Source organism: Amblyomma americanum, chromosome 1 (assembly GCF_052857255.1).
Source record: "Amblyomma americanum isolate KBUSLIRL-KWMA chromosome 1, ASM5285725v1, whole genome shotgun sequence".
In the NCBI taxonomy this organism is placed as follows: Eukaryota; Metazoa; Arthropoda; class Arachnida; order Ixodida; family Ixodidae; genus Amblyomma; species Amblyomma americanum.
Genome location: NC_135497.1, coordinates 124,433,011 through 124,505,099, shown reverse-complemented (window position 1 = coordinate 124,505,099; position 72,089 = coordinate 124,433,011). Strand labels below are relative to the sequence as shown.

The 72,089-nt window shown below is 44.0% G+C and overlaps 1 pseudogene across 1 annotated transcript; it reads right to left on the bottom strand.

Moving 5' to 3' along the window:
* Window positions 1-15,511: 15,511 nt before the first annotated feature.
* On the bottom strand, window positions 15,512-55,734 carry LOC144113609 (protein PALS2-like; annotated as a pseudogene). Its single transcript, XR_013310831.1, has 13 exons — window positions 55,461-55,734; window positions 48,987-49,108; window positions 47,226-47,378; window positions 47,065-47,140; window positions 46,144-46,292; window positions 45,929-46,060; window positions 44,875-44,984; window positions 42,330-42,395; window positions 36,711-36,872; window positions 33,989-34,191; window positions 28,927-29,058; window positions 28,071-28,142; window positions 15,512-20,587 (listed from the first exon to the last, which is right to left on the bottom strand). The product of XR_013310831.1 is annotated as a protein PALS2-like (transcript).
* Window positions 55,735-72,089: the final 16,355 nt, after the last annotated feature.

The following is a 72,089-nucleotide window of genomic DNA, read 5'->3' as shown; positions in this document are numbered from 1 at the left end:
CGTGTAACTCCTGCGTCTTCTCAGTTGCGGCCACATATAAATTATGACAGATTTCGGACGGCGTTGCGCTCTGCCCTTGCGTCAGTGTCTAGCATCGCCGAGGCCCACCAGTCAACAAGCATATGTCTGGCTATAGAAGAATGCCGTAAAAAGACGGAGTTTCTGGTGCGGCCAACAAAAGGGAATTCTTCTAACTGGTGGAATGCGGACTGTACAAGAGATTACAGGCGGAGGAAGGCAGCATGGAAAAGTTTCTTCATAACCAATGCCCAAATAACTAGTGATTATAAATTTTTTGCAGCCACCTTTAAACGCACAGTTTCTCGTGCGAAGGAAAAATATGACTCAGAACATTTCGATTATCTTTCGAAGTCAGGCAACCGACGTGCACTATTCGGCTTTCTACGGTCCAGAAAACTGCTCACGTCCTCTAGTTATTTACAGTCGTTAGTTATGTCACCTAAAGAAGCTATCCAGGCGGTTGAATTAATTTCCACGGGCCTGCAAACGCGGCTTTCGTCTCTACTGCCTTTGCGACCAATATTGTTTGCGTCAGTGGTGCCAAATAATAATGCCTCACAAGTTAATCTATCGCAGCTTTCCCAAGTTGTACAGAGATTACTAGCGGCTGCTCCTGGCCCTGATGGTGTCACTACAAAGATGCTCAAGATTCTAAGAGGAGTCCCCTGACTCCTTATTGCACCTCATAAACTACTCTATCAAACACGCTTGGATGCCTCCTGAGTGGAAGCTGGCCAAGGTGATCCCTTTACATAAAAATCAGGGTGGAGGCTATGAATTGGATAATATTAGGCCAATTTCTTTAACAGAAAACGTGGTAAAATTAATAGAAAGGGTGTTACTAATTGGGGTGTCTGCCTTCGTGGACAGCAAAAATGTACTCAGCCCGTGTCAACTCGGATTCCGGCCACGGTGTTCGATATGGAATGCACATGCTGATCTTGAGAGCAGAATTATCCTTGCTCGTCGTCAACGCCAGGTCACGGCTTTGGTTGCGTTAGACGTCGCCAAAGCTTACGACAGTGTAGAACACTCCATCCTAATGCATAGGCTACAGTCTCTCCAGTTTCCAGATTATATAGTTGCTTGGATATCTGCATTTCTTTATAATAGGGAATTATTTTGCGTCCATAATGGTGTCCATCCAGAGAGGTAGAAACAAACGAGAGGTGTACCGCAAGGAGCTGTTTTTTCTCCTGTGCTCTTTAATATTCTGTTGAGCTCAATTCCTCTCCATCAACATGTACGCACTTACTTCTATGCGGACGGCATTGCGTTTTTTGCGGCTGCGCCGGATATACATTCCCTGCATGGTCTGTTGCAGTCATATCTGAGTACACTTGAGCGCTGGCTGAGCAGCTGACACCTGAATTTTAATGCTAGCAAGTGTGCCATCCTTGTTTTCCCTCTACAGAATCCTGTAGTGGTCTCTCTCACTTGCCACTTACAACCAATACTGCAGGTTCAATCCCTAAAATACCTAAGGGTCATTTATGACGAGAAACTCACCGGGCGACCCAACATTGACCATGTCGCGGTGAAGGGGCCTCGGGCCGTGGGCATGTTGCGTAGATTGTGTAGTCACCGGTACGGCATGCGAAGAGATGCGCTATTAAAGATCTACAAAATGTATGTCAATTTTGGATTTTAGATCTGTGTTGTTTTCAGGCTCGGCTACATACAACTTCGTCCTCTCGTCCTTTTGGAGAGGGAAGCACTTAGGATGTGCCTCGGCCTCCCAAAATTTGTGGCTACCAATGTGCTGTACCTTGAAGCCCGCATTCCCTCTCTCTTATCTCGACTTCAATTTTTAACTGTGCAGACTTACCTAAGAATCCACGAATCTCATTTCCACCGTTCACAAAGCATTTTCTGTTGCCAGCCGACCTCCTTTTTTAGTGCCCTCTGGTCTCGTTTTCATACCCCACAGGTAGCGTTTGTGCAAAGATCACTTGAGCCTTTAGATGTGAAGATTTATGACATCCTTCCTGCGCTATACAGAGTGCCCGCTGTCCACATTGTTTTCGACGATATTTACCCCCAAAATGCAAAACTTTTGCCACCCTGTATTCCAAATGGTTTACTGAACGATCATCTAAGGACCCTACCTACAAAAATTGCAATTGCAACCGACGCAGTGCAATGAAAAGGCAAGTGTGGGAATATTCTGTTCGCATTTAGACTGGTCTTTTTCACGGCGGCTTCCAGATTTCACCCCTATTTTTCAAGCAGAGTTTCTAGCAGTTGTACTTGCTCTACGCAAGCTAGACCCCTCTATTACCGCAGTGGCAGTAATTACCGATTCTTTATCTCTGTGTTCGTCCCTCGCTGCGCATGTTGACGGTTCCATTTTCAACACATTCTTGTCCCTGCTTCCCCCGCATTTGAGTCTTGTTCATTTAGTATGGGTTCCCGGTCACAGCAGTATGACAGTTCATGAGATCGCTGATACTCTCGCGAAGGCTTCCCTAAGCGGCCCCGTGTTGCCTATCATCCCGGCTACAGCCTATATGACAGCATCTAGGTTTCGGCGACGTGCGTTTTTAAGCACGCAAGACACAAAACTTATAACATCGGCGGATTATCAGCACCTCAGATATTCTTGGAACAGGCAAGTTTGTCGATCTCGGCAGCTTGAAGTATCTCTGACAGGCTGCGGTGCCGTATACCTCCTCTAAATTTCTATTTGCACAGGTTGGGTTTGGCGCTCTCTCCACTTTGTGCATTTTGCCATGAGCTTGAATCCATTGAGCATTTTTTGCTCTATTGTCGCCGATACACCTGATTGAGAAGAAGGTTGCCGGAGGAGCCCTTGCGGCCCCTTGGTCTTAGTTTAAGAAGCCCGCTCTTGCTATCATTTGGCGCCACCTTATATGGGTTCATCCACAGATCTGTTTGTACCGCTGTTATAAATTTCCTGCTAGAATCTTACCGACTTCCACGCTAAGGGTTACAAAATTTTCTTTCCTCTCAATTAGTAAATTTTGACTCAATAACTCTTTCCAGTCCCTGTCTTTATTATTATTATTATTATTATTATTATTATTATTATTATTATTATTATTATTATTATTATTATTATTATTATTATTATTATTATTATTATTATTATTATTATTATTATTATTATTATTATTATTATTATTATTATTACTAATTTTGAAATCAAAACTTTAATCCCTTTTCTGTTCATGAGGAAGAATCCTCCAGTGTTGCTTTCCAGCGTGCTTTTCATTTTAATTACCTGAATACACGTGAATAGTCACCCGATTCTTGGCCGATCCCCCAGTGTGGTTATGTGCCATCCTCTGATAGGCTAACAACAACAAGAACAACAAGAAGACGCGCGCCACGGTCGCCTTCATTCATGGCCAGCGGGACGTTGGAGGCATGGCGCAACGGCTGCATCATGACGTTGAGTTGCAGCCGGTGCCCCGTCTTCCTCGCAGAGACTAGCCAACGCAGAGTGACGGGAAGACGAACGTGAGGAGTGGCCGCATGTTGTGTTATTTTCGAAAAACATTGTAGTCTTATGTCATATCCTTGCCTCCACTCACCCTCACCAATGAACTTGGACTTTGTCATCGGCAAACTAATACTACGTTCTTTTTTCGTTCATTGATCATATGTTCCCCTTCTATAGCCAGACTTCTTTTTCAAATATGTGCTTGAAATTTTAGGGCCAGGGTATACGTCCTGGCCTTCTAACTTTTTTTTTTGCTTTTTGCTCCGCTCAGTTTATTTCTGCCGATAAGTATTGACAACATCTGCTCCGACAGTGAGCAGCAGAGTGCACCGCCTAATAAATCATTGTGGAGTAGCTATGGAACGGTATTTACTCGCTTCCGAGCGCTGTCTGACGATAGAAATCTCGCGTGATGTAAAGTGATGCGATCACGTCCAGAAAAGCCTCGCAGATCATTTGAAAATCTGCGAAAGTTAGCCTCCCTCAACATGAACACCTCCTTTACCATGGCGGCGCGGCTTGTCCCAAGCAAGGGCAGAAGTTGGGTGCAGGGCTGGAGACAAACTGAAAGACTTATGCCGTGCACGCACCTGGCGAGCAGCAGCTTGACACAGTTGCTCTTCCCCCCGTCGCGAGTGCAACACGCGGCAGGTGGGTTGCACCTGCCAAGCAGTGACTTGCCAAAAGAGCGCATAACCCCTTTACTGCGAATACAGCACACTGCAGAAGTGTGCACAAGAGACCCGCGGAAATATTTTGTGACCAGAAGTTGCTAGAGCTGCACCTAATTTCTGTCCGAAAAAAAGAGGCCGGGTTGCCATGTTGAAGGGGTTCTCGCTGTGCAGGGAAACTGACATCCAGAGTTTTGCAAAGGGTCCATTATTGACACGTGGATTGGAATCGGAGGTGCAGATTCGCAAATGTCGTTGACGTGTTCTCTTTGATGTGTTTGATCGGCCCGTGAGGACTTCTAGCGATAGGCACTTATCCAAAAGCTTGGAAAATTAGAAATTGAAATTGCATAGAACTTTTTTAACACCTGGCCTGTGCATTGAATTTAGGCGCGAAAGTAAAGATGCCTAATAAATTTAGAAATGTCCGCGCAAAGGCAAGCTTTGAATAATTCTACTTGATCTTCATTCAGCCCCACCAGGTGACATCAACGGATGTTCATTTGCGAAACAATGTTGCGTGAATATCTGAGCTGTTCCTTTCAACTTTCAAAGAATTCTATAACACGTGCATAAAGCGTGTTTTTCTTGGTGTGCAGACATTTAAGAGTGCTGCGGCTGTACGTCACCTCTTCCGGTGTCGAGGGACAAAAGATATACAGGATGTTATTTGATATATATATATATATATATATATATATATATATATATATATATATATATATATATATATATATATATATATATATATATATATATATTTCTCGTGTTTCAAACCCGTGAATTTTACTTTGGATTGTATACGCGTGACAAGATCATTTAACTGTTACATACCCTTTTTTGTTTTGTTATTGTTCTCTTTTGTCAATTTATTCTTTCTCTTTTGACCTTGATTTTGCTCCCCCCTTATGTAATGCCTTCGGGTCTTTAAGGGAAAAAATAAATGAATTGAAATGAAACATTTCCATCCACAGAATGCGGCAATGGCGCTTAAATCCTTTTTGAAATCTGCGGTTATTAACAACTCGCAACTTATACTAGCTGAAACACTCTTCATATCGAGTATACAAGCAGGAGCATGTAGGTTTAGGGCAGGCGATTGTATGGCTGTAACATGTTTATGCTGTGTAGTAGTGCGGTCTCCAAGTGCCTGTTACTTGCTGCTTTCGCAATGCTGGCAGAGGGTATTTGCTGTAAACTTTGGCGATCCGGGTTATAAAATGTTATTCAAAGCTTAAAAACGCATCATGGAGAGCGTGAATTATGTTTCAGCGAGATCAGGAATATGACGGACGGCATATATTATGAATTTTTACCAAAATAAATAATTTTATAGCATTCCGGTAACGTTTCAGCACCAAGCTGTAGGCTGCTACCATTCAAGGTCAGTGAGTTAAGGTACTGGATAGACATTAAATTTTCGTTCGAAAGAACGAATGAGCTCAGTTGAGTCTAATTGCCGCTCTGCATTTTGTTTCAGTTTTAACGCGGTGGCCAATTTGCTATCGTAAGTCAATAGAAAAATTCAAAACCTAGTCAATTTATTATCAAAGGGTTCTAATGAGAAAATTGAATTAAGCGTCAACTTAAAGTCAAAATATTTTTGCAAGGGCTGTCGCCGATGAAGCAAGGATGCGCCTCTGCAATAGTGCACGTTAAAGCACTCAGTTGGGCGACTTCTTTCTCAATTCAAGTGGCTTTCTCAATTCATTATTACAAGCGTAATAGTAGATACAGACAGAAAACGACAATACTAGCCACTGTCCTGACGTTTTGCCTCCTGAACGCGCCTACCATTTCGCTGCTACTCATTGATTTAGAATGCTGCAGTGATGTAAAATATATAGATCCCATATATTCTAGGTAGCTTACTTTGCCGCTGCCGAAGTGTGGACATTGGAAAAGAAGGTTGTCGCGTAAGCGCTTGCGACAGAAGCCTGCTGTTCGTATTTGCTTGCTTCTGTTGAAGCAAAGCACTGCCCCTGATTGCACACAATGAATGTTTTAACTGTTTCTCTGCTGTATTCGCATCATAATAATTTTTAGGCACTGTTTTCATAAACAGCGCTTGTAAACGGCCGTATAAAACGTCTTCTGGACAAAACTGTGTCAAGCGCAGAGTTCCACATTGCAAAGAGTCAAATCCAAAGTTTACATGCTCATATTGACTATATTATTTGCATATATTTCAATACATCGTTGTGTAGAGCTTCTGTAACATGTAAACCATACCATATAACATCTTGGATAGCGCTACTGTTTGTGCAGATAACCAAATCTCGTCCCTTTCTCGGTTTTCGTATAGGTGGATCTGGCTCATTTGGAAAAAAAAAATCTTCATATGCTTTCGCACATTGAGTCTTGCAATGAAGAAATTTGCCTGCAACACTCAAAAATGCGGACAACTGGCTTTCGTTTGCAGCAGCAAGAACACCGCTACCTTTTCTCCCTCTATACATAAGCACAGTTTATTCACAAGTGCGTGATCACGTGATGTGCTCTTGACAACAGGACGAGGTTACGCACGCGGTGCTGGCAAGGGTCAGCAAGGGTTTATTTCTTACTCAAGAAGTCGCTGGCAGCTATAGCGTCAGGTCTGCTTCATCGCATTTAACTGCGTGGAAGTCAATACGATGGTTGAAACCAGAGCAGGCGCGTACTTTATTACGGCTGATTGGTTTTTACATGCCAAGACAACACTCTTGGTCACCGGTATAATTTCGTCCCCTTAAATTTCTTTAAAGGGTCATTCCACGCCAGACGCGCCAGAGTTCGTGCTCTACCCTCACCGATTTCTTCCAGAAAATTTATGGCTCTTTATTGCACTGTCGAAAGTGAATGTTTTTACGGAAAAAAATTTCGGTCACGTGACACCCCTTTGAATTTTCCAGATAAAGGCAAAACTAGGTAACATTAAAAAATTAACAAAATAGTTATTTTTCTTTCACAGCTCAAAATTTTCCCGAACGATGTATAAACATTGTACCTCAGTATCAGCTAGCAATAAACTGCCAGAAGAAAATTTTTTAGGTACGTTTTGTTCATTATTTTAGCATTTTAGATTTTTTTTTCAAAAAGTAGGCGACATTTGTGTGCAACATAAACCGCTTCTTCGGCTGTAAGGTTGATGCAATATTCTTTTATAATGTTCCAACTCGAATAGACCAAAAGAAATTTCAGAAAAAATTCTGAATTTGCAACAAAGCGCGTTTTGCCGCATACTTAGCCCGAAAATCTATGCTGAGGTGCCACTGAGGTGGCGCTGAGGTGCCACTGAGGCGAAATGAGGCGCAAATTGCACCTAATTTCACAGTAATATCATTTCAGTTTCGATCAGCGATTGTTATTGCGGTGGTCCTTGTTTTAGGCAGGAAAAAAAATTTGATTTGAACGCCACCTCACTGCACAATACGGCAATGGCACTGCTCGAAATCCTAATCTGCCGCGCACTCACGGTGTGCCGTGTCGTCGTTCGGGCGTTCATGTTCCCACGCTCTGATCGCAGCAGGCACCGGCGCTCCTCACGTGCTGTTTACACGAGCAGTGGTATGCGCTCCTGGCTTCAAGTGACTCGGCATCTGGCGCAGCGCGTCTGGCCTCCGCTCCGCTCCGCTTTCGCTCGCTCTCTCCCTCTTCGATCGTCCGGAGCCGGCATATTTCGTCGGGCTCCCATAATACGCAACAGCAGTTGTTCGCCTATAGCAGAGCAGACGCAGTCCAGCTCTTATCCCAAATATAAAATAAGGCAGTTTGCTGCTGAGGCATGTTGTACTATAGCTAAGTTGCAACTAATAAACCTTCCTCAATGCCACTAGTTCGGTCGTAGTGAAGTAATAAAGTCGCCCCAGCAAATATGAAGAATATCATGCGCCGAACAAGCGGTCGTTGGATGATCGTCCGGAAATTTATTGCGAGTCTTTCATTTCATGAAATAATAAATTTAAAGCCCACTTTTTGAAACAACATACGAGACGACAGCTAAAGATGTGCACGAAAGTAGCGAAACGGCCGGTTAATGCTGACACTCCCAAATCATACCGACCAATCTTCTTCGATGGTCAAAGTACGCAGCGTATGACAGCCACATTGCTGCCATTATCAGAGGGCCGCTTCAGGGGCACAACTCGCGCTTGGCCCGCGCAGTTTTGGCTCCAATACGCTTACTCCTCTTTACTGCGTCATGTTTACTCAGTTGATGCGATAAACCGATGCGCCGTGAGTCACGCCTGATTTTTATTTTTTTTCCGCTGGCCCACACGTTTGCACGTTTGATTGCCGAAACAGAACCCGCGAACTTTTCCTCTCTGTTCAGCAATTGCTGCGTGCACTTGCCACGGGATGTGGCGCCCAGAAGAGTAAACTTCTAGCCGTAAGTTACAGAGGCAGAAAGACGCAACCAGGTTTGTTATATAAACGCGCAAACATGCCACCTCTATATCCAATGTGGCGGAGCTACCACTACTTCTGGGAGCAGCCTATAGGTAGAATCTTGCTTGTTTTCAAACGTCACAACCTCGCGCTTTTTTGTGAATGTTGGCGACCTCCTGTGAGCCAGTCCTCCGTTACTCGCGACGACGGTGCAAAACGACTAGACAGAGATGAAGAACAAATCGCCGCCTGGCACGTAAAAACGGCAGGCGTGATTGCGGAGCCATGGACTTGGACGCGCACTTTGGAAGAAATTTAAAATAATTAACATCGTCATTGGAGACTTGTACAATGGGTGAATGACAAAACTAGAAGCGTATTTTATTTTTATTTTTTGCCTCTAGCACTTCTGGTAAGCAAGACGTACTGAGCTACTGCCGTGCGGCTTGCGCAGAAAATAAGGCAGAGACATTCCCATTGTCGCATAAGTTTTAACTGCTAAAACTTCCTCTGCTTCGCGTTTTTTCGTGCTCATAAATTTCAATGACAACGTGATACTTTAGATATGAATACATATTTTTAATCACGTCTACTGTGGAAAGCGAGAACAATATGATCGCCTTCCCCGCGCACTATTTATCTCGGAACAACCACGCCTTGCGCTCTCTATTTGTTCATAAGCAGTGGATGCAAGGCACGTAATTGATAAGGTCACTCTGGTACAATCTTTTCGTACGACTATATTAGGTTCTTACCATCCACCCGTCCGAGTGCTTGCTTCCAGTCACAGCGAGTGCATGAGCCAATAACGAAATACAAAAAGAATTACAAAAAGAATCAATATATCATCCCCTTCCCCTTTCTCTCTACGGAAATAACAAATCCTCATACACGCACGCCGCAATAAGGCCTTCCATTACACGGACATTCATGCATAAAACACCTCGCGCTCCCCTTGGTTGCGTGCGCGCAGCAATGGCTGTTTACAAACAGCGCCTCGTATTTACATAGGTCCACGCAAGTCGTCTTTAGAAATAGTAGCTGACGACAACTGCTCTGTCGTATGGTGCTGTAAGCGCTCCACTGCACATTGTGCAAACTTCCTGTCCCCATACTCTCTGCATTGCTGACAAGCAGTGACATCATGCGGACATCCACGTATAGCAGGGCTCCTAAGATATATTTTTGCAGCAATACCCTGACAACAACGTACCAGTGTACCGGCGAACCACTCACGCAACGGAGGAAACAGCCTATTCACCGCCGCAGCGAAGGAGAAATTGAAGTTGGCTTGCGTCAATAGAATGCCAGCTCCTGAACACAAAAAGACCACTCTTACTGAAAACAAAGCTCTCGTAAGGTAGGAAAGGGCAAGAACTAACATACAGCTATCGCCGTATCGCCTCCACAGGCCAATCTCGCAAGCACAAGGTACAAACGCGATGGCAAAATAGCCGAAACACAGCACGGATCTCTGAGGCTGACAAACGTGCATGAAGGTTACACGTTTGGATACTGAAGTATACAGGGTGTCCAGGCCAACTTTAGCCAAGAGTTAAAAAAGAAGATATTTTAGATAGGTCAGGGAAACCACTTACATACACCTACCAACCGGCTTGCGCATCATAGGCAATTTTTTGTATGGGGGTTTTTTGAATGGGGGTTTTCTTACGGTGCTAATTTTGCTATTCACATCTGCTGTCTAAAGTCAATATTTACGCATTTAGGAAAATTACCTTAATTACTACTTAATTAATAGCAATACAAAAATTGTCTAGATGCGCAAGCCGGCTGGTAGTTGTAAGTGGTTTCCCTGGCCTACCTCAAATATCCTATTTTTTAACCCTTGGCAAAAGTTAGACTGGACAGCCTGTATAAGTATTGTTATGAAACAGCTAGAGAACTTTTATCACACGAGAAAGGCGGTAAAAAGTCAACCTGAATGTTGAAGCCAAAGAAAACCTATACTTGGCGGCACAACAGGTGCAATAAAATTGCGACCCATTAATGTTTTTTTTTGTCGTTAAAATAAAAATGGACTTGTACTTTCGATTCTGGTACTAGTATTGTAAAAGGCATTGGTTAAAATCTGGGAAGATTTTTATTTGCTTACGCCTAATAGTTCCTGAGAAAAAAGTACACGAACTTCCAGAAATGCTATTTTGAGAAAAATGCGGATGAAGCACATCTGAAAACTCGCACCTTTCCGTTCGACACGATCACGAAAAAAAGATCCAAAAGCATTTCCGAAGTCGCAAATAGCCAAGTGTAATATATTTGCTGAACGCTAATAACGTGCTCCGTTAGAAGGCCGCCAAACCTAAAAATTGCAAAGAAAGTGAAGTGAGAAAAATGCGAATAAAACCTCTAAAAACTTCCACCTTTCCGCTAGACGTGACCACAAAAAGGATTTAAAAAGCATCTCTGAAATCGCGAACACACAAGTGTAATATATTTTATGAAAGCTAATTAAATGCTCTATCATCAGGGTGCAAAATCTAAGAGTTGATAATATTTTGAAAAAACAGTCTCTTCCCAACTCAAGCAGTGGAAAAAAAAATTGAAATCGTAAGTACCTAGCAGACGATTTTTCCATAATTCTTTGCATTGTCTTCGGAAACGCATTTCACCCGTACCGACATTGAACTCGAATCTTCACATGCACAGTAAGGAACGAACTTTTTTTCTGGAGCACAAAACAGCCGGCCTGTGCCTCTTAGGAACTGACGAGTGTGCCATGTGGCGTAGTGGCAATATGGGACAATTGCTGGGGGCATTGAACTTCAAATATTCGTTTCTCGCCTAAAACAAAAACAACAAACACTTCGATAAATAACGCTGAGCGAAATTACGATAACATCAGCTATCAAAGGGACCACAGTCTGTATTTTTACCTGGACCACTCAGTGTGGAATTTAAGGTGAAAACGCGACAAATCGCCTCATTTGCAACTTCCAATTTTTTTTTCGTGAGATTTATTCTGTTCTATTCGAGTACAAACATTTTAACAGAGTAATGCATGTTTATGTCCAAGAAATCTGATAAAGCGGTTTATATTGTTCATGAATGTCGCCTACGTTCTTGAGGAAAAAAAATGATAAAAATGATGCTTTTGGGGCTATATTAATGAACTGAAAACACATCAAGGTTTTCTGCTGGCTGTTTATTGCTGACTGATACTAAAGTACAATGCTTCTGCATTGTTCGCAAAAACTTGAACCGCAAAAGAAAAATTTCTTGTACATTTTTTCAACGAGTTCTAGTCTTGCATTCGTCTGGAAAGTTCAAAGGGCTGCCGCATGACAGGAAAAATTTCCGCAAAACTATAGAGGGAAATTACTTTCGACAGAGAGATAAAAAGCCGTAAATTTTCTGGAATAAATCGGGAGATAGTTTGGCGTGGAATGACCCTAAAGTGCACAGAAATATTAGCACATGAACGTTTTCGCGTTTCGCTTCCCTCAAAATTCGTTCGCGGTGCACGGCCGCGATCAAAACCCGCGACCTGCTATTTTCGTACCATCTCCGCTGAATGAACGGTTCGGGTATAAAAGCATGTCGCCTTTCGGGTATAAAAGCATGACCCCCGAATGGGCAGAAATGACACCTTGCCCCGTCTTCAAAAGAAAACTCAAAAACGGATATCTGCCGCCTTCGTAACAACGAAAGCTTCCCTCTGCGGTGTTCGGCGTATCGCGCCGCGCGCGCGCTGCCGCACCCCACACGCACAGGTCATCTGATCGCGTGCGTGTCACGTGCTCTCTCGCAGAGCACGTGACATACGCCGCCGTGTTGGCAATGCGCGCTTCGAATCACCGGTTTCGGTTTTACGCGTCGGGAGGCCAAAAATTCCTTGCGCCGCAGCGGCTTATGGCTGTTACTAACAGCAAGCTCCAAAATTCTGATTAACAGCAGGACGCCTAATATTTAAGATGTTAGCTACCACATTTTGCAACTTAACATGCCCCAACTGTTTTCTGATGTCATCCGTCGGACATACTATGGCGAAGAAAGCGTCCATTTAGTAAACAAGCAATTTTTTGTATATTACCAAACTAAAATAAAAATACCCAGTTAAAATATAAAATAAAATAAATACTATGGCGAAGAAAGCGTCCATTTAGTAAACAAGCAATTTTTTGTATATTACCAAACTAAAATAAAAATACCCAGTTAAAATATAAAATAAAAAAAATAATTGAAATAAATTAAAAACAAACGAAATATAAAAATTAAAATAAATTAATGAAAATACCCAGTTTTCCGATACCGCTCGGACACACCTGCGGAAACGTTTCGACGTATTGCCACTTCAAGCGTGAAATCTGCTCTCGGCACTGAACACTCCGGTTGTGTTGAATGCTATATATTTAGTATAACACGCTGACATCAGAAAACGCACTTTACCAAAACAAGGTACCGCACGTATATGCCGCGTCACGCTGGAATATTGTAAACGGTCTTTTGGCAATACAACGCCGCAGATTCTTGTGCACAGTAAGTGCAGCCTGTTTATACCGAACAACCTAAACCTGCAGCGACACGAGGCTGAAGGAAGAACACTTGTGCTGCGCCAATGGTCCGCGGTACTGTACCACCACCTTAACAATCGCTAATCCCTACCTTTACCACAGCGTACGTTTTGAAAAAAAAAAAAACCTTTGGAATCACTGGAGTCCCTGGAAATAGAGCGGGGAGCAGCGTTACGGCGCGATGGGGCATCGAAGAGAATCGAGCGAAAACGACACGCACAGCGCGTGAGTCGATGCGAGTCGACCTTCAAGAAACTGCGCAGAAACCACGAAAGGAAATGTGAAAGAACTAGGTCGTGAATCAAGAAAGTCTACTGAAGAATTTCAGTGAACAAGGAAAAAAAAAACGGCATGCCATGTCCAAAATCTCTTACAGTGTGTGGTCAACAAAGAGTGCGAAGGAGAAAAGAATAGGAATAGCAAATGAAGGGGGATAGGTAGCAGGCAGCGAGGTCTCACTAAAGAGCGAGGTGCCGTGGCAGGGTTGCTCGCGTGCACGAGTCCTCCGCTCTATTGAATAAGTAATTCCAAAACTAATGGACTCGCGTGTAGGCAGGCGGCAGCAGCCCAGTACTGGAGGACAAAGCTCTCACATGCCCAGCTCCCTGAACGATCCAAGAAATTATACCGATCGGCCTGCTGAATTGATCGCCCGAAATTCGGCAGTCGATACAACGCGTGTGCGCAGTTTTCAATAATGGATTTTATTTTTCTTGAGCTCTGTAATTTTTCTGAATGCCTGCGCTTATGCAGCGTAAACTCGTAATCAAATTATGGACTGCAACCTCAGCAGGTGGCCTGTAATCCAACTCCCTGCACAACCATAACCAAGCTCCCACACCATCCATTCGGCAAATAAGTCAGTTTTATGCACGGAATCTAGTTAGTTAGGCAACGTAAACTACAGGATAAAAATAATAAAGCCAGCACACACTAAGGAAATACAGCTGGGATAATACAGCGGGCAGCGATCTAAAGCAAGCAGAAGCATTTTTTCATTTCACACCAGCTTATTAGTAAGCATTATTTTTCAAACCACTGGAGAAATGTGCAAACTGCTGATTAGTAAGTTGCAGACCAGTACAAGACACTGCAAAATGGTGCCACGTACTCTATATTTCTACAAATACAGGATTATTCCGGATCTATTTTGTTTTTGAAGGAAATGAGTGAAACCCCAAAATGAAAGAAAGGTGTGGGAGCTCCGCAGTAGCCAGTGTGGCTGGGCAAACTTGAGCGCGCCATGTCGGCAGCCACCAGGGCAGTGCTGCCAGTTGCACAGCCCACACATTGGGCACTTCGACCAGAGCGCAAAGAACATTTCCTTGCAAATGCCACAACATACCTGGTTTCTTTTGGCGCTCGACATTAGGCAGAGTTGAAAAATGCTGCTGTTAGCCCTCAACAACCCCCAATAATACTGCTTGTGTTTAATTTCCACAATCTGTAGACTTTTTTTTTAAACCCTTGGCAGCCTCCAATTCATGGGACACTTCGTATATGCTATTGGAAATGAAGGAAACTAATTATTTTGACCAATAACTCTTACAAAGTGCAGACATTTTGTTTACCCTTAAGGTAAAACAAAGATCAGTTTAACATAAAAGTGTCCAACTGAAAAATGAGTTGGTGCTTTAGAACCGTGAAGGGTAGCATGACAAAACAAGGACTGTGGGGTGGAATTGTGAACGCTTACTTAGTGGTAGTGCTGGTGTGAATCCCATCTTTATTCTACTGTGCTACCCTTTTTCACTGACCCAGAAGAATCTATAACAGGGCTAATCACCGAATACAATTTACCAACACCACTCTTCCTCACCTTGAAGCAGCATTCAGCCTAATGCAGCCAGTCGATTATCTTTAGTGTGGCGACACAGCACATGCTTAGAGGTGCATCAAACCTGAAACTATATAAGTCTCACAATAAACGCACATTCTGTGTGATGGCATGGCTTAGTGCACCATTCACAGCACGACTAAATATAACTAAACATGCAAAAGCGTACAATGGCCTGACACGAGTAAATTTTTTCAGTGTTGACAGCTTATTCTACAAAAAAAAAGAAAAATCCCAGGATGAATGGCCAGGGAAGCTCTCAAAGTAGGGTCAGCTTTATGGCACATGTGGTCAGAGAAAATGACGTGTAAAATAAGAGAACAGTGCCTAATGATAAGCTTCCAGACCTGTATGACTTATCAAGTGCACTGAACTGAAATTCAATTCTGAGAACATGTGTGGCTTTTTGCAAGTGTGTTACCAGACAAAAAGCACAAAAAGGTATCCCCCAATCTGCACCAGTCCTGAAAATAAAATGCCTTAAAACCGCTACACATTTTGCAATGCAAATATGGCGTATATACATGTGATAACTAAATACTGCAGAGCCACTGTGGCATGCAGCAAGTAGTACTCAGTGCCCACCATGCAGGATACAGAGACAGTGGAATGCACAAAATTAGGAAGTGTCCTGTAATGAACAGAACACCAACTTTATTCTGCAGCTGTCAAAGGCACACCTCTGGACGGATGATGCCAGAATGGCAACCAGGTAACAGGTCTATAAAAATCTCAGTTGTAAAGATGCCAGATACAGAAGCACACACAAACTAACAAATGAAAATTCAAGCACAGGTGTAAAAGAAAATGGCTGTATAGTGCCATGAAAACATGATGCCAGTCTGTTTCATCTGTAATGCAACAGTGTCTTCAAACAGTGTGAGATCTGTTTCTAATGCAATGGCTCCAAATTGAGGTCCAAGACACACAAGTGTTGCTTCCATATTTCTAAATGACAAAAATTACACAGGCCACTGAAAAGTGCACTACTCTTGGGAACAGGTTTCACCACTTAGTAAAAAGGCAGAAATACAGCTTTGTAACCAGAAGCAAAATCTCACTACGATCACACTATGATGCACACAATTCGCGCATCACAGCACGTAGTTTTCATTAGTACAGACAGTTTAAGCTTGGAAGTTCACTTTTAATAAACAGTTATCATTGTGTGTAGCTGTGCACACTTCCACAGCAGACCGGGATTTAGGCTCAGGTTGAATGAAAAGCAATAAATGATTCACAATAGCCATACTGGACATCAAACAGTCATTTGGCTATTTTTCTTTGCCCCCTATTCACAGAAAAAAAAAAAAAATTGCTGTGAAGCTACTCAAATTTAACACAGACAGCCAGCATTAAGAGCCACAGCACTAAGAGCTAAAGGGGACAAAACTGTGTGCTGCAACCATTAAGGGAAGTGTGAATGCTATTTATCATCCGAGGCATCAAAAAATCCTGACTTCCCACCCACGCCACCCCATCTGTTCATAACTGGCACTTAAATTTAAATCATGCAGTGTAGCTACACCTGCACTTTTACAGTGCATACCTCAAAATATGTCAGCGTACAATAATGCCATAAGAGCAAAAATAACTTGCATTGCAATGTTCCCTTCAGTAGTGTTGCCTAAAATTGGAAGTTTTTTGGTTGAACAAATCCGGCAGCACAATATTTATTCAACACATTACCAATTATTACTGAATCCAATTTTTGAACAGATGTGAACCTTTCATATGCAGAGCATGTCGCCTGACATGAACAGCAACCGTTTCCAATCCACTACAAAGTAAAAACATGTAAAGACTATAAGTACGACAAACTTGCAAGCCTAAACACTAAATAAGCATCACATTGATTATATATTTTTCCCTCAATGCTAAAGACAGAAATGAAAGCACACATTTCCCACTGCATGGAAAAGCACGTTTCCTTCTTGAAATGAAAGCACCTTGAAGATCGTGGTGAAATTCCTAAGAGCTGTGCACTGCCTGTAATCACAATTTACATCAAAATTCTGCATGGCACACAATTGGTAGCAGTTGATGATGCAAAATGCACTATGCTATTACAAGAAAAGTGAAGTCAAACATATCTGTGATGTCATGAAGTACAAAGTACACAAATGAGCAACATTTCCTAAAGCAAGGCAGATGCTTCTGGTTTTATAAACTTGACTGTTCAAGGCTGCATACAAATCAGCAGTATATGAATATCCAAAATATGTGTCAAAATTCACAGACCTCTGCATAAAGTAAACTTATTACTCATAAAAATATGAATATGCCAAAGCATATCACTCTTGGTTATTACTAGCACCTCTATCATGAATCATTTGAATACCTGAGCACTTGTCAAATGACACAAAAGTGTTGCTGTTGCACATGTTATCACTACAGAGTTAAAATGCATTTATCTATGAATATAAAAATAGATTGACAGTTGCATGTCACCAAAACCTGGAATGTATTTGATCTTTGCTCACAGGCAACATCCCATGCAAAATTCTGCAAGGTACCTCTCGTAAAACCACACAAGTACAGATTATAATTAAGCGAGACCTCCCAATCTCGTTCATTGTCTCATCTGAATCATTCTTGCCAGAAAAGCAAAACCACTCACATTGTTAAGACAAGCCAAACCACAGGTACTCCATGATATTAAGCATATAATCTTTCTACCAATTTCTCCTCTGTAACATAATCCTGCGCCAAAGCCACGCATTTCGCTCAGCCGAGCTTTAACTCACTGCTCAAAGTTGCACAGAAAGGACTTCTTAGCTCAGCAGCACACCATTCATACAAGCGACCGAGCAAACCCAATTCATTATTCGTGCATTCATATATAAAGCAAGCATGTACATTATTTACCCACATGCTTAAAAGCATCATTTCACTTCTGCAAATGAAGCTTGAGTCAACAAGTAACATAAGCTAGATACAGGTTCAACTGTTTCCCAAAACCATCACATCTGCTGTCTTAAGGTACGAACACATTGGCGGAAAAACGTGCGGTAAGCCGCTGGCGGCACAGGTGGCGAGGAGTGCACGGGAAAGCGCGGCCGCACAAAGCTCCTTTCATGCCAGACCGGTCGAGGTCCCTGCTAGTGGAGGAACACGCGTGGCTTCACTGTAGCCTGTGGAAGGCAACTTTGCTAGGAGCTAAGAGGTGGCGGCACTGACGCTCCCCACGTGACTAATTCGGGCGTTCATCATTGGTCTCCACGGTCTGTGGCACGTGGCAAGCCGTCGCAAATGGCTCCTCGACCTATCCTTTGCGCGGCAGATCAATCCGCTGCTGCGGCAGGTTTCGCGGCAAGCGGCTTGCCGCCACTGGCGTGCCGCCCACGTTTTGCCACCAGTGTGTCTGTACCTTTAAACCTGTGTCTGCAGCATAATGTTACCAGAAGAATATGCAGGTCAAGCCTCTGGGCTATAGTACAATACTACTGCAAATGATCTCCCCAATTTCATTTTTCTGTCAAATGTACTCTAGTGGACTTGTGGCACTGAAACATATACATCATAAGAGTAACTCACCAAAATTTGATCTAATGCGACAAGAGCCCTCTTGTCTCTTCACAAAAGGTGCGTGGTGATATGTGTGTGTGCGTGTGTGCATGCGTGTGCGAGGTTTTTTGAGACTACCATTATTTAATGAACCTTATACTGCAAATTTTTTTCTTGTCCTAATTTTTTGATGTCCCACCAAGTTTGGTAGCCATGTGACATTTCATTCTGGCACAAATTGATTTTAAAGTTTGCATTTCCGTGGCCTCAGTTCAGACAATTTCTATGAGCAACACTGAATTTTCAACGTCACAAACATGTGCCACATGTCAATACCCGCTCCCTGCTTCACTAACAAAGTTTTGCAAAGCTCATATTAGGTCGTCTCAGGCATTTTATGAAAGGATTCAAAGTCACCAGCCACTATTTCAGCCATACAACATGCGTACAAGTGTTATTCTAGTAATGTTTATGGCATCATCACTGCTTCACGTGGAGCATCATCCCTGGCCATGGATTGAGTTTGGGTTTCAATTTGTCATTTTAGCTGTTTTAAAACTGTTCCACTTCATGTTTTTAAACATGGTTTGTTGTGACGGAGAGAGGGGACCTTAAGGAATGTGATGCGCCTACCAACTCAAGACGTTCAAGAAACGTTTTGAGTTGCCCTTTAAAATCTATCCACATTTACGTAAATTAGACCATACAAGTTGTACAGCGCTGCACTGGGCCTGCCTCAGTCAAAAATCCATACCTTATGCACTGGCTTCAGTAATTGTGGCCCCAGCATCAGTGAAAAGACAATTACTGTGACATGTGTGCCATGACAAAGGCATGCGTATTCCAAACTTGTTGCTTCACATCAAATCTAGTTGAGTTACTCTTATAATCTTCGCTCGTTATCACCACAAGTCCTATATCTTGCATAAAAATGAAGGATAATATCAGATCATTTATTACCTCTTCTAACAAAGTCCCAAATATTTTAACAAATAACACGCCATTTGAACAGTCATTAGTAAGCACTAATGATGTTCGCAGATTTAAAACCATTGCTTATTTTAACAACAGAGCAAGAAGAGCACAGGCAAAGAAATCAGATGTGCTTTCACTAGCAAACACAACATAGACAATGGTTCAACGCGCTGTATCTAGGTCATCTCACTGGGACATTATACAGATAAAAGTGCAACAGTCAAACATCATCGTGCTCTGCATGGAACCGGATGCAACTGATATGATGTACTATGAGTGATATGTATGTTTATGTATTGCAGGTGGCATCACCGGTTATACACAGTGGCAAGAAACCTGTGTTCACTCCACACATAACACAAGTCTACACACTACCCTTCATGTGAGGAGTGCACACATCTGTGTGTAATCAAAAGGCAAAATCAACAAACAGCTTCAAAATGGAATGCACAACACACGAAACAGCATCTGATGTAAAACAATGCTGCTCAGGCAGCTATCTTTGAGATTCTTCATTTGGCCAACAAAAGGTCATCAACTTAAATGCCTGAATGCAGTACTTAAAACCTCCTTTCATACTTGTCACAGCCAGTACAGCCTTTCAAAGGCAAGATATCAAGTAAGAGGACGGAATTAGAATGGCTGTGGAAGGCACTCTTTGGGTGCCAACACAAGTAGCATGAAAAAAAAAAGGAGGAAAAGGGGGGGGGGGGGGGGCCGCGTAGTTACAAAATGAGACTCATTCATATTGAGTTATGGCATCTGCAAAGTACACAACCACAACTAAGCAGTAAAAGCAACACACAATCTCAATTTTTTTTCTGAACACAAACTGCAGGAAAATTGCAGTATTTAAGCATGTACCTGATTAGGATCAGCCTGTTATCTAAAAGAATGTTCTTAAAACCTACTACTTCCAGACCTTGTCTTTGCTTTTGACAAAATTTGTTGGCACAGGCCAACTAAAAGACACCCTTGGCTTCAGCCATGTTTTCAGAGGGCGTTGCTTGCCAGCACGCTTGCAAAAAATACTTCAGTACACCCATGAAATGGGCACCCACTGAGGTTCTGTTGATAGTGAATCAATCACATCCTTGAGCTGTTCAAAGGTCTTTTCAAAGTTGTTGTTTACAAGGATTGTGTCGAAATAGCGTTCATAAGCTCGCTGAAGCTGGGCACTTTCCTCAATGGTCCTCTTGAGATCTTCATCCTGTACAAAAAGGCAGGCTTAACTCTGGCTACAATGGTATTCATGGCTTATAATCGCAGCTCAGTGATTATCATGCCCTCTGGCAATAGCAGCTTCTATTAAAGACGCACATGTGACTGCAAAAATTTAGAAAACTATTCTTTTTTACACTTTGCAGTGACATTAAAAGCAGTCTTTATTAAACAGCAACGTTAAACTAAACGACAAGGATTGTTATCAATTCTTAGCCTAGCAACTTGGAGTATTATTAAGTTATTTAAATTCATAATTAAAATAATTTGTCACCTGCAGTCAATCCTCACAGATCAACATCTCCCAATTCTCCCTCTCCCTAATAAGTCAATTGTAACAAGAACGTTCTTTCAAGAATTCTCAAGGATTTTTCATGTTCTGGTTCAATAGCTTCGGCTGTAAGGAAGCAAATATCTCCACAGTGAACTAATTTCGGCAGACAAATGTTTTTAAGCATTACAACGTGCACAAATGTCCAGCCACACAAAAGGTATGGCTCCACAGAAGTTAAGAAATACAACACAAGAATCAGACCAAACAACTGCACTGTCAGCTACACTGCAATACATGAATGACGTTATAAATAAAAGGAAATTTTTCCAACATAAAGCACCCACTAGGATATCTACGCATGTCTACAGCTATGATACATACTCGGCCCTTTTGCTGTCGAGAAAAAAAATGCATGCATCAAAACATAAGAATGAAAACAGAAATAAATGCAATAAAAAAACTGAAACTACTACTACTTTCTACACTACAGTGAATACATACTTTTCCCTTTCTCTGCAAATAGAAAAAATTGTAACATGCAACCATAAACAGTCAACTTTCAAAACAAAAAGCAGAAGGCATAAAAAAAATATAAACAGAACTTGCACAGAAAAAGAGCTTGCTAATTCAGTAAGATTAATTTTATTGCACTTCAAAGTACCAGCAAAAGCTTCTTTTTATAGGCTCAAATACACACTTTTTGCACTGAATCAGATCGCAAATTCTCTGAATCAGATCGCACAACCTGGCTGTACCCAACCTAGCTGGACACAACCTGGCTGGAGTGCACTAGAAGCTGCAGGACATACGCGATCCTTTAAATTATCAGTGGGACCAAAGGCAAACAAAACTTGTTTTCGAGATAACGGTATGGTGACCAAAAAAACACACATCTCTGCGTAGCACCGCTGCATTTAATCTGTAAACCTTGCACACTACGTGAAGAGGCATAATAACCATATTGCTCGCTATGAGAAAAATTCTTGATTTCTTCTCTTCTGCAATATACACAACCATGACAGGGAAGCACTACTTGAAGCCCCCAAAAATTTCCTCTGCTTAATACTGTGAAATAAACACATCATAATCTATAAGCTGCAAGCAGAATATACTCGAAAGATTAATAGAGTAATAGCAGCACTATGGTCAAGTGCTATGCTTGAAATTATAAACTGAAATGACCATCCTACAGACTATCCAAAGCAATTACAATCAGCGATGCACAATTTCAGGGCACTGAATTAGCTATAGCGTAACAGCCATGAAAACTTCATAAACCTGACCAGCGATCATAGTGACTGGTCTTGAGCAGGCATTTAGTAACAAGCCTGAATTTGAGCCCAACAGTACCGTATTATCTTGCATAATTTGCGCCCGCAAGCATTTTGCACGCCCTAATTTATTGCCTGGATTTATAAAAAAAAATGGTAGGGTTTTAACGCAGTTAAAGCCGAGTAGGACATGCGAAAGCACTTGAGACAACATCGCCTCAAAGGCAACCACATGCAAGGTCTTATCGTCAGCCATTATTGGCAGCCGCGCGTGGGGAGGGGGTGATGGTTCCATGTGTTGACAGTGCAGCTGCGCAAGCAAGACCTCCACCACTGGTGCTCCGTCAAAGGTTGATGCTTCACACACATCTCGGGTTTTTCAGCTTTGCTAGTGAAGTAGCGCTTTCGCGCTAAAACTTTTACCCGCACATTTTACGCTCCCCATGTTTTCCGCTGTGACAGACCCCCAGCATGCACGAGATGACGCAGGTGCGCACAAGGCAGGCTTGGGAAGAATGGTGTGGCCGCTTTGCCATGTGCAGCTGCGAAAGGTGCAAGTGGCGAGGGGACAAACTGCACACCGTTTACCCGGCTCGGCAACGCTGGCGGTCACTTTCCCGGATGAACAGGTGCGCATGCGCCAGAATCCCAAACTACCGAACCGTTTGCTTTTCAGTTTGCCACTACTCAGCCGGGCTGCATGAGAGGGCGCTGTTTTATCGCCTGTTATCTCCACTTGCCTTTGACTGCTGGCTTTGTGATAGTATTGTTGTGAATTTATTGCACTGTGCTGCACACGCACTGTCATGCCGTCCCGCAGGGAACTACATAAGGTAGGTGGAGCAGGAGCAGCTCTGTGTCTTATATTTGAATTCAACTTTTTTTTTGGCCAGTGAGGGGGGAGTTATAGTGTCGACGTATAGGCCGCAAAATACAGTATATATTGTGTGCTATGACCTTTCTAGTTTTTTAGGACGTGTTCACAAATTTTTTGCATAATATGCACACTCCCTGTTTGAAGCCTTATTCAAAGACAAAAAAAAAAGTGCACAAATTATGCAAGTAAATATGGTAGTTCTCTTATGCACAGACATCAGGGCCACCAAACTGCTCCCACAGGCAGCTGCTGAATCAATTTGAATGAAATACGGCGCATTGAATGAGAAAGACTACTTGTAATATCTATTTCAGTACCTAGCCACTAACGGAAGCATAATTTCAATCTAAGCCTAAATTTTTACTAGTACGTTGCCAAAGGTTACAAAACTTGAAGAAAACTTTTTAAAATTTCACATTTACGGCTCTATAGCTTTGCAACTTAAAAACAGACCTCACAATGCTGTAAACTACACCTGTTAGAGCACATAAGCATAATCAAAACTGGCATGTTAAAATTTATTCTATGCTGTGCAGTCACCTATAAAAAATAATTTTCAAACATGGAGGACGGAAAGAACTCAGGAGAGGCGGTTATGCCTAAGTTTTTGAAGCTGCACGTGAAGGCTCCCTCCTGCTCTGCACCCCCCCCCCCCCCCTTCTTGGCTGCCATCTCAGCGTGCTCACGCATGCACAGCAGACAATGCAGCTGGGCCCAATGTTACTACTGCTGTGCCGATGGCCAATGACTCCCAGTAGTCCTTGTGAAAGTGCATGACTTCCAGCACACCTTTTCACATGCAGCTCAAATAGCGTGGGCCTCTCCTGAGGTTTTCTTCCTCCATGTTTGCAAATAACACCCAACGTCGTAGTTTACCACAATGTAATTGAAGATGCCAATCTCGTTTCCTCTAAACATTCTAACAGGTGCAATTTACAGCAATGTGACATGTTTTTTTTTTTCATTACAAGATCACAGACTAGTCCAAAAAAATATATTTTTGAAAATTTCAATTCAGTGCGTTTCTGGCAATTTTTAGAAACATGAGAACTTAGGAAATCCCACTTCAAATAATTTGATTCTAATCTCTTCTTTCAGCATAAAACCAATTATGTACAAATAGTGCAGCGACTTTCTGATGTGAGCATTTCTACATTCTCCATGCGCCTGAATATGAAAACTAAAGTTGAGCCTGAGCTAAAGCTCCTTTTTGAGCAAAACAGCTGCAGATGGAAAGTTGTGTAAGCTCCGTTACTCTTATATTGGTAGGACAACCAAATTTCCCAACATTATAGACAGTACAAAATATGTAGCAAATGGCATTTTCAAAAAATTGTATGTAGCATGTTGACTTCTGAGGAAGGCACAAGAAAGACATGACAGAACTGCTCATAATATTTAGTATCACCTGAGCATTGAATAATTACAAAGGTGGTGGTGAAACACCTTTATTGCCAATGCCCCTAGTCCGGGGTTAGTTACAGTGAGTTTGGTCAGTACTGTGAAGTCCAAATGAATCTGACTATACCGCAGAGAAAAGAGTACCTTTGATTACCCGGAATAGAAGGAATCTGACACAATAGAAGCCACAGAGCTGTTAACTAGTTCTCTATGAGCATTAAATGCCAGGTGTTTCAGCAAAGCCCACCAGTGATTTTTATTAACTGGCTTTTTGCATTATAAAGATAGCATTTGAAGCATACGAGTATTAGTTGTGGCAGATGTCAGGAAACAGGGTAATCATGTCAACTAGTAAGCTGAATAAAAAATTCACATGATTAATTTTTTAACTATTACGCTTGGCACATGGTTGTAATTAGATCTGTAGGTGGCTATTAGTAATGGCTATATCAGTTTTTACAATATAAAAATACGATTACACCCGGCACTCTTCCGCAATGAATTTTGTCTTACAGCCTGCGATTCAGCAGCGGTATGGCTGTGGAGTGCACACAGGGATCTCAAGCAGTACACGTCATTCGGTGAAGCATGTGTTAGATGACCTTTTATGTACTGCCCTGGCTGGTGCTCTCGAGCGGTGGCCCTGGCAGGACAGCGAAAGTCCCATGACACGCATGCCACTGATGAAGTAATACTGACATCTGAGCTAGTTGGTACAGCATCTTGGAAAAAACAGCGCAAAAAGACGATGGACATAGAAAGAACAGACACCAAAAGAGCTGATTCGCAACTGATCTTGCTTTGGAAGACCCATTTCAGACATGAAATTCTTTGGCTGTTGTGGATTATCTTAGACACCAGAACCATGGTGCAATCTGTGCGTTCAGTATAGATGTCAAGGACCTTTTCTAGTCGCCTCCAGCAAGATACTGTGTTGAAATGTTAGTGACTGCATCACAAATAACGATGAAGAACGCTAATGTTAATGCCTGTGATATTTCAGTTGCTTCTTTTTTAGAGTTGTTAACTTTTTATCTCATTTCTACCTTTGTTGAATTGGACGGCTGTCTGTTTCTTAAAAAAACTGGCGTATGCATTTGTTCAAAAGTAGCTCCGATACTTAGCGATAATTTCCTTTCTAGGGTTGATAAGTGCATTGCTGAGACTTGAGCACCCTTTCAAAAAAGATTTTCAGGTACATTGAAGACTATCTGGCATTCGTAGACAGACCTAATTTTATCAAGCACGTTGTGGATGTAGTCAAAATATTTAAAGAAAGTGGATTTGGACGTGCGTTCACCTTCGACAGGCCCACTGATGACCATTTGCTATTCCTAGACATTAAACTCCGTTTTCAGCAGGAACATGTGTGCTGGAAGTATTCCCCAAGGTCAGTGAAGCCGCTTTTAAATTTTCAGTCAGGAAATTATAAAATTGTGAAATGTGGCACTGCTGCGGCTTGCCTGGGATCAACTTTGCACAAGTCAGGTACTAACTCAATGAATGACAATTTCTGTGAACAAGTTGGCAGATTAAGGCTGGCTGGGTTTCCTGAGGATGTCTTGTCCCTCGCCTCAATAAGGTGCTTATGAAAGTTAAAGATACCAAGAGGTTATCACCCACGATTGCTGAAGTGGGAAAGAAAAAGAAAAAAGTAACGGTTCTTCCATGTGTTTAACATTTCACTCAAATAAAAAAATGACGGTAATAAGTACAGTATCAATGTGCTATTTTTGGCCCCCAAAAAACGTGGCAGAATCTGCGCTATGGTCGGAACACACTCTGGTAGTGAAGGGCATGGCAGGGCTAGGGGATGTGCAGTAAACCTTGTAAACCAGCACGCCACTTGTGAAAAAGCGGTGGTCTATAAAATTCCGCTCTCCTGTGGTAGTACGTACATTGGACAAATTGGCCGCTGCTTAAATGTATGACTGCAGGAGCATAACCTATCTCTGAAGAAACTGCCTTCTTCAAAGTAGTGAAGCATTGTAGTGAATGTCGTGGGTGTGAGCCTTTTTTTTACCAAACCACAATTTTTTTTCGGCATCATAATCAGCTAACAAGGAAGGTGTTAGAGGCCTACCATATCTGTAAAGAACAAGCACACATGTGTTAGTGACCCATCAGTTGTCCTGCATGAAATGGAGTCGTACCGTACTTACTCGCATAATTTGCACACCCCCAACTTATTACCCGGATTTTTGAAGAAAAAAAAACAAATACTTTTACCCATACATTTTCACTCCCTGCTACGCAAGCACACCAGCAGGCTTGGGAACATAGGTGCGGCTGCGTCACACGCGCAGTTGCGAAAAGCGAGTGCGTGGCGTCAAAAACAGTCGGTAATCTGTTTGTAAATTGCTTCTAGTAAGAAAAAGTAAACTGTGCACCGTTTACCTGGCTCGTTCACACCAGTGGTCAATTTCCTGTACGATAGGCTGCGAGTGTAAACTTCTGGTAACCTACGAAGCGTGAGTTGCATCATAATCCATAACTACCAAACCATTGGCTATTCTGTTTGCCACTACTCAGCTGGGCCGCATATGAGGGCGCCGTTTTATCGCCTTTTGTCTCCATTTGCCTCGGACTGCTGACTTTGCAATTGTATCCTTCCGGGTTTCTTGCTTTGAGCTGCACACGTGCCGTCATGCCATCCTGCAAGGAACTACATAACGTGGAACGGGCCGAGCGCGGGGGGTTATGCGTCGAGTTATGTTTGGAGTCAACTTTTTTTTTACCAGCGTGGGGCGCGAGTTGCAGAGTCGACTTAAACGTGGCAGTATGCCATATAAATTCTGCGTTATAACCTTTTTAAAGTTTTTATGACGTGTTCGCGAAATCTCCGCATAATTTGCACACCCCCATTTTGAAGCCTTAATTCTAGGAAAACAGAGTACGCAGATTATGCAAGTAAATATGGTATCTAAATGCACCTCATCCATATCTTCTCTTTTGTTGTTCTGTGAGTATACAATCAGTTCAGAGTCAGCGCTTGTGGTGTCTGTTCTTTCTACGTCCATTGTCTTTCCGCGTTGTTTTTTCCACGATGTCACTGATGATATGTACTGGTAGGCCTCCCTGTGTACGCTCCACAGCCGTGCTGCTTTTGAATCACATTTTTTCAATTCTAAAAACTGATATGACCATTACTACGGCCAACTACAAATCTCTCATTGCAACCAGGTACCTAAGTGTAATACATAGTTAAAAATTTATCTATTAGAATTTAGTTAACCAGCTTACAATTCACATGATTGACCAGCCCCCTTGACATCTGCCACCACTGGTATTACTATGATGCAAAAGCTGTCTTTCAGACTATTTTAAAAAATTAGTGGCAGGCTTTGCAGAAACACCTGGTATATAAAAATAGATTTGCATTGTGCTCGCCATCACAAACGTCATTGATAAATTGTAGCAAAAACAGTCAAAGCAAGAGCCAATCCCTAATTTTCCATACTGTATTTTGGTTCTATACCCTTCAAAGTTAGCTCTAACTCTGCACTACAACGGCTCTCACAGCCTAACTGTTGCCTCATAACAGCAAGCTTCATTGATAACCACAATTCTAAGTGGTATAGCTTATGGCAATGTTGAAGCATAAATCTACTATACTAAGGGAAATTATATATATAAAACAGTACATTACCTCCTGAAGAGATGCCAAGCTTTCAAGAGTCCTTGCCCGTCGTGAACCATGTCGACTCATGGCTCTATCAAACTAAATTTATGAAGAAAAAAAAATAATCCAAGTTTCACTCCAAGCAAAGAGCAGCAATAGTCAAGAGCAAAGAATTAAACTGTGAAGGAGCAAGAAAAATGAAGCATAAAAACTGCCTTACTATATGGTTAAAATTAATCACTCTTGAGCTGCACTGCTTGGTCCCAGCTGACTAATATTAACTATATGACAGTAATTAAATGAGAAGTTTAACCATGGAGAATAAATAACAAGAAAGCTTTTTAATATTGCAGCAAAGAAAGAAATCATACCAAGGAATAAAGTGCGTAAATTAAAAGATAACTAATCCATGGTCTTCTGCATCACTTGGGCCAAACTTTGCTGCTTGCAAAAACAAAAAGGCGTTGGCCCAAGATAACAGCAGCACTGTAGCTTACAGTAAGAGAAATTCATCTAAATGTACACACCCTTTGTATATATAAGCACATATATTTAACTTTAAACATATATGAACTTGAATGAATTCGTAACCAAACTTGGATTCAGGGCTGCTGGTCTACTTGGGAGTAAATTGCATACACTCTAACACCTACTCGAGAGGTTTGCCTGGCCTGTTAAATGAGCCACATTCAGGGCTGCTGGTGTAGACAAGCAGCCCTGTATGTGGCTCATTTAACAGGCCAGGCAAACCAGCAGCCCTGAATGTGGCTCATTTAACAGGACAGGAAAACCTCTCGAGTAGGTGTTAGGGTGTATGCAATTTACTCTTCAGTTTTAAATAGTTTCCCACATTAGCACTATCATTATGCGATACACATCCTACCGTGAGATTGCGGCTGCTTCCATATCCATGATGACGCCCATATTCATGCATCTGTCGGAAGTGCTCCAGCTGAGGTGCAGCAATGAAGACCACGTAAGGCATGAACTCTGGTGTGTTCAGGATTTTCAGATACTGCAAGAAGACATTGCCAACTATGTGTTCCTAATGATTCGTGGTGCAGCTGAGCTACTTCTTTTTTAAATGACAAAAGATGGGTCATAGCACACATAAGGCGCAATACTAAATGACTAGCACTCTATTCCTGCTGCTGACACTCCTCACTTAGAGCATGGTTGCAGCATCAACCTTCCCAACATATTCCTGCTGAACAGAAATGCACTTGGCCTACTTGTATGGCAGTTTTTACCAGCTCCTGGGGGGCACACTGCAGCTACTCCTTAGTCTAGTTCATGGACAACCATAAAATGACATACTTGCACATGTCTGTTGATGGCACCATTTCTTATTTTTTTAATTCATGAAATTCTTATGTCCTGCACTTGCACCTAATCTAAGAGGAGCACTGTATTTCAGAGTTCCACGCGCACTTATGTACATGCTGGTGGCCTGGCACAGCAGACAGCACAAAATTAGGGAGTAAAAGTTTTTTTTTTTTTTTCAAAAATCCAGATAAAAAGTTGGGGGTGCACAAATTATGCGAGTAAATAGAGTAGTAAGGCAACCCATTCCAAGGTACTGCTGCATTGTTGTTTGCCTTGGTCACTTGTTTCTTTTAGCGTCACAGCATTATCACGCACCGGCTGAAGTCCTTCTCTGCAATAGTGTATATAACGTACGTAAACCAACTTATGAAAACCACTGCTTATACATTACTGAGATGTCTAGCTCTGCTGATTTGATAATCACGCTTTAGCACCGTGCTACGCTAATCAGGAATCGTGATGTGCAGCCTCCATGCAACGGGTGCAGGTGTGCACCCAGCATGGCATGAATGGGGAGTAAGAAAAACAGTTCCGACTTGGATTCACCTTTCCCTGCAGGACAAACCTCAACTTGCTTGATTTTTTTCCTTTGTTGAAAGATCTATCTGTGCCTAATTCACAAAGTACCCATCTTGTGCAGGCATGTGTGGTGTGGCGATGTCAAAAATGATTCTTGCCACCACCACACATCTCATTTCGAAGCGACCACCAGTTCAAAATTTCCCGACTGATTTGTACAGGACCCAGCTCCTGGACTGATTTGGATTGCAACTATTTCATTCCAAAGCCTAGTTCAGACTGGAGGCACCGCCCCATTCAGTCACTTTTATACCTTCTTTCCAAAAGATCCAATTCGTACAACAATGTACTTGATTTTGTTCATCACCTTGTTCAATGTTTTTCACCTCCTAGAGTCGATCCCACTTTAACGAACCCGACAGAAATATGGACTATGTTCATTGTATCCGGTGTTCGCAGTAAGAGGACTCTGCATATTACAGCTAAAGATACTAAGTTCATCAAAAATAGCATTTATTACTTTAAAACTATACCAAGTGCATCTATTTCAAGATAACAGACCCTAACTAGGGCCCTTAGTCTTTGGGTTTTACCCAATTCTTGCATCCCGAAATTATTTCTTAAAAATTGGGGTAAACCAAATTTCTCCCCAAAAATGAGCCTTCAAGATGATGTTGGTTTTCCAGTTCACAGAGCTCAAGAGACCGCAATAAAATGTGTGGATATCTAGTGTTTACTCCTGAGGGGTGCCTACGGTCAACTAGGAATCTTATGAACTTCTTTTAACGCTCATTTTTATGAGGTGGATGAATTATAGGATAAGTTCCAAAAAGGGCGATTTAGAAGTGAGAGGCCAAAAGCATGGCTGCCGAAAAGGCAACTTATCGGAGTCACTGTATGAAGCTTTGCCAAAGATATCGGCACCCTAATCCCTAGACCTTGTGTGTTTAAAATTATCGTTGTGATACTGTTCTCACACTGTACGCATAAAGGCAGACTGGTCTTGCTCAGATGTGGCAGTGCTTCGTAGGATATTGCTAACGTACGCAATGAAATATTTGTAATAGATTAAGAAGAAATTTTAATTCGTGAACAATTTTTTAGTGGAACCTGTGAATTCCTTATTTATGAAATAATAAGCAAAATACAGGGCATTTTATGCCTAGCAGAAAAACAAACCGTTGTATTAAACTTTCCTACGACGGAAAAAAGACGCCAAAAACCCCGAACTACGAAAATTTTTCCTGAATAACCCGATTTTCCCCAATATTTGAGCTCGAAAAATATTGCCTGATGTTTACCCCCCAAATTACGGAAAAAATAAAACCTGAAGACCAAAGGCCCTAGGTACAACTGATCGTGGCTGAAGTGTGCTAGGCAGCTGGTTGCAGGTCGACCACCTTTATTAGATTTCTAGCGGTAGGAGAGTGCTCTCACACTTTGTGCACAAGGGCTTCCTCATAGTATGGCTCTGCAATGTCGTTCAAGTGAACGTTGTCATCGGAGGCAACATCCAACCAGCTTTGCATCAATGACGCATTGCCACAAGTCTACGTGCATCTGATCAAAAGAGTTTTCTACAGTGTCAGCTATCGTTTCTGGGCCCTTGCACCTGCAATAGTAGAACACAGAGCACATGCCTACAGAATCAGCTGCACTGTCTGTTGTCTGGCACTGTGTGCATGTAGTAGCAGAACAAAAGGTGGAGCTGACTTGGCAGGCGATGCATACCACGTCACCAGCATGGCCAGCAAGGCATTAAAATTTCTCAGATCACTGCAGTTAGCTGATCCACGACAATGCACAGTAGCTTCAGTTTTGACACTGCCACCGTCTTGCACCCATCACCCTTTTGCTTCCACTTAAGATGTTTTGCCCCGTTGGCGCACGTGCAGGCAATGATCGACCTGTGCATGAGTTTCAATGCTGCCTCTTCAGTCATTTTTTTTTGGCCTTTTTTGGATAGACATGTTCTTTTTGTAGCGTGTCATGGGAGCTTAGAGGTGCCCTCCGGTGTTCCCCACTCGCTGGAAGAGCCAGTTTTTCAACTTCGGGGCAAGTTTATGGTGTCTCCTCGTTTGCTGTAGCTCAGTGGTGTCACCACAGTTGTTCGTTGTATCTGAGACGAATTGCCATAGCCCTAATGCATATTTTGACGGTAGCACTGTACTCCTTCGTAATAAGCAAGCGTTCGTTATATCTGTGGATGCTATTATAAGTGGGCTTGACTGTACAGTAAAAGCTCGTTAATTCGAATTCCACGGGGCCGCCAGGCCAGTTCGATCTAACCAAAATTTGAACTAATGAAAGTGAGCAAAAATGGACGTGTTTGATGCCCGGAGGGCACGAAAAACATTTATTTAGTAAAACAATCTGTTATCATCTTCTGCTTCTTCTCTCTGAGGGCTACCGTAGTCACTCGGTCTTCTAGCACGTGAATGCGACGCAGGGAGTCCCCTTTAAATGTTACTGTTCTGTCGGGCTGGAGCTTATAAAACAAAGCCGTCTCATCAGCATTGAATATATCTTGTGCCGAGTAGCTTTCTAAGTACTGCTGCAGAGCACCGCTTCGCCACGTGGCACAAGTTTCTGCGTTCACTTCTTTGGCTTCTCCGGACAACACCCGGAAGACAAGATTATGTCTGTCTCGAAAGCGGTGAAACCATCCTTCGGAGGCGACAAAATCTTCCACATTCATGCGCAGGGCGAAATCGACCGCCTTCGCCATGATAATTGGGCCGCTCAGTGGAATGTCTGCGCTTCTCATTTCCTTCACCCACGTGATCACAGCGGTCTCAATTTCCGGATACTTGGCTAATCGGAGCCTTTTTCTGTTGCTGGCGAAATCTTCGGCTTCGTAGGCATCCTCGATGGCCTTCCTATTTCGGACGTAGGTCGACAACGTGCTTGGTGGAATCCCGTGCTTCTTCGCGATTTCCACTTTGCTGGCCTTCCGTCCGTCCACCTCGCGTAAAATTGCCACTTTCTCCTTCACCGTCTTGGCGCAGTATTTCCCACGCGAACACATCTCGCGGACACAAGCTCACAGCAAGCGGCGTGCAAAACGAGGGCTAAAACACTAAAACGTCGTTCCTTGAAGCAGTCGCGGCAGGAAAGACTGGTTAGTACTTGTTCTAGCACCCTAGCGGCGTCCCGATAGTTGTGCCATCTATCGTTCTGCTGTGAAAGCTTCCAACGATGGTTTTCAACAGCGGCGCTTGGCGGCGCGCAGTTCGAATTATGGGTGGCGGCATCAATTTTTGAGTGCATTAACGAGCTGTTACGCGCATAGACTTCTATGCACTGCGGACCGGACCACGATGACTATTTCGAATTATCCAAAATTTCGAATTAACGAGCTTTCACTGTATTCTGTTCATGTGTACCTTCACGCGATTTGTGGAAATGCTCGCCAGCATTTGCATCCACAATGCACTCCACAATACGCAGTGAAGTGCTGTACGCATTGATTTAGATAATGTCGCTACACAAGTATAGGCTGCTGTATACCCATGAAGGCCCTGACAAATGAGGGGCCATAGTGAGCAATCAATTCAAAAGGTAAAATCACTGTAGTGCACATACCACAGTTTCATTAAATGCACTTCAAAGCCATTGTTGCTAGCTATGTGCAAGTGTGATACAAGGTAAGTGGCCAATATTCGATTTCTGCAAATTACAAGAGCATCGTGAGCCCATTTGGAATGAATATAGTGGCCTCAGCAGTAGCAAAACATCTTCGTCTATCAGAAGGTGCCACAAGAAGTCTCACAGTAATCTTTACATACTGCAGAGAACAAAGAAAGCATTAAAACATCTGCAAAGCAGGTCGAAGGAATACAAGCCATATATTTGAACTAAAGGTACTTTCCACATGCCCCTTCCTTGGATACCTGTAAGCTGCGGGCTAAAAAATTGTTCTAATGCTTCACGAATAGCCAGATTACTTCAGCTTAGTCATAATCGGCATATTATGCTCCAATTCAGAAGGTAGTCCAGCAAAAGTGTCAAAGGCCTTGGAGACATAGAAACTATGTATGACAGCACAACAGTAAATACACGACCTTAAGTTATTCTCAAGTGCAGCATAAGGGGCATACCTGGGGGCTGCAGTCCACCACGCACATCTTTCCGGAGTGGATGACTGCGCGCAGGGTGTCCAGTTTGGTGCCATACAGATGACCACTATGCTCACCCCACTCAAGGTACTTGTTGTCAGCTATGTCTGCCTCCATTACCTCACGTGACACAAAGTAGTACACTTTGCCATCCGTTTCTGTCTCCCGGATTGGGCGAGATGTATCTGCATCGCCACATAATAAAACAGTTTTGTTAAAACCTGGTAAAAAAAGTCAAACTGCCATGAAAGTGAGTGGGTAGCCAAGTTTACATAGAGTACCTTGTATGTGAAACATAAAAATCATGTATCATCACAATCACGCTCGATACTGAATTATACTTGACAGTGGAGGGTAGTTAACATTAGCACAACCATTTCAGACACTGCTAGTGACCATGTAAAAAACAAAAATGCTTAATAAAAGCTCTTAACAAAATTACTAGCTATTGTTACTACTGTTTCACTTCAAAACTGAATTGAACATGTTTCTCATGGCCATAAAGAGCCTTAAAAACTGCCTGCTGTTATGAAGATAAACATATAATGTGTGTAGATACCTTCGTTACTTCTTTTTAATTTAGGTCAAAATTTTGGTTTGGCTAGTTGGTTCATTGCATCCTATCTTACGTGTGCCTTCTCATATCCTTATTTAGTTCTGCTTGCTTCATATGTATCCTTGTAATTTATTCAGCTAGTCGATAGTTCCACATACCAACCCATCAGAGGCATTACGTGGAATAACAATTCTTTTTACCCTTAGACTCTTGCTCCCCCTCCCAATTTACAATGAGCTAAACAAGCTCCTTTCATTTTATTTAAATAAAGACACAATGATTTAATACGACACACTGTAACATAACAACAATAACAACTTACTGAAAAATAATGCTATTGCCCATGTAAGGGTGGTATGTTTCCTATGAACATAAGCCTGAATGCATTACAACTACTTGATGAAAGACACGTTCTAGCCACAGCTTCTACAGCCTGTTAAAGGGACACTGAGGAGAACTCTATCATTTTTTTTTTGTTAGCAAAATCTGATACTTCGACATTTCATGGCTTTGTTGCCGCTTGTCGAGCGCGAAAGATGCATTTATTTCAAAGAAATTTGGATTCGAAGTTGAGAAAGTTTTTCCCGCCGCTCTGATTCAAACTCGAGAACTCTTATGAGGACACGGAGAACTCTTATGACGTCACAGAACGGAGTGACGTGATACGTGACGTAAACGCAGACTCCGTGATTTCTGACAGCTAGCGGTGCGGTGCGCAACCTTCCTTTGCCAGTCTCAGAGATTCGTGGTTTCCATGAAGTACGGAAAATTCCTCCAAGGTGGCGCCTCTTGTCCTAGAAAGTCATCACGCTTGTACTTGCGAGATTGGCCTGTGGCGGCGACACCTGTATTTTGGTTCTTGCTATTTTCTACATTACAAGAGCTTTGTTTTCAGTAAGAGTGGCGTTTTTGTGATCAGGAGCTGCTATTCTATCGATACAAGCCAACTTCAATTTCTCCTCGGTGTCCCTTTAAGCTCCTTTACAGCTGCATACTGTACACACAAAAAAAAAAGTTCATGCAGTTTCACATCCAACATTCTGCCAGGCACTAGTGGAACATAGATAACATGCAGCCTTCTTACCTGTAAAAATCTTTGAATCCATTTGTCTCAAAATCTCCAACCGCACAACATAAAAGTGGCTGTACTCGTAAACAAATTGTAAATTATAAACTGTGGTGTTTAACATCCCGAAGTGACACATGGGCTGTGAGGGACACTGTAGTGGAGCACTCTTGATTAATTTAGACCACTTAGGGTTCTTTCTTTAAAGGGACACTGAGTAGATGAGTAGAAATAGAAGTCAGCCAGTACTGATGCATTATTAAATGCTAGTCACAGAGACCACTCCTCCAGAAAACATATCTTTTATAAATTAGAAAAGACCAAGAAACGAAATAGAGGTGTCACCACCACCGGCTTCTTTCCCAGGCAAACAGCCTTTTTTTCCCCAAATTCCAGACGCTATACTCCATCTCACAAGCCGTTTGCAGCACCGTGAAGGCTGCGGTGAACTGAGTCAATCAGAACAGCATGTGCTGCAAAACGTGTTCCTCCGTGCCCCTAACCCCGCAACTGGTGGCTCCATCCCTAGGAAGGAAAGAGCACCAGAGCACCGACACAGCGGATGCCACGTTCACGAATGGTGGCAGACCACTTCGCAGCAGGCCTCCGCAATGCTGTGTTCGTGTGGACTTTCTCTGCTAATTTATGCAGGGAATGAAATACTTGCTGCACTTTCAAAACACCATTCTGAACTGTCTTTTCAATTACTGAAATAACTGTTTGAGAAATAGTCCCAACACTACTCAAATATCCGAGGAACTATTTGTTGTCTTCCTTGGCCCTGACTGGATGAGAGCGCTCTACCTTTCACAGTGATGCAAACAGCTTGTGAGATGAGGTATAGGCTACTCTATCGTGTAATTCAATATCGTGATCAGGGAGTCCTTTTCCGTGTAGGGCGTCGTGAGTTTAAATTGAGTGGCGGGAATATTTTCAATCTAATTTTCTCAGTAATAAATGCACCTTTAAAGCCAGAAATAGCCACAGAAAAGAATTTCACTGAAAACAAAATTTTGATGCAGCTGTCCTCAAGTGTTCCTGTGCCCTGACATAGCAGAGCACATAAACAGAAAGCAACTTACGAGGAAGTGGTGTCCCAAAGCGTGTTGGATCGTAGCTAATAAGCTTGTTCTTCAGTGAACGTCTGCCCACACCCCGTGCTCCAACGAGAACTACTGTCTTCCGCTCAAAAGGCGGCATCCGTGCAACCTCTTCATACAACAGCAGCTCAGCTTTTTCAAACTCTAAATGGGCAAAAGAGCACAAAGAAATAAACACAAGGACATCACACAAGAGTTAGAGACTATAGCTGTAGTTAGAAGTAGAAATCAATATCTTAAGTGTGAACTAAGTAATTTTTTAACATATTCCTCTAATACCTGTGAGACTTGAGACTTCGAAGACAGCCTAATGCCATGATGCAACATGTCATTGCAGCAAACACAGCACCTTGTAAAGGTGAAGTGGTACGTTAAGAAGCATTGACAAGTTGTAATTGAAGGGATGCTGTCTGCAGTGTAGTATGCTGTGCACAATACTGATGACACAGCATTGTAAACCCAGAAATATGTAGATCTGCTGGCAGCTTGCATTAATTGAAACTCGCTGCAGCCAGAGAATTTTGTTCACCAGAATTTGAATTACCCAAAGGATCATGCAAAAGGGGTCTAATACTTGCCACACAAATAGGTCCCACATGCAGTACATTTCAGCCCTCTCACAATTGCTTTCAGGAGTTAAAAATCAGTATCCCTGGTGATTTCATCCCAACACGCACCATATTTTTCAGAGTGATGAAAGTAGGAACCTGATATGGTATTGATGTCTTTTAAAAGTCTCGGAAGCTAGCAAGCACATGTCCTACAATTGATATGCAAGCTGACTGTGCAAAGATGATGCCAGCAAAAGATGCAATACAAGTAATATCACAGGAAAATTTTTCACCAGTTCTCAAAATGTGGCTCTCATCTTGCAGAGGGTCAGCCAGGAAGGTATAGTCACGAAATATTACAGCTAGTGACGTGCCCCCAAAGCAGTGGATAGCAACACTCGGCACTGCAGTTACGAACATGCCGATAACAAAAGTGCCAGGTGTGTCAGCAAAGCATAGTGCCGCGCCGTCCACACACTGATTTTCACCGCTCTGGTGATGTCATTGTGCTGATCTTTTTTACTCGCGACTGTATGTTAAGGTCGAATTATTAGCATTCAGCGCCACTAAAGATGACAAAAATATGCACACTTCGCAAAGTTTTACTGCAGCTACTCATGCCATCCCATGTTTCATGAAGCTGAGATTCTTACACAATCACCAAAACCAATGCGCGCAATTGATCCTTGAGGCTTACCCCACAGCCAAAGAACAGAAAGCAATGTTCAGTCAGAATTTGGTGGTGGCTGGCAGATGAAAAAAATAATAGATGATTTAGCATGGTTGGGCCAAATGCAAATTAGGTGCACTAGCGCTTGGTTTTCACTTCAGTGTCAGTTTTGGTTCGAGGCATGGTTTTCAACGTCAAGCAGGCTTCAGACAAAGATTTGGCGAAATCAGTGAGTGGCTAAAAAATTATGGGGCCGCTTAATGCACCTAAAGAGGGCAATGCGATAGCAGTGTGTTCTGGATCCATTGGGCACGGATGGAAGTTGATGAAGAAGATGACATCCAAAGCATGGCGTGAGAGACTAGCAGTTTAAACGTGCGGGATGTTCAGCTGCGGCTATGGCGTAGTGCTCTAATGCAGTGGCCAGAGTTGCTGATCTGTTTGCATTGCTGCAGATTCGAAAGCCACTCGTGGCCATAAACTGTTTTATTTTAGTTCATTTTATTTCAGGTCAAGAAGGTTTCAAACAAAGATCAGCGAAATCGGTGAGTGCTTAGTGCTTGCGCACTAAAAGTACCTTGCCTACACCACCATCAACGTTGTTGACCTTCATGCCTTGTACGCTGCTGGAACTTTGCTTTCTTCCAGTCTGCACATGTTCTAACATGCTTTCGCTTTCCACCCCTGCCCCTTGTGAATATATAGAGGGAGATATTTTGAAAAATTGATTTCTGAGGAAAGGAAAATGGCGTAGCAATTGTCTCACATATCTGTGGACACCTGAACCGCTCTGTAAGGGAAGGAAGGAAGGTGGGAGTGAAAGAAGGAAGAGAGAAAGAAGTGCTGTAGTGGAGGGCTCCCGAATAATTTCGACCACCTGGGGATCTTTAAACATCGCACAGCACACAGGTGCCTTTTGCGTTGTTTCGCCTCCATCAAAACACAGCCACTGCAGCTGGGTTCGACCACGGGTACTCTGGCTCACTGATTTCTTTTAACATTTGCAGATTTTTATTTTTAAGACTGTGTGAGATACGTCAGTGCTGTTTGTGCAAGTGGATTATACAGCAAGGAGGACATTATACCGGGTGTCCCAGCTAACTTCAGCCAAGGGTTAAAAAATAAATTAATAGAGCCAGGCGAGCGAAACCAGTTGCATATTGGCAACAGCCACCTTGCGCACCACAGGCAAATTTTCCCACAATTAATTAATAGTTTAACTAAGTTTAATTATCTAATTTTAAAATATTGACTTTAGATAACGAACTGCATTTGAAGAGTTGTAGAGCACGTTCAGAAACCCTCACTCCATCACTTACGATAAGGAAACCCCCACACGCATGTCTTTTTTTCCCAGCTCCAAAGAAAGCCCACGAAATACAAAAATAAACCACATGACTAACGCATTCGTGCGTTCACGATCATGCTGCTCTCAAGTGTGGTTTGAGCAAACGAAATCACCTGCAACTCTGACCCGGCGGCCCCTCAGCAGCGACAGGCCGATATGTTCGCGGTGGTTTCTCGTCTGCGTTAGCCAGTTGGCACACATGACGGTGCGAGTTGCCGCCGCTAACATATCGGCCTGCCGCTGCTGCAGGGCCGCCGAGTCAAAGCTGCACGTGATTTCAATTGCTCAAATGATGCTTGAGAGCAGCACGATCATGGCGTGCGAATGTGTTAGTCACGTGGTTTATTTTTGTATTTCGCGGGCTTTCTTTGGAGCTGGGAAAAAAAAGACACCATTGAGGGTTTCCTTAGCGTAAATGATAAAATGAGGGTTTCTGAATGCGCTCTACAACTCTTCCAATGCAATTTGTTGTCTAAAGTCAATATTTCTTAAATTAAATAATTAAACCAACTATTAATTATAAGCAAAACAAAAATTGCCTGTGGTGCTCAAGATGGATGTCACCAATATGCAGATGGTCTCACTCGCCTGTCTCTAATAATTTATTTCTTAACCCTTGACTCAAGTTAGCTGGGACACCTGGTATACTTGATATAGATCAATAAATAGATGACTAATTAACTATAATTAGTTGTTTTTATTTGATTTCAGGAGGCAAGGTTATACTACAAAGCTGGAGACCACCAGCATCTAAGGTGAGTCTTGTTTTTAAATTTTCTTAATTGGCAATGTGGTTCGAAATGTCGAACGTCAAAAATATGCACATGCAATATCGTTGAGTTGTCCTTCCATCAATGCATGTTTACTTCGATCCTATTTGATGCGTTTGTGTATTTGATACTGTAGAAGTTAACTTGATTTCAGCGACGATACCACACGAAGTGACGCCATTTTGTAACTATGCAATTTGGGAAAGCCAACTCAACAAGCTTTCAAATGTGTATTTTTGATGTTCAAGTTTCGGACCACACTGCCGATTAAGAAAATTTGAAAACAGGGCTCACCTCTGATGTTGACAGCCTTCAATTTCGCAATATAACCTTGCCCCTGATTATAAAAAATAAAAGTTTATTAACTAATTTTAGTAAATTAGTCTTGTAGTTATCAATCCACATCAGGTACATAATGTTCACCTAGTTGTACAATTTGCCTGCATAGACTGCACTGACATATCTCTTACAGTTTTAATTTAAAATAAAAATCTGTAAATGGTAAATGACCCTTTAGTTGATAATCAATGCAACTCGTGTTCTCATTTTTCAAATATAACACATTTTCCTCTAATTCTGCCATCCTGCACGACTGCTACGTGCTGTGCTTGTGTTAGCGAAGCTCTTTTTCAGTACAAATGACATGCTCACTAAAAAAAACTATTTATTTATTTATACAGGTTCCTACAGAGCCCTCCTGGGCATTCGTGTAGAGGAAATGCATGAAACGAGTACAGACATTCCGTGAGCCTTCAAAACAACTAACAACGCCAGGACATCACAACTGCACCTTACTTTTTTCTGCAACTTGGTGTGAAGAGAGTAGCAGATAGAGAAAAGGGAGACCACTTGGTTTACCCCACATGTGCACACTGTGCATAAACCTAAATCAGCCGCTTTTATACAGACCCCACATGGTGGCTCAGTAGTTAGGGCGCTCAGCTGCTGATCCAGAGTGTCTGGGGTTCGAACTCGACCACAGAGGCTGCATTTCGATGGAGGCAAACCCGTGTGCAAAGATCCCCAGGTGGTCGAAATAATTCTGGAGCCCTCCACTACGGCACATTATTCTGGAGCCCTCCACTACAGCACCTCTTTCTTCCTTTCTTTTCTCAGTCCCTCCTTTATCTCTTCCCTTATGGGGCCTATTCAGGTGTCCTCCAATGTGATGTGTGAGACAGATACTGCGTCATTTCCTTTCCCCAAGAAACCAATTTTTAACTTTCAATTTTCAATTTTTTTATGCAGAAAACTAACCTCAATATGACAATATACATAAGGTGAGAATTTTTTTTCTGTTTGCTTTGGCCACGACTGTTTTTTCCCTTACTATGCAAAGCAGTTCTGCACCAAGAGCCATGGAGGAAAACAAAAAAATCAATGCCAGATATGTTTCACTGTCTATGCATTTACGATCACAGGTAAAAGTCAGAACAAGGAAGCGGCTGACAACTGCGGCATGGTCAGGCAAGCAAATACTTTACATACACATACAGGCACATACAGGCATATTCTAGATGCATGCTTTCTGAGCTTGTTGGGATGCTTAGAAACTACTCAGTGGGGTCAGTAATGAGCTTCTCCGAGTCGACGATGACAGCGAATTCTGACTGAACTCATAACTCACAGTTTCTTGGCTTAAGAGTGAGCATAGTCAGACAACAGCACAGTGAATGAGATATGTTAGCACTGCTTGCAGATGGAAATGGCAGATGGTAATAGTCAGGCTACAATGAGTGTACCACCAGACAACAGCTATGTGTTCACAGGCACTTCCAAGTGCTCCAGAAATTCACAGTGCATTCTTGTTGCGCAGTACCTCAAAGCATATATATATGAGCAATAGGAATGTGGCACTTTCACTATAATGGTTCCAGCACATCAGCCAGCTGAGCCGACTGTTATGATGAGTACGTGAGTAAACAATACTGACAAAACTAGAAAATCTGATCGTTATAACCGATTATCGTTATATTTGTACCGGCAAAAAAAAAGCAAAAAGAACACACCCACATATTCTCCCATGCATTTATACACATAGGGCCATTTACATCCTGTAAGCCAAAAGGTGTTGCTTTCAACCACAAAAAAATACCTGCATTGCCAAAAAACAAAAATCTTGACTCTAAATCGCCATTTTGGTGGCCTTTTCGAGGGGCGGTGTGACTGTATCATATTAAGGTTCCGCTGTGCATATCTAACTCAACTCTCGTGCCTGTGAGTATAAATTAAAAACAAACACAAGCAGAAATGCAAACATACCTGCTGATGCCTTGCTCTCATACATTGTTTTTCTCTTCTTTTTAGTAATCTTTGTACCACACATTTCTGGAAAGAGATGGATACAGATAATATTATGTCAAGCACACATTTACTACCTGGCTACAGAAACTATTTTTGCATTAGAAAAATGATAAAATTAAGCAAGCTTTACTTCACAGACTACTGGTCACACAACTAACATGTTATAAACCAACACTTCTGTAGGAAATGGCCCAAATTTTTTTCACTATCACACAGAGACAAGAAATAAGCTTAAATAATACTGCAAGTCTACTGATGACATGAGTGTGTATAAAATGCACTGAAAACAAAACTAATCAAAGCCTGTGGTAGAGTGCTTTCAAAGACACAGTGTACATTAACAAGAAACTGCAAGGCATACGCTTACAGTATCATGCCCCAAAAGTTTGATTTGTAATGACCAACATCAAAATTGAGCTGTTTGCTGCACAAAACTCATACATTTTTAGTTTTTCACTGCTTTGATGTTCATAACATTTGTACACTGTAAAAATAAAAAAAATGACAAAAAATATCTGCAGCAGCTCCTTAGGATGTTCCAAATTTCATATTTAGATCGCCAAGGAGCAGCACCTCCTTTTCCTCATATCCCACACAAACATCATACACAGCAAGCCAACACACTGAAACCAAAGTAAATAATGCAAACATTTAATAGCGGTACGATGCACTAGAATTCTATAATTTCAATATTAACAGCTGTAAGTATATGATGAGAATGTACTCCACCAGAAATTATTTACCAGAATAAGTTCTGTCTACAGGAAATTAGCAATTTCATGCTGAAATAAAAGTAGGAAACTTGCAAAAGAAAACCATAATTAGGAGCAAGGAAAGTTAACTGCAACCTATTTCATACAACATTCATGTTTTTACAAATGGTATAACTCATCACTGTCAAAATATTTCCTGCAAACGTATCTTGAATTTATTAGTATCTTTTTTAACTTTTTATGTTTACTACATTTTTCTATCTCATCCCCGCACAATTCACAAGTGAGAACAAAAAGGCAAAAATACAAAACAGATATTATAAAACTGCCCAAAACCTCACCAATGATATATGCAGATGCCGACACAAGTATTGTTCATTGCATAAATGGACGGGCCCTCAGTACCACACATAAACACTGCTGTTTAAATTCAGTACAAACATCATATGGCATTTGGTACCCCCCCTCCCCCCAAAAAAAAACTTTTGTTCTCTAACTCTCACTATAGAGTCTGTCCAAATTTTCTCAACCTTTTCCATAGCAACCATAAAGTTGCTAGTGCTCAAGTATGAGCACCCCTTCCACGATGGCATTTAGGACAATGAATCACAAACCACTGTGATGAAACAGCGGTCACTGAGAGCAGCAGCTCAAGCAACAACATGAATCAATCTAAAGAGGAATGGCGTCAATGACTGCTCATGCTGCAAGCACATGTTTTTAACTACATAATACTGCAATGCCGAGTTTTGGTTTGGTTTATGGGGATTTAATGTCCCAAAGCGACTCGGCCTATGAGGGACGCGCAATGCCGAGTTTTGCCTCTGACTAAAGCACTGCCCATGTTATAGCGATTAAATTTAACATTTCAAAACATCCTTCAAATCTGTGCATACATCCCCATGAATTTACAGCCTTCAGGTGCTTAGATTGTAGTGAACAAAACATTTGTGCCACAAATAAACTGTGCAATGCAGTATCCTTAGCTTTCCAAAACAATAAAATACTACAAAGTTTCGCCATGTATTGCTTCAAGCACATTTAGACAAATATTTTCATTTCACCATTTGTTTGCGATGCTTGACCCAACAGAAAGGTAAATGCAAACATAAAATTATATAAAAACCAAACCAATGGGGCCACAGTTGAGGCAAGTTTAACACTGCACACGCCTTTTATAAAGAAAAAGCGTGAAACAAACTTTGCCATCATGCTTGCTCAGAGCACCTGTCAGCCAAGCTCGAACTAGTTGTAAGGTGGTCTGCACATTTGAGATCCAATAGCTGTCAACCAGAAACGGCAGAGCTCCAAACCACTGAGGTGCGGTGGTGACACACCATTGTAAAACACTGGCAGCTGGCTGAAACCTAGCAATGAAGCTTTCATTGTCATGCAGCTTTAGCTACACAACAATAATGGATTCCCCTCTAGTTTGGGGAACTTGAGTGTTAATTCTACACCTATTTAAAATCACAAAAATCCTTACATTACAGGAGGGAAACTGGGAAACTTTGCAGTTATGCAAAACACGCTAGTACGTGCCTATAATGGTTAAAGCCTGCTCATGTCAAAATAAAATACTGCATGACAACAGTATGCAGTCCAGCAAAATGAATTTAAATCTAAATGCAAAATCTTGACTGCGAACAGGCTCGTGCGAGCAACAAGTTGACAATACTACTTAAAACAGGTACTATGCACATGTGAAATTAAAATGCAAAAATACTTTCATTGCAGTCCTCAACACCTGTGACATATCTGTCTCATGAAAAGCAGCAATTAATGCATACTTGTCTTTGTTGCATAGTCATACTCTGGCCGCACAAAAGAATTGTCTTCGTTCCTCAAGTTCCTGAGATGGGATAAGGCCTGCCGGACCTGAAGCAGATACTCTTCTTGCCTGTGTAAGCAAAGAATGACACATGAAAACCTTCAGGCTTTGTAATCAAACAAATATATTAAAATTAGTCACAATAAAAACAACTACAAAAATAATGAAAATACAATTCAAATCTAAGTCAACAAGCTGATAGCATAATTGTTTTAACAGAGATACTTTAATAAGGTAGTAGATTCAACCTGATGACACTTATCAATTCAAATGCAATTAAGATCCGCTTAATCTGGCACCACAAAACCTCATGCCAGTCTGCCTGATCTTTGACATGTGCACTTTGTTTATTAAGACTTTAGAGCCCAGCTAATGAACTGATTCATGATGCACTGCAGAGACAAAAAAAAAAGTGAAAGCTTAGCCTCAGTAGTTGAGACATGTCACCTATTCTAGAGTCATTGTGGCCAAAAAAAAACTGTTGTGCACATATGAGTTGTGAGTGTTGTGAATAAACCAAAATGCTCACTTCAGCACGTTCCCTATAAAGCACTCACTTCTGTAGTGCTGCTGCTTTTCTGACATATTATGTGGAATTTTAGCAAGCTACAACAATCTAGCAAGAATAAAAGAAACTGCAGGTTTAAATGAGCTCGTACGTATCACCACTTGATGCCTGACATCTGACGAGACATGCATCACTGGCATGCTGGTGTCTAGCAGAGTCGTCGCATTGTGAAGCATAAATGCTCAAAAAACTCCGGAGGCAATCAAAGCAGCAGCAGTTTCAGCACTCTTGTGGGCAGATTACAGCTCTGCGTGTATAGCAAAGGGTAAAAAAACTGTTTGCCAGGAAGCAGCCTTTTTTATTTTGCCTGATTCATCATTGATTATGCAATAAAAAAAAAGGAAGATTAAACCAAGCAAAAAAATTGATTGCCGGCTCACTTGTGACCACTAGATGTGCTGAAAGAGAGGTGCATGAATACTTCAGACTATAATTTTGTACCTACCTGCCACCAGTTTGGATCCTCCTGATTGAGCACTTGCAGGATGTCACCCTGCTTGAATGGCAACCCAATTTCTTTACATGGTAGAAGGGTATCTTTAGATGGCTCATATGTGTACAGTGCTTTCACAAAACACTGCAAAATAAAGTACCATTCAAGCACACATACAAAAAAAGCCTCACATTTGTAATATGTCAGTTGATGTCACAGACACATACCTGAAATGTTGGCAGGTTGTCGTGATATGAGGGGAGGATTTTGAATGCAACACTGCCTTGGGCCTTTTTCAGTTGCAGCTGCAGCTGCTCAGGCGTGTGAACTGGCACTCCATTGACCTCCAAGATTGTATCACCAACATGTAACAACCCTGAAATATAAGCAAGGTGTCCACAATACTAAGTTGCATTCCCTTTAACACAACAAAATGTGCATGTTCTGAAAGTTCCTTTTAAAAGTAACCATGAGGAAACACAAACTGAATGTTCTAAATGAAATAACTAGTGCAGACATGCCTTCCTCTGTTGAACATTCAGTGTATGTCATGACATGAGGTTTATACTTAGCATGCCTTTACCACACTTTACAGTTAAGCATGCTTTGACCTTCACACCTCAACCTATATTGAAATTGAAAACAGAAAATGCAGTGACCACAAATTTTTTTGGTAAGCTTGTTCATCTCTTTCCTCACAGCAGGGTTCAGATGTCCAGTAAGACATGAGACCATTCCTATACCTTTCCTTTCCTCAAAAACCAATTTATTTATTATTTCAACATAAGTTACCACTTGAAAAAAAAAAAAGTCACACAAGAACTTAAAAAGGCAAAATACATTATCATGAATACCACTAAAAGGCATAAAACACATATACAAATCAGAAAAGTAGCTATGATATTACTTTAGTTCTTTAGGGACTAACAGACAGCAAATACTACCATTCTGGTATTCATTATTCTTCCACAAAAGGAAAAGATTAGAGCTAGTAACAAGTAGAAAAGAATCCTCAAATCACATGAAACCATATTGCACAAGGAAGGTCGGGAAGTCTGATACTGCCATAAGCATCACAATCAGTCAGTCAAGAAATCTACTTCAAATCCTAGCATCTAGTGAAAAAGAAAGCTTGCACTCAAACTCACCTTGCCTATCAATGATTCCACCAGCAAGGATGCGAGCTATCATCAAATTGTCATCCTCAACTCGTACCGTTATCCCCTGAAAACATTAAGCAAAAGCACCTTTATACCACATGTATGCAGAATAAGAAAAGCAGCAAGCTGGAAATGAAACAGCCACTCACCAAGGGTTCATCATCATTCTTTCAGATTCCCACCATCCTGATAGTGTCATTCAGGGTCTCAGGTGCCATTGCTGGTGCCTCCTTCTCAAGTGCTAGTGGTTTAGCAGGTTCATAGCTCTTTGTAACTACAGCATCATGGGCGTTGAGCAAGGCCTACCATGAACAAAAGAACCATCAAAAACAAAATACAAGAACTCACTGCAGTCTAACTCCAAATGCTCATTTGGTAGTAATTTTTATCCCTCTAGCTTTCACTGTTTTTCTTGATGCATATATTAAGAATGGTAAATTTATAAGCAAGGTAAAGTGTTTTACAATTTTGATCTCAATAAACCTTGAAGACACATATGGCAAGATTTTCCAGTAGCTTTTTTTACAAATTCTGCGGCTAATGCAACACTTATTGCAGAGAATTGTCAACACTCTGTTATTTAAAAGATGTGAAACAAAAGAAACCTTGCAGGTAGATTTATTATGTGAACCTATAAGCAAAGGTAAAACCCCCTTCTCTGCTTTGAACAAAATTTTATCCCTGAAGTGACAAATCTTTTATATTAATTACACCTCTTTCACTTAGGGCATTACTGAAGGACAAAAATGAGTAATAAACAAAGAACGTCAACAGATAACACCAACTGGGTCACTACTGAAGTTTGAAGCTGAGGAGGCAATACATTTTTATCACTCATGGGCATACTCAAAAAACATAATGCCAAACACCCCAAGATGCACCCGAAGTGACCGTCTAATGAATTAAAATTCATAATAAATACAAGGGTACCCAACCAACAGGTTATAACTATTCATGGTGATACAGCAGATTCAATTACAGCCCCTAGCAATAACTGAACATACCAAACATTTTTCATGTTGGACAGACAAGTAAGAGCCCCAATTAGTTCCTGTGCACTCCAAAGGTAACAAAGTGCAGTTTATCAAATATGAAGGGCTAAGCAGTCATGGAGACTGCATTGTTCCAATATTCTCTAAGGTTCTCCATTTTTCAAATAAAAAAAAGGGAACATAAAAAATTTCCGCAAGGAAGACTTCTCACACATATTCAGCATCGCTGCAAAAGTGGCAGAGCTCACACTCAAAAGCAAGCACAACACTACATGTAGCATACAAGCGTGGAAGAAATGGCGGAACTTTCGCAAGTTTTTCCCCAACACTGGCCTCATTTAGAACACTGCGCTCGGCCACATTACTGGTGGCTCACGTTTCTGGTTAAGCTTGCGGGTGCAGGTGAAAAGTCTATTGACTGCCGTTGTAGTCTGTGACTTTGTGCCAGCACCAGGCTTTAAAGCCAGTTTTACACTTAATTTTTATAGAAGAAAAGAAAACAAGACCCTTTCAAAAATCTTTTTAAGCTTCATTAGAAAACCTGCTTATCAAAAGAAACAAACATTCACTTCAATGTACCTAAATTGCTCACTAATAACAACCACAGCGATGATGTAGACAATATGACCATGATAATAAATGCCATGCCAATTACACTCTTTTAGCTTTCTGACAGAGAGAGGGCAGTGACTCCAATGCCTTGTACAACACACATAGATGCCCAGCTGCAAGGGACGTTGCTATTAACATGCAAAATGCCAGCCTATGAAGTTGCAGAACGTAGCTATTTTCAACTTCCTCGAATTTCGCTGATCACTATTCCAAGTTAAACAAAAACTCGAAAGTAGTAATAAAATGTCCAATGCCCTTATGATGATAAACGACAAGATTTGACAAAAATTTATGAAAGTGCCATACCTGCACTAAGCAGCTCATGACAGGCGATTCCATGAGACCTTTGAGAAAAATGAGGTCAGTGTCCCGAACACCCACACGTCCATTGAGGTCCTCGATGTTTTCCCTGACATGCTGAAAGGCAGCTGAAGAATGAAGTAAAAAAGACTGAATGACTGCTTTAGCAACTCGAGAACAGGAAAATTTGTTAAGTTTTCAGCAGTGGTTACAAATGGTTACCAAGGCAATTATCACAACACTATGTGATAATTATAGCAAAAGACAGATTTTACACCAGAAGTGAAGAAGATATGAAGCTTAGATCATTTCTTTTTCATTTGTGGTTGTCATCCTAAATTTTTTTAATTCATTGAAGGAATGGAAGGAAATAAAAGGAATGGAAATAATGGAAGCGCCATAGATTGCCTTTAATGTATCTAGCTGCCATAATGTGCACTACATTCACATGCCACATGCACTTTTGCACCTGACCACCACCACATAACAGATTGCTATATTCATGAAATGAATATATATCCAGCCTAGGATTGGATTGCAAAACATTTATTTCGTCAGAAGGCAAAATGCAGATGATCCGTGCTAGGTGGCTATCAGTCCATGGCTGACAGCGACCCGAGTAGCTCATTCAATGGTCCAGGAATACTCTAGAATTTTTTTTTTTTATGGGATTTAACTACTTGCTTCAACGGTTCTCATTTCACCTCCTACTCCATTTATTATTTTTTTTCACCTTCATGAAGATTCCAAAAGCATAAACACTGTCCTAAAAACCAAATCTCTCATTGTTTTCGCAGCATATTTGTGAGCAACGTTGAAATTTGTTGAAATTGAATATTTGTGGGCTTCTATAATGAACCTAATAACTGCACAACAGCACTAAGGTCAAGAAGGATGGAGGCCAGCCACATGCCCCCATCCACTTCAATGAGGCATTAACTACCGAATAAAGAAATCGAACAGCTTTCCATGAAAAAGACTGAGATAAGCCACATCTGTGCCTTGCATGGGCAGGATCCAAGACACTTCTAACACTTACTCGTCAATTCCCATCTTTATTGAAAGTTTCATGACTCCTGCTACATTGAAGCTTTTTAGGCAATTTCACTGCCCCTCACTACATGTGGTTTTATGGGGTTCAATGTCCCAAAGTGACTCTGCCTACCTCGCTACTATAAAGATTCCACACCCAAGACAGAAGTCTCATAGTATTAAAAACCAGCACTAAAAAACACAGACAGAGGACGAGACTAGACACACAGAAGGTGCTGACTTACAACTGCAGTTGTAAGTCAGCGCCTTCTGTGTGTCTAGTCTCGTCCTCAGTCAGTGTTTTTTAGCGCTTGTTTTTAATACTATGGATCACCACACAACTCGCCCAATCCTCAATTCTTCTACAGAAGTCTTCCCTGAGTATTCCTAGACAAAAGAACGCCACCATCAACGATCTTCCTTTGTATTCAGGATTGTAAAGCAACGGATGTAATTTTCTTTAACTGCACCATAATGAAACCTGTACATACCCATTCAGCTATTATTTCTCCTTGAGCTGCATAAAAATCAGGCACCCGACACAAAAGAATTGCTGGCAGCTATCATTTGCAACAAAGAGCCTTGGATCACACTGATATGCCTTTGTTAGTAAGGGCCCAGCCATGCATGTCCTCATATAAAACATGGAAAGAATGCATACCTACCACGACGGTAGCATTGTTATACCATGAGAAAAAAAACATCTTCACATGAAGATGAAAACTGTAAACTTCCCATCGACATATGTGAGTATTCACAGCAGGCACCAGTGCAAATTTCTGCATTTATTACTCTGTAATGCACATCTCTGATAAGGTACACAGGTTATGGAGTATAATAAAGAATTTCAAAAAAATGAAACAACCTCGAAACTTCTTATTTTCAAATGGAGCTTCACACACAAATCAAACCACTCTTACTTTGTTGTATAGTAAAGTGCTGTAAATGTATACCATGTCAGTGTCTCTCTCTTTAAAAAGGTCAATATAAATTTCTAACTACAATAAAGAGCTAAACCACAGCCAATTTTTCTCGCGCAGCTGCACGTCGACTACAGGGCGTCTTCGCGGCTTTTTGGCCGGGCAAACATGTGAACAGCGCCCCCCTTCCCTCCCCGACGCCCGGATCTCCGTAAAAACACCGTGCACGAAGCAGTCGCCCCGACAAGGTGGAGAAAGCTTCGCCCGCCCCATGCTCTATTTATTTATTACAATACCTTCAGGGCCCCAGTGGGGCGTTACAGAAGGGAGTGGATAAAAAAGTAAAAACAATGCAGCAAAATGAAAACAAAAAGTAAATGGAAAATGTAATGTAATACAGCAAGGAATGAAAAAACGTAAGCTTGAACAAAATACAAATCAGATTACGTAAGAAAACAGCCTAGTCAAACACATAGTTTTCCGCGGCATTTTTGAATAAACAGGTGTCAGAAATGTCGGCAAGCAAGGTGGGCAGGTGGTTCCAATCGCTCGCCGTCTTGGGTATAAACGAGTTAAAATATGCATTGCTTCGGCAGTATGGAATGCGTACCTTGTGGCGATGATCCGTGCGAGGTGATATGAAGGATGGTTCAAATAGAAGATCCCGTTTTAGCTGATGATTGTGGTAGTAAATCTTGTGAAAAGTTAGTATTCGCGCGAGTTTTCTACGAAGGGAAAGGCTAGGAAGGTTCAAAGAATTTTTCATTGTAGTTACACTAGCAGTGCGGGAAAAATTAGAGAAAATAAATCGGGCGCTACGATTCTGTACTGACTCTAACTGATTAGTAAGAGTTTCAAGTCCCGGGTCCCACACAGAGCACGCTTATTCTAATTTCGATCTAACTAAGGTTTTACAGAGTAGCAGTTTTAAAGAAGATGGAGCCATGGAAAAATTACGACGCAAGTAGCCAAGCATGCGGTTAGCATTGCTAACAATATAATCAACATGTGCCTGCCATGAAAGGTTAGCAGTTATATGAACCCCTAAATATTTATATGTGGTAACCTGCTCAAGGAGAGAACCTGAAATATTGTAGGGAATAAGATTTTCGTTAGCAGACCGGTGTGAAATATGCATGACCTTACACTTGTTAGTATTCAGTCTCATGAGCCAAATATTACACCAACTAGATACCTTATTTAGGTCACTTTGAAGTAAGGATGAGTCTGAAGCGGATTTGATTACTCAATAAATAACGCAATCATCTGCAAAAAGCCTAATTGTGGAGTTGATAGAAATTGGTAGATCGTTATGTATATTAGAAACAATAGCGGCCCGAGCACGGAACCTTGAGGCATGCCGGAGGTAACAGAGCATGGTGAGGAATCAGCGTTATTTGCAGTGACGAATTGAGTTCTGTTACGCAAAAAACTCTCGATCCATGAAAGAATGTTTGGGTCGATGTTTAGTTTGCCGAGCTTAAAACAAAGTAGTTGGTGATTAACAAGATCGAATGCTTTCTGAAAATCTAAAAATACACAGTCAATGAAAAATCCCTTGTCTAATGCATCAAATAAATCATGGGTGAAGGAAATGAGTTGCGTTTCACAAGAAAATGATTGACGAAAGCCATGCTGACGAGGAAAAAAACACGAATGATTTTCTAGAAATTTAACCAGATTAGAATAAATGACATGTTCAAACAGTTTACACGGGACACTCGTTAATGATATGGGTCTGTAATTAAGAGCACAATGAGCATCACCAGACTTGAATATTGGTACCACCTTACAGTCCCCGGGTAGCTTTCCTGAATTCAAAGATTGCAAAAACAGTGCACACAAGTAAATGGAAGAATAAACACTTGTATTCTTTAAAAATTTAGAATTTATGTCGTCGATTCCCGAAGACGAAGAAATTTTGAGATTATTAATTAGACCTTCTATACCAAGACTGTCAAACACAATCGGGTCCATTAATGGATTCTGCACAGGCTGAAAAGAGGGCAGAGAAACAGATGATTGCTGTAAAAAAGTATTTGAGAAGGCGTCGTTTAGCACTTGAGGGCATTCTGATGAAGGAATGGCTGCGCCGCTTCTATCGTTCAGAGCTATTGCTTTATGCTTGGGACCAGAAATGATGTTCCAAAATTTTTTGGCATTATCAATCAACAAAAATGGAAGCGTACTCTGGAAGAAAGCCTGCTTGGCGCTTCTTAAGGCTTTTCGATACTCAGATGTTATGGCACGATACACATCCCAGTGATCAGGGCAACCGGTGGTTTTCGCTCTACGATAAACTCGTTTTTTTTACTTAAAAGGCGTTTTAATGCGGCAGTGAACCACGGGGAACGTTGCTTGCCTGATATGACGCGTAAAGGTATGTGTTTTTGGACGAGAAAATGAACTTTTTCTTTAAAAAGGCGCCAGTTCATTTCCACAGTACGGTTATAAAAGTTTGGCATGCACTCTCCTAAGAAGATTTCGAGTTCAGCGTTAATCGACGGAAAATTTGCCATTGAATAAACTCTGATATATTTGGGATTCGGTCGCACACGTGTGCTAGTATCTTTAAGGTCAAACTGGATGAAGGAGTGGTCACTGAGGCCTGGTAGAAATGCCAATGAACTAGCTCACGAAGCGTAGTTAGAACAAGATCAAGAATGTTAGCGCTAGTAGTGGTGATACGGGTTGGCTGGGTAAATGAGCTGAGAAAAATTGAAGTCAGTGCACAGATTTATGAAGCCAATCGAGTCAGGTGACGAATCCAGAGTGGAAGGGAACGCGCCAGACCAAATTATTTTTGGCATGTTGAAATCGCCAAGTAAAAAGATTGGCGAAGAAGGAAACCTAACTAAAATGCGATTGAGCACATCATGAAGTTCACTACAGAAAGACGATGGAGCATTTGGAGGGCGATAGCATGCGCAGAAGATTACGTCTCGATGATTAATGCGTATAGAGGCGCATACAATTTCTAGTGAAGAAACAAGTGACACGTGTGAAGAATGCAGATCAGTGACCGCTATCAGAACACCGCCTCCTATTCTGTCTCCACGGTCACATCGATAAGTAATGAAATCCTTTTCGCAGTTTAGTATTTCATTACAAATCTTTGAATTCAGCCAGGTTTCGGTGAGGACCAGAATGTCTGCATCGCACGTGTCGATGATAGTACACAGATCATCACGCTTGTTAACAACACTACGAATATTAGAGAACAAAACACATATCTCATTTGGAAGCTCATGACCACGAGCAGGTAGCTACGCGGTAGAAAGATCGGCAGGCAAGGCACTACTATCAGGGCTGCGTGGGGATGCTTGGTTATTGATATGATATTCACAGATGCTATCTGATGCCGAAATGTAGATGTAACACTTATTCTTTATGAACAATTTGTTCTGACGAATAGCGCACTTCTCTCCACTTGCTTGTCCAAAGTCAAAAAGTTTTTTACGTGCGTTGCGAGTTGATAAGCAGAAATCTTCCGTAACCTTTATCCCAGCATTTTGCATCGGTCAGTAAACACGGCTTCTCGGATCTTAAAATTCGTAAACTTGACTATGACAGGACGGCATTTGTCATTCGAAAATTTGACCCGCCGCGGTGGCTCAGTGGTTAGGGCGCTCGACTACTGATCCGGAGTTCCCGGGTTCGAACCCGACCGCGGCGGCTGCGTTTTTATGGAGGAAAAACGCTAAGGCGCCCGTGTGCTGTGCGATGTCAGTGCACGTTAAAGATCCCCAGGTGGTCGAAATTATTCCGGAGCCCTCCACTACGGAACCTAATTCTTCCTTTCTTCTTTCACTCCCTCTCTTATCCCTTCCCTTACGGCGCGGTTCAGGTGTCCAACGATATATGAGACAGATACTGCGCCATTTCCTTTCCCCAAAAAACCAATTATTATTATTATTCGAAAATTTACCCAGCCGATGCGCGCGTGCTATGGCCTCGCTGGGTAGCTCAAGGTCCATTTCAGAAAGAAGCTTTTCACGCACGAGCTTTTCAGATTCATGCCATGTTTCGTTTTGCGTGTCAGGGAGGCCGTGAAAAAATAGATTATGGCGTCGTGACCTGCCTTCGAGGTCGTCGAGTCGTTTATGAAACGCCACTGCTTCATTCTGTACAGCCTCAGACACTTCCTGGGTAATGTCAAGGGCGCTGGAGGCTTGCGAGGCAGCTATACTTTTTCTTCGACGGCAACAAGCCTATCGTTCATTCTGGCCATCTGACGCTCGAGCTTTGTTTGTGTTTGCCGAACTTCATTGAGCTGGGAGAGTATTTCGCTATGGTTCTTGTCAATTTTTTCGTTTAAAGATTTTAACAGAGTGACTGCGTCATCATTGGACTGGCTAGAATCTTTTTTAGGGGGCCCTGGGTTCTGTTCAATGTCGCCACCTAGGAGCAATAATTTCAGCACATATACACATTCGCAGACAATGCACATGAATACGCTTGGGCATGGCACAAGCAGCAGGTTGACATTACTTGTGCGTTTACAGTGCAAAGAAGGACATGAACTGACCTGCACCAAGAAACAGAAGAACATTGGTCGTTGCTGCATTGCTGCTGCTGTTCCATGCCCACTGAAGGCGCTCGGTGATTGCCAGTGCTTAAATGGGCGCGATCAAGGAGGTTATATTAAAACTTGGCGCGATACACTTGATGACTGTGACGATGGGGCTTGCGCGGCCAAAGGTGCAGACCACTTGAAGGCGATGGCTTCTTCCGGTGGCGTCGGGCAACATTCGCTCATTCGTAGCGAGTCGGGCTTGAACTGTACAGACCATCGTTTATAGATCCTTTTTTAGACCATCGTTTATAGAAGCTTTATAAACGGTGGTACAGACAGCCGAAGAGGCGATACGGGGTGCACAGTCAATGTCAGGTAGGGAACGTGCTGCCGGTCGCTCGAGTCATGACTAAGTCCGCTCCAAGATAGCATCTGCACCAAGAAACAGAAGAACATTGGTCGTTGCTGCATTGCTGCTGCTGTTCCATTGCTCCCAGCTCGACGACGGAGCTTTTGCCGAGCGGCGCACACAAAGTTGCAGTGCACGACCGGTAGAGGGCGCACATCCAGGTGCCGGTTTTCGGCGGAGGATGTAAGAAAAGTTTTCTCTTTGAATTCGACGATGGCCACGCGTGCACTGCCGGAAGCCTGGGGAGAGTCGACGTCGTTATTGTCGCGAAAGCGGCCGAGGTACCCAGCACGGTATATACTGTCCCCTTCCGATCGCCGCCTCCACCGCGGAAGTGTCGCGCAGCAGCATTGCACCCGTGATTCGTTAGTGAACGACACGGGGCTGATAAAACGCGTAACGCCTCGCCAAGCCCTGCCCACATCGACGCACTCAACAGCGGAGCGAATATTTTCGCCGGCAACTTTTTCCTTACGATAGCCAAGCAGCCGGCGTCCATTTACTCTCCGGCTCGCTTCCTACTGCTCTGCGGAGAACGGGGCTTCAGCCTGAATCTTACCAACTTTTTTGCGCCACCTCTCATAGAGCAGAATGCCCGCAACTGATAACAAAGTCAGGCGCTTGATCGAAATACGTGAAAACGTAAATAAAACGGGAACTGGGCTATACCATAGAGTGGACAACAAAGTGTCCACAATAATAATAATAATTGTTTTTTGGGGAAAGGAAATGGCGCAGTATCTGTCTCATATACCTTTGGACACCTGAACCGCGCCGTAAGGGAAGGGATAAAGGAGGGAGTGAAAGAAGAAAGGAAGAATAGGTGCCGTAAATCAGTAAACGCTTTCAGTGTAAACAAATGCGGCCGGCCATTAGCTTCCATCGGGATATGCAATGAGCGGCGGTCCTCGCCATTTCATCCAAAGCATTTCGTGCGGCTGTCCGCAGCCTGAGAGTGTGCTAGACGGTTCTTTTTTTATTCCTTCATTATTGGAGTTACGTCACATTGCCACCAAATTCAGAAACGGGTTATGCTACGATGGCATCAGCAGACTGTTATAAGAAATTCAGTTGTATCACTGGCAGTTACACTAACATGCTATGGCCCGCGACGTGCATCGATGCACCAGGTATGGTAAAGGCTAGTTCGTACTGTTCGCTATATCTTCCCAATAATTTTGCTAGTTACGCATAGTGTCACGGCAATCCACCTGGGAGCATGGGATTTTAAAACTAGCTTTTAGGAGATCTGCATACAACGTTGGAAAATGCGTGCGCTGTCCGCACCGAAGCACAGCCAAAGCTGCGAGGCGAGGGCGGTGAGCGGTCAGGAACGCGTGCCACGCGCTAGGCTGCAGCTACTGAAATAATAATAATTGGTTTTTGGGGGGAAAGGAAATGGCGCAGTATCTGTCTCGTATATCGTTAGACACCTGAACCGCGCCGTAAGGGAAGGGATAAGGGAGGGAGTGAAAGAGGAAAGGAAGAAGGATGTGCCGTAGTGGAGGGCTCCGGAATAATTTCGACCACCTGGGGATCTTTAACGTGCACTGCCATCGCACCTACTGAAATAATAATAATAATTGGTTTTGGGGGGAAAGGAAATGGCGTAGTATCTGTCTCATATATCGTTGGACACCTGAACCGCGCCGTAAGGAAAGGGTAAAGGAGGGAGTGAAAGAAGAAAGGAAGAGAGAGGTGCCGTAGTGGAGGGCTCCGGAATAATTTCGACCACCTGGGGATCTTTAACGTGCACTGCCATCGCACCTACTTAAATAATAATAATAATTGGTTTTGGGGGGGAAATAATAATTGGTTTTGGGGGGAAAGGAAATGGCGCAGTATCTGTCTCATATATCGTTGGACACCTGAACCGCGCCGTAAGGAAAGGGTAAAGGAGGGAGTGAAAGAAGAAAGGAAGAGAGGTGCCGTAGTGGAGGGCTCAGGAATAATTTCGACCACCTGGGGATCTTTAACGTGCACTGACATCGCACAGCACACGGGCGCCTTAGCGTTTTTCCTCCATAAAAACGGAGCCGCCGCGGTCGGGTTCGAACCCGGGAACTCCGGATCAGTAGTCGAGCGCCCTAACCACTGAGCCACCGCGGCGGGGCACAAACACCGTTCCGTTCCTGAAAAAATTATCTGGATTAGCTCAACTAATCCAGGATATACAAAACGAAAAATGTCGGCGTTCACTGTGTTCATTGGCGTTGGCCTTGAGCAAAGGGAGGGCGCATAACTGGCTTCCTGGACATGCGGACGCCTCATTCGTGCTTTGATACATGTGGCGGTGGTTAGAGATAGAGAGAGATGTGGCCTGAATGCATTAGCGCTGACAGCGTTGTGGCTGAGATGCGGCTCTGAAGCAATAGCTAGGCCGCCGCGTTCATTTGGTGATCAATCTCTCGCGATCAACCATTAATTGCATGCTACCTCCCAGGGTTGAAGGGAGGGCGCGCTGCCTATTCAGTGTGCGGAACGCAATCAAAGGAGGCTTTTGCAGTTGGACACCAACGCCATGTACATGAAAGCGAGATTGAGGTCTCCACTGACTCACGGAGCCGGTTGTGCACCTTTCCTTTCGTGAAAATGAACGTCCTTTGCAAAGTTGTCAACCCCAATGAACTCTGTGAACGCCGTCGGCTCATTTGTTTTGTTTGGTTTTTGAGGAAAGGAAATGGCAGAGTAACCGTCTCAGATATCTCGGTGGACACCCGAACCGCGCCGTAAAGGAAGGGATAAAGGAGGGAGGGAAAGAAGAAAGAGAACTGAAAATATTAAGGCAGCCCAAAAAGAGGGAGAGAAATAGAGCTGGCCTTCGCAAGGACCGTTCGCCGGTCACGGACTGTGGCAAGTGGTCCAAGGCAGCAGCGCGCGGCCCAGCGTACGGCGCTTGTTGCCTGTATGATGGAAGAGCGGAATTTTTGCGAACGGTCCGGGTGCCCAACAAGCAACGATTTACTGCGTCGTCGCCGGGCTCCTACGGCATACAGGCTCCCTTGTGCTGTTGTCGATATGGCTGCGAACGAGACCGCTGGTAGTGATCTGCACGACATGCCAATCTCCATTCAGTCTATCTATCCGCTTCGTGTACTCAAACCGGCGCGTAACGATGCCTATCTTTTGACAGCGCTGCCTGTTATAGATAGGTTCGCCCGAATTCACATCGAACGCTGAACGCATCGTCACCTTCACGTGTCCTCGTGCACCGGACGGAGGAACAGGTGTTGGTGGAAGAACAAAAACATGAAACGTATTTCAGTCGAGGCAGCATGGGCTCGACCTAAAGTAAAAAAAAATTGGCTGGCGGTCACGGAGGAAGACTATATAGGAGTGGAAACTCCGCTGTCTGCGGCGACCAGAAAAGGTCACAAGCCCGCGGCGCCACTAACATGCTGGCGGCCTGGAAAGAAACTACTGAAACACAACGTCACGGCCTGCCCGCTGAAGCAAACACCCGTGTCGTCTGCTTGTCGTCTGCTTTGAGCGCGCGCCGCCGGAGCCGCCTGCCCGGGCTCTGCATTTTTTTTTTTTCGCTGCGGCTTCTGCGAGGCGCCGCATGCCGCCGCCACTGCGTGCGACCCCGTCGGCGCATACAATTGTGACTTTTATCTGGTCGCCTGCGCTCGCTCGCGCTGACGGGAGTTTGACCTCCTATATAGTCTTGCTCCGTGCTGGAGGTTTAGCATTTCTGAGCCCGAAATATTGTGCAAAGCATGGGTTTTTGCAGGTGGACACCACCGCCACGTACACCTGAAAGCGAGGGGTCCACTGACCCAGGGAGCCAGTTATGGGCCTTTTCTTTCCTCAAAATCTACTGAGTCTACAAAGATGTCAACGCCAAAGCTAATGAACCCAATGAACGCCGGCGGCCTATTGCTCTAGTGCCGCGTTTCTGCCACAACGTTGTTAACGCCGGCACATGCAGGGCACATTTCTCTGTCACCACCACCACTTTTTTTTTCTTTACTGCCGGCTTGGCAAAAAACAAGATTACTCTAGGTGAAAAATTAAAATGCGTCCTCCCCATTGGGTAGAGCGTTCATTAAATATGTTTCAAGTTTGCAAGTTCATCCATTATACCAATCCATTTTGGGGCTGTCACCCCCGCCATGTAGCTCAAAGCGCGAATGAGGTGCCCACTAACCTAGGGGGGGGGGGGGCAGTTATGTGCTTTTCGTTTCCATTCGTGACTCTCTCCGAGGCTTCACGCAAACAGACCGATTTGGCCGGGTAGGAGGCTAATAATGTTTTCGTACTAAAAGAAAGAAAATCACGAGAGGAGGTAAAGGAGGGGGAGGGGGAAAGGAATACTTATGCTACAGGGTAGGCGCCGGAGCGTCGAGCGACGCATGCGCAGTAGCTCAAATATAGAGCACCGCCACACGCACAGGGCGCCGTTAAACAGAAAAAAATACCTGCGTGCTGGCGTAGCAGACAGTCCCGGGCTGTCGACGTCATAGGTGCGTCGCGCTAACACCAATGCTATGGAGAGCAAGCTGCCGGTCTAGTTGGTGATCCATGTTGTGAAGAAGGAAGCGCAAAAAAAAACGGACGAGGGCCGGAGCAGGGGACACAAAAAACACGTTCACGAGCGCTCATGAACGTGTTTTTGTGTCCCCTACTCCGTACCTCGTCCGTTTTTTTTTTTGCGCTTCCTTCTTCACAACAGTGCTATGGATGAAGCGCCACAACGGCGTGTGGAAGCTAATCCTTCTGGCGCGGCGCGTAAGCGAGAGACAAGGGCGAGGGAACGGCAGCGAGCCGAGGGTGGTTGCAGAACCGCCTTAGTAGCACATTACGCATTCACAAAACAAGCTACAGCGCAACGCAAAAGCAAATGCAAAACCACCGAACGCTAACAGCCAGCGCTGATCATTGATGTTACCACGAGAGCAGTCACCCCCTTTTTTATTTTCTTTTTTAATCGCTCGGATTCATCGCGAACCATAACAAAACAAAGAAACGCGAAACCCGGCTTCTGTTTTTATGCTTATGGATGCAGGCGAAAATGCCAGAAAACTTAACAAAATCTAAGCTCGATGTTATGCAGGAGGCGGTGGTGTTAATTTACGAGTGGGATTAGCCTTACAGTGGCCTGTCAGCAGTTGCTCCGTCTGAATCACAGATTTGAATGATTGTGCCTCTATCAATTTTCCATAAGGTCAGTGTCCTCTAAAAACTTCCAAGAATTCTTTCGACCGCCGCTTAATTCGGGAGCCCTCAAGGTACACGATGCGAGAGGCGTCGTCAAACGGAACGTCCATTTTCCTCTCGTTGGCCAAGAGTTTCTCACTCTCGTCAGAAAAACATGGCCACGCAAGAAGAAAAAGTTCACATAAGAAAAAGTTCACAATAAGAGGGCACAACCAATTTTAATGGCCGCCATCTTGGATTAGAGAAACCGAAACAAGTAGAGTTTCTTACTATTAACTAGAGGGAAAGCTGGCGCCCCGCCTATGCGAGTTTGCAAGGAGCTTCCTCGATACCACCTGTACAACCAGGGGCGCTCTAAGCATCATAAGGTGGAGAGCTACCGACTGCAGAACTACAACTTTTGGCCAAAAATAATGAAAAAACACACATTGTTCGATAATCAAGATTGTCCTATCATTCAATATCCTGTCTATAAATCGCAACAAACGAGCAGAAAAGCATGTAAATGCAAAGTTTGCTCAAAATAAGCGATGACTTGCTCTCCTATTGGCGAAGAACTGCAGACCACAAAAGCCAATATTTCGTGCTTAACAGGCGCACTTTTAAAAATAGATATATTTTTGAAAAAAAATGTCGCGTCAACATTTTAAAAGGTTTTTCCACAGCATTTCGGAAAAGAAAAACCTTTTATTGGCATCGTGTGCTGTTGCGTTTTCGCTACTATGGCTTTCGCGCACTACTTTTACGCCGAAGTCTGCGCGCGGAGTGCGCTGTGAATACGGAATGGGACATCTCCGTAACGCCCCTCCGTGTTCCTGAAAATAAAAACTACGGTCCCGCACCAAGTACCTCATCGCCCCATGATGCTTTGCGCGCCAATGGAGGTTCAGGTGCAGTGCCGCCAGCTTTCCCTGTAGTTAATAGTAAGAAACTATATGCCGAAACTATGCCGCCATTTCGTCCCCTGACGTCATACTCCCATAGTTCGACCTCTATCCACCATATTGGACCGTGAAGTCATATTGGCACGCGGCAGGTGGTTGTTTCTACAATGTTGTAGATGTCGCTACAAGTCTCAATGCGAGGTGCGCTGTTTTCTAGTTGCAGCCAAAGATGGCGCTTTGATCTCAGGGTGGTAGGAGACCTCATGAAATCTCGAAACGCGATGAGTAGTTGCTGCCACAGATGGCGCTGTGATCAAGGGTGGTAGCAGACCCTACGAAATCTCGAAACGTGAAGAGTAAGAGCTCACGCTCTTAAAAATAACAATGTTGCGCAGCCTCGCGATCCAGCTGCCTGGTAATGTAGCGAACTGACGGAGCAAGCTCGTTCCCGCACACCTGCAGACATTTGGGCGATTGGCGCGCGTAGCTGCTTGGATTTTTTTTTTCTCGCACACCCACATCCCGGTAAACTTTTGTGGCCGACAGTGCTTTCATATTGTCACGTAGCGGTGACGGCAGTCGAAGGAGCGATGAAGACGAACAGAAGGTCTTCTAACAGAAAACTGTTTATTGGGCTGACTTGCGCCCACAATGGTCTGAATCACTCGGCTGCGGCGAAGCGACAAGCGTGCTCGGCGGTCGTCGAACAGAATGCCCGCCGCTGTCGGCCGTGCTCAATTTAAAGCTGATAGCGAACTTTCGAGATAAAGAGTGAAAAGTTACTAGAACAATCTGGAACAACGTAGAATCAGCTCTGCCCGGCTGCGATCAATCGAGATAAATCTAGTCGCGTCTTGCGTCGCAAACAAAGCGATAAAGTGGTGTGGCGGCAGTTTTGAAGAACGAACAAAAACTGCAAATATTCGTAGCATTACTCCCCTCTCAAAGAAGCAACGACCCGATGCATTAAAACAAATAATGCGACTAGTAAGAGATAAAGCGGATCTTGCGAAAATAGAGTACTATGGACATGCAGCGTCCTTTAGCGCGCATAATACGGCTTCAGACCGACGACATGGACAACTTCTGGTCTTACGCGGCGTCGCTGAGATGCAGTCATTGCGTCAGGGATACTTCATAACCCAGTTCACCTAGCCGACGAACAACCTTATACGGGCCGAAATAGCGGCGGAAAAGCTTTCACTGAATCCACGGCGGCGAATGGGCGTCCAAGCCCAGACTTGGTCTCCTGGCTTGTATTCCGCGTTGCGTCTTCGTAGGTTGTAGCGTCTGGTGTCGGACCGCTGCTGATCTTTGATCCGTAATCGGGCAAGCCTTCGTGCTTCTTCGGCGCGTTGAAGGTAGGCGGCCACGTCGACGTTCTCTTCTGTAACGTTGGGCAGCATGGCGTCTAGCGTGGTCGTGGCCTCCCTGCCATGGACGAGCCTAGAAGTTGTCATCTGGGTGGTCTCCTGCAAGGCAGAATGATATCCCAAGTTTTGTGTTCGGCATCGACATATATGGCGAGCATATCGGCGATGGTTTTGTTCAGGCGCTCGGTCAGTCCGTTGGTCTGCGGATGGTATGCAGTTGTCCTCCAGTGGCTGGCTTGGCTGTAACGCAGGATGGCTTGCGTTAGCTCCGCCGTGAATGCTGTTCCTCTGTCCGTGATGAGCACATCGGGGGCGCCGTGTCGAAGAAGAATGCACTCCACGAAAAATTTGGCGACTTCTGCTGCTGTTCCGTTCGGTAGGACTTTCGCCTCAGCGTAGCGGGTCAGGTAGTCGGTCGCTATAATGATCCACTTATTTCCAGACGTTGACGTTGAAAAGGGCCAAGCAAGTCCATGCCGATCTGCTGAAAGGGCCCTGAGGGAGGTTCAATGGGGTTCAGAAATCCTGCTGGTCGTGCGGGAGGGGTCTTTCGTCGCTGACAATCTCGGCAGGTTTTCACATAATGTGTGACATCGGGAGACAGTCGGGGCCAGTAATACTTGTCTTGAATGCGGCGGAGGGTGCGAGGAAACCCGATATGTCCACCTGTCGGCTCGTCGTGTGAAGTGTGTAGAACTTCTTCGCGGAGACAAGCAGGTACAACAAGGAGGTAGGCTGTTTTGCTCGCTGCAAAGTCCTTCTTCACAAGGACCCCATTCTGCACACAGAAGGAAGACAGTCCTCGCTTGAATGAAGCGGGGTGGGCTGGGGGGATGAAGAAACTTTGCCTTCCAGGTACTCGATGAGGCGTCTTAGGTCGGGGTCCGAGCGTTGCTGCTGAGCAAAAGAGCTGGGGCTGATGGGTCCCAGGAAGGCGTCCTCATCGTCGTCCAGCGGCGGCGTATCTACAGGGGCTCGTGAGAGGCAATCGGCGTCAGAGTGCTTGCGTCCGGACTTGTAAACGACGGCGACGTCAAACTCCTGGAGACGCAGACTCCATCGAGCGAGTCGGCCCGAGGGGTCCTTGAAATTGGCAAGCCAGCACAGCGCGTGATGATCGCTGACCACCTTGAACGGTCGTCCGTACAGGTAGGGGCGGAATTTCGACGTAGCCCAGATGATGGCAAGGCACTCCTCAGTTGTCGAATAGTTAGCCTCGGTCTTGGAAAGGGAACGGCTAGCGTATGCGATGACTTTCTCCAGCCCGTCGCTTTTTTGAACGAGGACGGCGCATAGGCCCACGCAGTTTCCGTCGGTATGAACTTAGTATCGGCGTTTTCATCAAAATGCGCGAGGATCGGTGGGGACTGTAAACGAGGCTGAAGTTTCTTGAAGGCTTCTGCTTGCGGCACTTCCCATTTAAACGGCACGTCTGCCTTCGTCAGTTGGGTTAGGGGCTCGGCGATGCGCGAAAAGTTTTTCACAAATCGTCGATAATGTGCGCACAGTCCGAGAAATCTGCGCACTGCTTTCTTATCAGCCGGCGATGGAAACTGTTCAATAGCAGTTGTTTTCTGCGGGTCTGGGCGTACTCCCTCCTTGCTAACGATGTGGCCTAGAACGATGTGGCCTACTGCTCCACCGCCTCCGCGCCCGTGGCACTCCCTCAGAAAATGTGCCCGTCGCGCCAGTTCAGTATTCCCACCAAGGGCCGTCATCAGTGTCTGAGCCTCCTCCACAGATGCCCCCCGTGAGTCAGGGCTCTCTTCCGCCTGCTGCGAACTCTTTCCGCGTTACCATCAAGCCTACATTGCGCTTTGATATGACTGCCATCCCTGCCCGGAATGTTCAAGTCACAATTGACCACGCTCTTGGCTCTTCGAACTACTGCGGGTTTGTCGTCCCATCGCCCATCGAACACCATCACGGTAAACTTGTCATCCTTGATGGACGCCCAGAAACTTTGCGCAGTTACGCGGATCCCCCTGGATGACAGCAAGCATGTCCCGGTGCAAATATATTTTGAATCTGGTCCTGACACACTCCACTGCATGGTTTATCATATCGACAGCAGGAGCCCTCCCGAGGAGGTGCGCGAAAATATTCGCTGCTCAACTCACGTTGTACTGCAAACACGGCCTATGGGTCGCCGGGGCTCATATCTGCTCATCCTGCAGGGCCCGTTGACTCTCCCGAAGTACCTTACCTACTACGGTGCGATCATCAAACCACAGCCCTTCCGACCTCGTCGTATTTTTTTGTTATCACTGCCACAAAGAAGGACATATGCAAAATACCCTAATACCCACATATGCCCTAATCCAGCAGCTGTGGCCGACATGAATGAACCAACAGTTCCTTGTGCCCTGTGCAAATCGCCGGACCATGACATTCGCTCCTCCGCTTGTCCAAAGAAGAAGCAAGCGAAGAAGTTTCACAAGTCGCCTGCAAAAATGGATGTTCCTACAAGTAATCGCTTTGCAGCCCTCGCATGTGACGACAACGATTTCCCTGAACTTCCTTTATCTGAGCCCGCTGCTCACCATACGTCTTCTCACCAGCGTACATATGCACAAGCGGCTCACCTTCCCGGATCAAATGGTACGCCAAAACGTCCAGTGCATCCAACACATGTGGATACCACAGATGAAGACACAGCTTTAGACAATGCAATCGCGGAGGCTCGCCGCCGACTAGACGAACTCACCCAGCGCCGGGAACAGCGTCGTTCTCAATCCTCTCGAAGAATTCTAATAACTCGGGAGCAATCATCAGAGGAATCAAATAGGGTAAGCACTGGGCTACAATCAGGTGCCGACCACCTGTTAGCCGTGACTACCCCGACAGTGGATAAGATATTAGCGCGGATGAAGCAGGTGACATCCCTCATCGTGGAAGCTCTTCAGCCTCGTCGTGTATAGCGCATCATCATCGGTGGTGGTGCAGTGGAACTGTCGAGGATTCGCTAATAAGGCCTCTGAAGTGAACATCCGCCTTCGCGACGGAAAGCTGAGGGCATGGGCGTTTCTACTGCAAGAGCATAATGCACTCCGACGCCTTTCAGGTTTCTGCGCATACCATTCACCCTCTATCCCTGATCGCCGTTGCACCGCCTCCTCCCCTCAGCTCAGGTAAATCTGCAATTTATATTCACAGTTCAGTTCCGCACACACCGCTCGACCTTTCACGGTGGTGCAACACACGTCAAGAGGTTGTCGCCCTTCTGGTAAAACTTGCACGCACACCCCTTGTCCTAGTTTTATTATATAGTCGTCCTGGCCCCGCATCTCCCAATCTGGGATGGGTTCGTTTTCTACGTTCTACCAATTCGGGTATCCCTGTTCTAGTTGGTGGTGACTTCAACAGCGCGCACACTTTTTGGGGTTACCCATTGGATTCCTCAAGGTGTGCACACATCCAAGGGAGCTTTTCGGATCATTCATTTAAACTTTTAAACCACCCGAATACTTCTACCCGCCCACGAGGTGGCCCGTATTCACCTGATTTACTTGGTGGTTAGGCCCCAGTAACCCTCGTTGGGCTGTTGATTCTGATACTTGGGGTAGCGATCACAGCCCTATTTTTATCTCCCTCACGCCTACTCGTATACGGAAAATACGCCGCACTGTACGAACAACGTCATGGGACTCTGCACGCGCCGACAATCATTTATCTACATTCAACCCCTCTTCAGCACTGTCTACTCTCTCCGCTGTTCTCGCCACTCACACTATTACCACTACTGTAAATGAAGACGACCCAAACCCGGACATACATCTCTTGAATCTGTGGGCTCTTCGTCGCCAGGCGGATCTTTACGCTACTCGTCACTCCGATGACCCATCGGCTCTTCCTCCTCTTCACCGCGCTACCGCACGGGCGTGGCGCTATGCAAAGCGCCTAGGCAGGCAACACTGGGCTGCATGGTGTGCCCGCCTGTCCTCTACGCAGGGCAATCGACATCTTTGGAGAGTGTTTCACGCCATGGAGCGCCCTTCTCAGGTTGCAGATTACACAGAGAGCATTCGCCTTGCGCTAAATGTGGATGAGGATACATTTGCAGAACAAGCGGCCCGTCAATTTTTTCCAAACCATGACTGCACCGCTACGTCTCCACCTGACTTATCGGTTATAGAGCCCTCCGATGGGATTATTTCTGACCTCACCATGGCAGAGCTGCTGGCCTCCATTGAACGTTTAAAAACTACTACTACTCCCGAGCACGACGGCATACCTAACTCCTTATTCCGTAACTTGGAAGGGAGGGCTTTGCAAACCCTACTTGATACTTTTAACGAAGTGTGGCTTTCTGGCGTCATGCCGGGAGACTGGAAGCATTCTATTGTGGTTCCAATACCAAAGTCAGGTCAGCCTCCACTATCTCTCTCGGCCCTTCGTCCAATTTCCCTTACGCCTACCATCTGCAAGCTTTACGAAACCATTCTAGCCGCACGCTTATCATGGTGGCTGGAATCCCATGATTGTTGCCCAGATTCCCAAATTGGTTTCCGCCCACAGATTGGAACGGAGGATGGCCTTGCTACTTTGGCTGCTGACGTGCTTGACCACTCTCCGCAGAGTCACCTTGTACGAACCGTAATCGCTACAGACATAACAAAGGCATATGATAACATCCTTCACTCTGTCATTCTTTCCTCCCTTCAAACTCTTGGTCTCCCTCACCGGTTCCTCCTCTCTATTCACGCCTTCTTAGCAAATCGAACCTTCAGCGTGCGTGTCCACGGAAAGCCCTTTGGTAACTTCACTTCCAATAGAGGAGTGCCTCAGGGCTCCGTTCTCGCGCCCACATTATTTAATGTGGCTTTAATTCCTGTTGTTCGAGCCCTAGAAACCATACCTTCTATCCGCGTGCTTGCGTATGCCGTTGATATAACCTTGTGGTGCTGTCATCCAGATGCGTCTATTCATCAGTCGGTCCTTCAACACGCGCTGGATGTATTAACATCTCGCCTCCCACCTCTGGGTCTAACACTCTCTCCTACTAAATCATGTTTCATTCGAATTGGAAATAAAGCCGGCTTACGGAAAGCTCCCCCTTTAAACTTTACGGTACATAATTCTCTAATTCCTCAGGTAGAAACTGTTCGTATTCTTGGTCTTCTCCTCCATACATCTGGGACTGGCACCCCGTGGCTGAGAGCCACCCGTAAATTGGCTCACGCTACTCTAGGTCTGATTCGTCGTATAGCTACGCGCTCTGGTGGCGCACGTGCTCATACGGCCCGCCAGCTTGTGCGCTCTATATCCTTCAGCCACGGATAGTATATCAGGCACAACTTCAACGTCTCACCCGCAGACAGTGGGACTCCCTTGAAGCTATCAATCGTGAGGCTATGCGCGTCATAACATATCTGCCTCGTTTAACACCCATACCTGTGCTACAGGAGTTCGCCCAACTTAATACACTCAGTGAAATCATAGACCAACGGGTGGCAAATAGAGCTCGAAAACAGTCTCTCAAACTTCATCGTTTAAAGACACTTCCACCGTGGTCCTATTGCCAGCTCACTGACAATCGCCCCACTGTTTCCCCGTCGGTATCAGCAGCGTATCCGCCTGAAGGGTGCATATTATACACGGATGCATCACATCCTGCAGAGAGGGGAGTTACTGCTGTGTATAGTCCATCTCATCCGCATCTCAACTCTCGCGCGACGTATACTGCGGATACGTGCACTCCCCTGGCATTGGAACTTCAAGCAATTTATAATGCCATTGCTTCCCTTCCGCTCGTTCCAACATTCAATACAGTTCATATTTACAACGACTCCCGCGCCGCCCTTAAACAGCTTAAGTCTGTTCGACGAACGTTCCAGATTTCACAATCAATTCATGTGCTCTGCGCAAAGTATCCATGTCCTGTGCGCATACACTGGATTCGCGGCCATGCCCAGGATCCACATAACATTCAAGCGGATGCTATGACTCATCTTCATACATTAGACGATCCGCCACCTTCGCCTCTTCCCCCAGATCCGTTCCTGTCCCATGTTTCCGATTCCGAAGTTCTGCACCAGCGAACACGCGCTCTAATTCCTCCGTGTTCGCACCCTCTCCCCCGTAGTTTTACTAGGCAGGAGGAGGTATCCGTGCGCCGGATTCGGGCAAGGGCGGCTCTGACACTATCTGTCCGTCATCGGTGGTGTGCCAAAGATCTGCCAGCACCTGACAGGTGCCCTCACTGTAGCGCTGCACCGGACATTTGTGATGTGCGGCACTTGTGGACGTGCCCAGCGACGGCTGCTATCAGAAAACGGCTCCTCAGGGATGTGGGCCTGCGGTGGAACCGTGAAAGTGACTACGTGAAGTGGACTATGGACAACCGTTTCATTGGCAACCTGTGCGACTACCTCAGCGCAACGGTTCTTCACTCCTTCTTTTAACTTTCAATCCCGTGCATTCCCCCCCCCCCCCTCCTTCCTTTTTCAACTTATGCCTCATGGCACACTTCTCGAATAAAAAAAATGTGGCCTAGAAACAGCTCTTCGTAGGCAAAGTGGCACTTCTCTGCTTTCAAGGTTAGGCCAGACGACTTGATGGCGTCTAGTACTGTTCGAAGTCTTTTGAGGTGCTCTTCAATGTTCGAGGCGAGGACAACGACGTCATCTAAATATACCAGACAAATTTGCCACTTCAGGCCTGCCAGCACTGTATCCATTACTCGCTGAAACGTCGCTGGTGCGGAACAGAGACCAAATGAACTCAAACAGCCCATCCGGAGTGATGAATGCTGTCTTCTCGCGATCTCTTTCGTCGACCTCAATTTGCCAGTGGCCGCTCCTGAGGTCCATCGATGAGAAATATTTAGCGTTGCAGAGGCGGTCCAGTATGTCGTCGATGCGGGGGAGGGGATAGACGTCCTTCTTTGTTATGTTGTTCAAGCGGCGGTAATCCACGCAGAATCAAAGTGCGCCGTCTTTCTTTCTCACTAGAACAACCGGTGCCGCCCATGGGCTGTTTGAAGGCTGGATGACGTCGTCGCGAAGCATTTATTCGACTTGGTCGCGGTGACACACGGTAGGGGCTTTGACGGAGAGGTCGGACGTGTTGGTCCGTTATAATGCGATGCTCGGCAATTGGCGTTTGTCGGACCTTCGGCGATGTCGAAAAACACTCACTCTAGCTTCGAAGCAGATTGCGGATCTGGTCTTCTCTGTTCCGGGGCAGGGCTGGGTTGATGTCAAAAGTGGGCGAGTTCTCTTGGTCAGGCGAATCTTCTGCGGAGGGGGTCAGAGATGGCGAAGGAGCCTCGTACGTCGGATATTTCGTCTAAGAAAGCAATCGTCGTTCCTCATTTAATGTGCCGGTATTCTTCGCGGAAGTTAGTCAGCAGTACTTCGGCCTGGTCATTGCGGAAATGTGCGATGCCTCTTGCGATGCTGATTCCTCGATCTAGAAGCACCTGCATGTTCCCCTCGATGATGGCTTCAGCGTTAATGGCTTTCGTGGCGCCTACAGTCCCGATAACGCTTGAACGGGGTGGGACGCTCACTTCTTCCTCCAGGACACTCAGTGCAATGTGATTTTCCCGAGTTTTCATCGAAGCGATGGCTTCGGCCGTCGAAAGCGTGATCAGCTTGGATATCAGGTCGATGATCGCCTGATGCTCATTAAGGAAATCCATACCCAAGATCACTTCGCGGGAGCATTGCGGTAGCACAACAGAGGTCGCAGGATAGGTATGTCCTTTGAGTCACTCGCGCTGTGCATCGTCCTGATGACGTAATGAGGTGGCCCCCTGCGGTGCGAATTTGTGGGCCGTCTCAAGCCGTTGTGACTTTTCTCAGCTGCGCAGCGAATGTTCCATTCATCACCGAGTAATCGGCTCCTGTGTCGACTAGAGCGGTAACTTTCCGGCCGTCGATAGTCACTTCTAAGACGGAGGTCCTAGCTCTTGCATTGCATGTCGCTCTCGGCGTCGGGTCACGGCTTCGTCGCGTATGCGAGTCGCGGGTGGGGCGTGTGGTCGAAGCTCTTCTGGGTGGCGGCGTCGTTTTCAAGGCAGCCTGCGTCGTGGTCGGCGTTCTCATTGTGTGCGGCGTCGATGCAGCGAGTGTCGGTTCTTCATGCGGCGTCGCGGGTGCAGCGTCTTCATAGGGCGTGGTCGGTGTAGCCGATGTAATCAGCCCAGTTTTAGAGCACATTTTGAATTGCTGCCTCGAACATGCGGTGTTTCCCCAACGATTGCAGATTGCCAAAGTAACCGTTGTTCATAAGGGTGGTGACAAAAATGACCTATCCAATTATCGCCCAATTCCTATCCTCCCCATTTTCTCGATGTGTTTTGAAAAAATATTATACAAGCGAATGTCCAGTTTCTGCGAGAAATGTAACATATTAACGCCTAGTCAGCATGGCTTCAGGAAAAACTTTTTTACAGAAATTGCGCTTCCAACCCAAAAACAATTAATTCTAGAGTCCTTTGAACAAAAACTTTTCACTCTCCGCATTTTTATTGACTTTTCGAAAGCTTTCAATCATATCAACCACAACACAATGTTGGCGAAGCTCGAACACTATGGTTATCGCGGAACATTTCATCAAATTATTACGTCATACTTTGGTTGCCATGTCTAACAAGTAGCAGTAGACACCGAGACATAAAATTTTATACATCTGTCTTCTGGGGTGCCGCAAGGCAGTATATTGGGACCGCTGCTTTTCTTTCTTTATGTAAACGACATAGTCTGTATAAGTAATCCTCCAACTTTTGTCATTATGCAGACGACACCACTCCATTTTTCCGAGCAGCACATGTGCGAGATCTTGAAGAGCAAGCTGCAGATTGTTTGCA